Source organism: Carex rostrata, chromosome 10 (genome assembly GCF_964058835.1).
Source record: "Carex rostrata chromosome 10, lpCarRost1.2, whole genome shotgun sequence".
Taxonomy (NCBI): Eukaryota; Viridiplantae; Streptophyta; class Magnoliopsida; order Poales; family Cyperaceae; genus Carex; species Carex rostrata.
Window position 1 is genome coordinate 3,562,817 of NC_135927.1, and position 68,452 is coordinate 3,631,268.

The window sequence follows — 68,452 nt, forward strand, 5'->3', positions numbered from 1 at the left end:
AAATGACTTCAAAATGAAATATCAATGTCAAATAATTAATTATATTATCACATAAATTTTAATAATATAAATTACATTAATTTTCATCAAAAAAAATTTATAATTGAACCATATGCCATATACAATAACCATATATATATTCTATTAATCACCACACTAATTACATATACTTCTCAATATTAAAATTACAAACATAAATATTTTAAAATATTGAAAAAAAACTAATTATAAAAAGAAATTTGATATCTCAATTTTGAAGCTGTCACTGTGCCAATTTGCTTTCAATCCGAACAGAGCATTTTAGACTACATACAGCGCAGCACACAAAGTTGGTTCTGCAAACAAAAAAAAAATAGTATTAGAATTGGTTATTTGAAATAACTGATTCTAATACTATTTTTTTTTCAAAGTTGGTTCCAAAAAAAAAAAAAAAAAAAAAAAAGTATCAAGATCTGTTTTTAGCAATAAAACCGATCCTGATAGTATAATGTGTTCATAATTAATTTATATTTCATGAGTAAATGGTATATAAAACAAGTAAAAATTGGAGATATTAAATTCATTAATTAAATTTTTGTTATTACGTCTAAGATACAATAATTACAAAGATATATATATATTTATGGTGTATAACGCAAGTAAAAAGTGGGCACATTGATATTGTTTATTTTTTTAATGGAACATTGAATTCTTTCTTAGTTTATCTAAGATACAGACAATAAAGATTAACGTACTGTTAATATTTGTAAGCTATAGTTTCCTATTAATAGTTCTTAGTTTGTCTCAGATCTGAGGGGTAAGCTGTAGTATTAGCAAAAAAATATATATATATTCCAAGTGGTTTCTGATTTCTGAATGAACGTACTGTACTAATATTCGTAGGATAACACAGTGGCACAGTGGGAAAAAATATTCGCAGGAAAAAATATATCAAGATCGGTTTTTAGCAATAAAACCGATCCTGATAGTATCTGGATCGGTTTTATTGCTAAAAACCGATCCAGATACTATCAGGATCGGTTTTTAGTAATAAAACCGATCCTGATAGTATCTGGATCGGTTTTTAGCAATAAAACCAATCCAGATACTATCAGGATCGGTTATTATGTATAGACCCGATCCAGATGCTATTTTATGATATATTTCAATTAATAAAATTTATTTGAGATATTTCAATTATCAGGATCGGTTTTTTGTTAGAACCGATCCTGATACTATCCGGATCGGTTTTTATAAACAACCGATCCTGATAGTTGAATTATTAAGATCGGTTATTTAGAATAACTGATCCTGATAGTATCAGGATCAGTTCTAACAAAAAACCGATCCTGATAGTTCATAAATCAGGATCGGTTGACAATAAAACCCGATCTGAATAGTTTTTAAGATCGGTTTTTTTAAGAAAACCGATTCAAATACCTTTTAGGATCGGTTGGCTCATATAACCGATCCAAATAGGCCGATCCTGATTCCAATTTTTACACTAGTGGTAACGTGTTTACATTAATTAAAAAAAATGATTGAAGAATTGTCATATTAAGAAATGATGGGCCCAAGTCTAGAAAATTGCTTGGCCCAAGTCAATGTCATTAATTCAAAAAAAAATTTGTCGTTGGAGAAATTCCTCGGTTTACATATTAAGAAATGATTAATCTGCATCAAGACAAAATAATCTTCGTTGATTGATAACAACCCTACGTACACTACTCCAAAAAATATTTTTCCCATTGCCCCTTAACCATTGGATGTGCTTCCGTATAGATGGCGCTCGTCACGAGTGGTAGCGCTGTAATTATTGTGAACTTTTTACCGTCTGTTCTGGATAACAAACCGATGGCATTGATGGACCCCCTCCTACCCCCCTCCTTTTCCATCGGTTGAATTTCACGAACCATTATTACTGGGCGACTCATCTACATCGGTTTGGCTAAACGGACGATGGCACTGAGGGGATTACTTTTACCATCTGGCTTTTGGGTTATTAACACTGACTGATATCCTTATTAGACCGATGGAGATATTTTTTAGTGGTAGTGGTGGTAAATAATTAGAACCTAGGTCATGTATGTACATCAGTTTAACCGATGGTGTCTAGGGCGAGTCCTTGGTAATTTTCTCTCCCAGCCATCTAGCTCTAGCTCCCAGCTAGAAGTGAATTTAAGGCGATATATATATATCTGACCATCCATGATCAGCGCGCATGCCACATTAATTTCTGAGTCATTTGAATTTAAGGCACCACTACCCTTCACAGTAATTATTCTCTCAAGGTTAAATATTATTTATTTATCTTTTATTTTGTTATTTTGATTTGTGTCCTTAATTTAGTTTTTTGTCTGTAATTAATTTGACCAAATTATTAATTGTAGATATATATGGATCCCGAGACAGAAAGGGTTTCGTGGAAAGTTTGGATGTATGACCGAGACCGTAATAGTCCTGAGTTTAGGCAAGGTGTTGATGAATTTATAAAATGTGCTCAGAGACTTAGGGGAAACATGCGAGCAAAAACTATTTATTGTCCCTGTCACGAGTGTTATAATATTAAAACAGTTGATGACCCTATTGATATTATGGCTCATTTGATTTTTAGTGGGTTTAGAAGTGACTACGCACGTTGGGTATGGCATGGTGAGGGATCAAAGAAAGGAGAAATTGTTGGTGATGTTGAGCAAACTAGCGCAATGGTGATAGTAATTGTAATAATAGTGATGGCAAAAATAGGGAAATTGGTGATGATATTGGTAATGGAGAAATTGGTAGTGGAATAGGTAGTGAATTTGGCTGTGATGATTATGATTCAGACCTTAATAATGATGACTCTGATGATATTTATCTTGAGGTTGAGTAGGAATTTACAGCAAAAGAATACGAACGATTTTCAGTTAAATTTAAAAATAATTACAAATGAAAATTATATCCCAGTTGTACTAGATTTACAAAATTCCAAGCTGTTTTGAGACTGTATTATTTGAAGACTAGTAATGGTTGGAGTAATAAAACTTTCAGTGAATTGCTAGAACTCATGGGAGAGATGCCTCCCGATGGCAACAAGCTCCCAAATTTATGTTACAGAGCCAAACGAATGTAGTGTCCATTGAGTCTGAAAGTACAAAAAATGCATGCATGCTTAAATGATTGTGTATTGTTTCGAGGCCATTACAGAGATATGGCAAACTGTCGAAAATGCGGTGCAGACCGGTATAGGAAACCTGAGACAAATGATGAGAGTAACTATGATGATGATTTAGATCAGAAAGGACCTCTGGTTAAAGTCTTGCATTACTTTCTCGTGCTACCGAGACTGAGACGTTTGTTCGCAAATAAAAATGATGCAAAATTAATATGTTGGCATGCTGAAGGTAAAAAAAATGATAGAAAATTACGACACCCCACAGATGCTATTCAGTGGAGTAACTTTCACAGGAGCACAGGGAATTTAGTGATAAGATCAGAAACGTAAGGTTTGAATTTAGTTCAGATGGCGTGAATCTACACGGTAACATGAGCAGTAAGCATAGTACGTGGTCGGGTTTGTTGTGTATTTATAATCTTCCTCCGTGGTTAACCATTAAAGGCAAGTACATCACGTTGTCCTTACTAATTCTAGGTCCCAAGCAACCCAGAAATGACATAGATGATTACCTTGCTCCATTGATCGAGGACCTAAAGAAGTTGTGGGTCGACGGAGTGGAGGTTTTCGATGCATATACACAGGAGAGATTCACATTATGGGCTATGTTATTTTGCACCATAACTGATTTCCCAGCGTATGCCAACTTGTCTAGTTTCAAAGGATGGAAAGTGTGCCCTATCTATGAAGACGAGACGGATGATTTGTATTTAAGTCATTCGAATAAGAATATGTATATGGGTCATCGTTGATTCCTTATGCATAACCACCCATATCGGAGGAATAAAGAAGCCTTTAACAAAAAAGAAGAGAAGGGAAGAGCCCCTCGTACACCATCCGGCAAGTAAGTGCATGACAGGGTAAAGGATATTCCGAATGACTTCAGAAAAGGTAAGAAAAGAAAGTCAGCGGCCAATAAGGCCGCCGTGACCTGGAAAAAGAAATCAATCTTTTGGAATTTACCCTACTAGGAGGATTTAGATGTTTGACATTGCCTCGATCTCATGCACATTGAGAAGAATGTATGTCAAAGTCTAGTTGGGACATTACTCGACATTTCCAGTAAGAATAAAGATGGGATCAAAGCTCGCAGAGACATGGAGGATATGGGCATACGGCCAGCTTTACATCCCAAACTTGTAAATGATGGCAAGTATTATTACCTCGATCCAGTAATGAACACCTTGTCAAAAGCTGAGAAGAGATAGCTTTGTCGATGCCTTCACGGTGTCAAAGTTCCATCCGGATATTCTGCTAATGTGAAAAAACTTGTGATGATGGATGAAATGAAATTGTCAGGGATAAATTCGCACGACTGTCATGTACTGCTGACACAATTGCTACTAGTTTCGATCCGAAGTATACTTCTGGAACCCATGAGACGCACAATTTACAAGCTCTATTATTTCTTCAATGCAATTTCTAGCAAAGTTGCGGATGTGATTGAACTTGAAGCATTGCAGAAAGAGGTAGTCGTCACTCTGTGTGAATTGGAGATGATTTTCCCACCTTCATTTTTGATATCATGGTTCACCTAATCGTGCACTTGGTTCACGAGATTAAGGTATATGGTCCGGCATTCTTGAGGTACATGTACGCATTCGAGAGATACATGGGTTTCTTAAAAGGGTATGTCAGAAACCGGTATCGGCCTAAAGGGAGCATTGTACAGGGTTACATGAATGAGGAGGTCCTCGAGTTTTGCAATGGTTACATGGCCGATTTAGCATCTATCGCGGTACCCATAGCATGGCACGAAGGGAGACTACATGGCAAAGGAACAATCAGACGCAGCTTAATCCAGACAGGTCCGGAAGAGCACAAAATGGCATACTTTAAGGTGTTACAACACATGACGTGCATTGCTCCGTACTTTGCCGAGCACACAGATGTACTACAGGAGTCATACCCTTCGAGACCGGAACAATGAATTATGAATGAACTTTACAACACATTCGCAAGCTGGCTAAAAAAGAGAGTCAAAGTCCAGCAAGGACATGTAGATTCAAGTGTGAGATGGCTGGCGAGAGGTCCCTCATTCACTGTCATAACTTACCAGGGATATGACATAAATGGTTGTACATTCTACACATCAAAGTAGGACAGTAAAAGCACCTCACAAAATTCTGGCGTTACTCAGATAGCCTTCACACATGAATACCCCAGAACCCGAGATGCACGGGCGTAATTAAAAATATATATGAAAATCACTAACGGTTCAAATTAAAATAAATGCCAAAGGTAAGATACGAACGCCAATGCAAATAAAAACACAAACGATGGTGTATGTGACCTTTTGCCATCGGCAAACAGATCCAAAAGTCGCCGTGTTAAGAACCTTTGTTATCGCTTTAAAAATGCAAGCAATGGCATTGAACGCGCAACGGACCCCGTTTACAATGCCCATTATATAAGAAACGCCATCGGTTGGTTAATCTAAGCGGATAGTAACGTGCGCAACACCATTGGGTATGACCAGATGGCAAAAGGAAACACATTTCCTATTGGGGCGATATGCATCGGATCGGAATCCAATGGCGGAATGCGATTCTAACTGATATTAAAGGATTTTAATATCCTTATATGAATTTCTAATCCACGACTTCCCCATACACTTGCTATATGAGACCATTACGTTTTGATAAAGCATTTTTTTTTATTTTGATTGGTAATTAGAATTATAAGTTAGAGCATAAAAAATTATGTATGTGTTAGCGCATTAGAAAGTATATGTTAAAGCATTGTTCCACATGAAGAAAACTAATGCATAAACTACTGGTATAACTAGGGATGTCAAAAAAAAATTGTAGTTCGCAATTCGATTGATTTTGATTCAAAAAATTTGTAGTTCGCAATTAATTCGATTCAAAATTAGTTCGTTCTGAGACAAATCAAACCAATTCGGTTCGAATCTTATTCAAACTCAAACTGAGATAAGCTTGAATTGGTTCGATTCTAGCTGTGCTATCCAATTGGACCTGTTAGCATACTTTTTCTAATCTTTATAATGTATGCATCGAATATGATAATAGGTTTTTTTTTTTTTTAAACCTTCGCAGAAGTTGCGAAGTCGTGAGAGGAAATCGAACTCTCAACCTTTGAGTATCTACCAAAACAAAATGATCTAACTGGAGAATGAACGATTCTCTTTGGATGGTATTTAATTATAGGCCAATTTATTATTTTAATATACAAAATAAGTAGATGGGTAATTTAAAGAATCACATATCAAGCATGTGGAGCTTGGTAGATTGGGGTTGTTCCAAGAAGTCTTCCGTGGGAACATGCTGGGGTTGAGCTTTGAGCGAATTAAATTGAATGTTTTAAAATGTGGTCCATTTGACTTCATCGGTCAATGTGGTCATTCAATAATGCATTGAAAATGATTTCATGATTTGTATATGTGCCAGCACCTTAAGGAAAATACTAAAAGCAACAATTTAATGATTTATCCAATAGAAATTTTTTCTGTCGGTGTGACTAATTCATCTTGAGTCATAAATCTTTATCTAATTGTGCATATTTGATGCCAAGGATGCCCAATAGTTCATCCTAGTAATATTCATCTTGAGTGCATATTTGATGCCAAGGATCTTTAGCTTACTAGATCGTAGTAATGCCCAATATTTGATGCCAGGGATGCCCAGTATATCTTATAAAAATATTTAGTATTCAAATCCCCAACTACTAACCACTTTTGATTAGATCTAGTTTTGAAATATATTTCTTCTTCTAAATATATATCATATAGTATTTTTATATTCACATTAAATTGTTCCTGTTTATCTACAGAGAGGTTCCTAAACTCTTAGATGTGTTCCAAAGATTTAAGGATCTCTAGAGCTTTCCCCTTTAGTTTTTTCTGAGCTCCATGATGATTTTTTAACCAACCCCTAATATATTTTCTAAGATATGACATGGAATCTCATTCTACCATTTATGAATTAGTGTATTGAACTCCCCATGCAATAACCACACAGGATCAAGTCTAAACAAATGACTATGCACAGTAGACCCACAAATTGATAAATCAATGTACAATAAGGATCTCTTTCATCCTTGTCACTAGAAGTAAAAAATATGTGTAGTAAGGCAAACTGCTCACCATTGGAGCAAGTACATTTTCTGTGGACTAATTGATGTTCGATGAGATTATGTTTATTAACGAACTTACTGAACATCTTGCTAAGTCTAGCATTAAAACTAAGCACATATCTATCAGCCATACGTCTAACTGCATTAAAGTCACGACATTGTCTACATAGCGATTGAGACATCACACTTTATTTGGCTAATCATCACTAACTAATTTTTATTATATTTTTTTCTTTTATTTTCTTTATTTGTTTTTTGAATCGGCGAAATTTCCTGAAAATCCTTTTTTTTTTCTTCTAATAATGGAGATGGATACCGACTCACTTGCTGAATTTTGCTCATAGCTTACAAATAAATGAGTTGGCATTGACATAATAAATGATCGGAACTTGGTTATTTGCTCCAGAACGTTAAATTTGGAGGGAGCAAAGGAAAGGGAAATGAGAGGAGGTGAAGAAACATATATACGACTGCAGCAACCTCGGTGGAATAAGAGAGAATGACAGAGATAGTGCAGTACAAGAGGAGGGCTATATTTCGACAATGGATACTTAACCAATAAATGATGATTTCATTGTCAATAATAATAATAATAATAATATATTATTACTTACCGTCCTTCAAAAATTACTTCGAAACAAGCTTGCTAATTACTCTATAATTTGCAATATTAGTATAAAAAATTCAAAAAAAAAAAAATTATATATATATATTTAAAATCAATTATGAAAAAAGGTTGCGACGACTGATGTTTGTGGAGCGAACTTATATTTTTAGTGTTTGGAGAGCGATAGGGAAAGGTAAGACGGTAATTATGAGTGTATATAAATGAGATTAGAGTTATTTAGAGTAGTTTGTGAGAATAAAAGAGTGGATTTAGGTTTAGAGTCATTTGACTCGTTGTAAGTTTGTTTTTTTATCAATGAAATTGTTAGTTAGCATTTAAAGCCACTAACCTTAAAAAGAAAAATTATGTAATTAAGTGGTAGAACTAGTTTCTTTGTGCTGCTTCTCAAGATGCATATATATATCCATATTTTTTATTATTGAACTTTGGGATTTCATTTTTTACATATATATATCTTGATACAAAAAGCTTAAAAAAGTTGTAAAAATTGTGTTAAATTGAAATTATCTTCATTATCGACTAATTCGTACTGAAATTGGATATCTTCTGTATTTCTCCAGTAAAGTTCTTCAGATCAAACAAAGACCTGTTCATGAAAAATTCACTCTTCAAATATATAAAAGACCTGGGTGATTTGATTGAGCAACCCAAATTATTCTCCAATAATAAAGCACTCCTTTGCAACTACCGGGGAGCGCGGATCGAGGTTTTTTATTTGTATATCATCAACTTGTACAATTAATTAATGTGTTTTTAATATCCGGTTCGTGTGTATATCCTAATGTATAAAAAATGTGAAAGTTCAGCCTCAGAACTTCTAATTAATTTTACTACAAGGATGTATAAACAATTTTATCCAAATAATATATATTAGTCAAAGAGTAAAACTATTTCTTCCAAACTTTTACTAACATTAATTGCATAAGGTATGCTTGAGATATTAATAATAATAATAAATTCCCAACACATGTCTATATATATGTATATTTGAGATGAGTCTCTGCCTCTCTGGAAGCAATAGGTTGCTAATTAGCCATTAAGAAGATTAGCAAATTCTGTTTTAATTAGCAGAGAATTGATCTGACAAGATGACCTTTAACGATGATGAGGAGATTGTTATTCCTAAAGGTTTGCTCCCAGTTTTGTCTCATGTGTTGCAATAATGTTTGTTTATAAAATCTTTTATTTTTAAGCTTTATTAATCTCAATTAGCCATCTTTTGCTGAAGATCATATAACGTAATTATACTATAACTGAAATTGTATTACACTAAATGCATTTTGTGTTAATTTGCTAATTGCTATCACTGCAGGGCCAGAGCCCATCGTGCCTGGAAGAGTACGGCTGGATATTCGATACAACCAGTACGCACCATTTGAAGCTATCAACCAAAAGGTGTTGCTGCAGCTCGCCGGTAAAGGCGAAGGTCGAGCAGGGTTGGACCTTGTGGCGGTGTTAGATGTTAGTACCAGCATGGAAAACGATGACAAAATAGGAAAAATGAAACTTGCTATGCAATTTATGATGAAGAAACTCACCCCTTTGGACCGTTTGTCAATTGTCAAGTACTCCACTAATGCAACGAGGGTATGCAAATTGACCCAGATGACTGAAAAATCTAACTGAACTCGCAAATCTGATCGAAGGTTTGAAAGCTAAAGGGTCCACAAACATCACCGATGGCCTTACTATGGGCCTGCATGTTCTCAACGGTCGCACAATTCGAGATGGACGCGTTGGCGTCATCATGCTTATGACAGATGGTAAGGAAAATAAGAGCAGTGATGCTTCAAAAGTTATATGCAACGTGACTGTGCACACTTTTGGTTTTGGTGATGGTCAGGATTCAAAGGTACAGACTTCAAAATAACCCCTTTTTTTTGACAATTTCTAGCAAATATATGTCTCTGCTGCATCCTGATTAACTTCTTCATGTTCTTAATAGCGGCTCACGGATATCGCCAAAAAAAGCCCTAATGGAGGAACATACTCTGAAGTTCGCCTGGAAAACTTGAACTTAGCCTTTTCCCAGTGCTTGGCTGGGCTTCTTAGTGTGGTCGCTCAGGACCTGACGGTTAAAGTCGAACAAAAAAGGTCAAAAATAAAGCCGCCGGTTTCTGCCGGAAGTTATAAGCAATCCACGCACCCTACTGATGGTTCTGTAACTATAACATTTGGCGATCTCTACATCGAAGAGGTCCGCACGGTTTTGGTCGACATTGATATCCCTCCTGTAGATGCGGAATGTGGCCAAGACGTTATTAAAGTCTCTTACACATACAAGTATATCAAAGCCCAGTTTCTTGCGAGCACATTATTAATTATGTATACATGTATTACCTATCACCATTCTGATGATTGTCATTAATATAATTGTAATACTTCTGTGGATGCAGATTTAATGAAATACTGGAAGAGGCACCTCTTGCATTTGCTACTGTAAATCGCCTGCAAGGGTTGTCAGATGAAGAACTACTAGAACCACCAGAGGTGAGAGCTGAAGAGGTTCGTCTGCTTATTGCTAAGCTGATCAAACAAGCGACAGACAATGCTGAAAAAAATGATCTGGCAAGTGCTCAGCAAAATCTTTCCGAGGGTCTGGAAACATTGGAGAAACAGGATGTAGAGCAGTTGAAGGCCACGCTGAGCAATGAGCTGAACGAGTTGAAAAGATTGATGGAAACAAAAAAAACCTATGACAAGGAAGGCCGTCCTTTCGCAAATTCCTTGCTGATTTCCCTTGCCACACAGCGTCAAGCGGCAAGAGGTGAAGACATCAGTCAATTTCAGCTATTCTCCACTCCTGCTATGCAACAATTACTAAAGGAAGCCCAGGAGTCGAATGATAAAGATAAATTAAAACGCTATGTGGATGATCTCATAAAAGCTCTCGAAGCCGTTGAACAGGTTATCAACCAAGCTCCATGAAAATGAACACTTCAAAATTGCCGTTGGCCAACCAAGCGGTTCATTGTTATTTCCATTGTTTTTATGATCATGTTGATGGTTTGGGTTTAATGTCTTGCTTGAGATACACAGATCAGGAAGACTTCTTTTATATTCTACTAATGTATCCATCTATTACTTATTTGCAAGTTGATAATTACTTTAATTATGCTTAATTTTCTTGTTGATTAATTTACTTATATATTGAACACCTTTTCTTTGTTCTCGACTTATGCTTAATGTATCCGTCCATACTTACGTAAATAGGTTATTAAGTTTCGGACAAAAAGAAAAGTCCGGTGTTAATTTGTTTAACATGTGTGCACGGCTCTTTTAACGAAATAAACGTTAAAAAAAATTATACATATAATTGCTAAATAACTGGCTACTTGAATTTGATTTAATTGCGTACATTTAATTGCTTAATATCGTGGGTGCAATAGTTCTGAAAATTGGTTTATTCCGATTCGACTCGGGGTATCCATGGCAATAATAAAAATTACATATTTCTGCAGAATTTGAATTTGAATTTGAAGTACAACAATTCTCTAATTATAATAACTACCCACTACATACCGAAATTTTTATAAATACTCAAAATAATTAACAAATTACGGAATCTATCCCCTTTTTGGTGAAAATTCGATAGCCAATCCGGTTAACGAATAACCGGATTGGGCCATTCTTTCCGGTGGCTCAATTCCCGGAATAATGAAAATGGATCCGGTTATTGGTTAACCGGAAATGTGCTTTTTTTTAAATGAAACAATACGGCCGGTTAATGGTGCACCGGTTTTTTTTTTTTAAAACATATATTTTTTTTAAAACAGAAATTTTTTATTTTTTGTATAAAAATATTAGAAATGTTGAATATATTTATTTGAAAATAGATGAAATACAATATAATTTAATTTATTAGAAAGACTGCAACAAATAACTCAGATCAATATTTTTTAGGCCGGATTTTTCGCGACTGTAAGAAAAATTAATATATTTCTTTATGTGTTATTGGAAAAAAATAAAGATGCTTAGATTCTGAGTTATTCATCCCGGTTCAAAAGTTACTTGTAGGTAATCTAGAAAATATTGTGATCTTTCTAGTACATTTAATTTATTAAAAGTTGTATCTATTTTTAGAATTCTTTTTGAATAACAACCATTAAATAAATTAAAGTTTTTGTTTTTTTCAAAAATATATACAACTTTTAATAAATTAAATGTACTAGAAAGATCACAATATTTTCTAGATTACCTATAAGTGACTTTTGAACCGGGATCAATAACTCAGAATCTAAGCATTTTTTTTTTCCAATAACACATAAAGAAATATATTAATTTTTATTACAACCGCGAAAAATCCGGCCTGAAAAATATTGATCCGGGTTATTTGTTGCAGTCTTTCTAATAAATCAAATTATATTGTATTCCATCTATTTTCAAAGAAATATATTCAAAATTTCTAATATTTTAATAGAAAAAAAATTATGTTTTCAAAAAAAAAAAAAGAGAGGCCAAAACCTGTGGACCATTAACCGATATTGTTTCAATTAAAAAAAAACACATTTCCAGTTAACCAATAACCAGATCTATTTTCATTATCCCGAGAATTGGGCCACCGGAAAGAAGGGCCCAATCCAGTTATTGGTTAACCGGATTGGCTAGTTTTCAAATTTTCACCAAAAAGGGGATAGATTCCGTAATTTGTTAATTATTTTGGGTATTTATAAGAAAATCGGCACTACATAACTTGTGCTAAAAATAGTAACCATACTGGAAAGAATGTTGCAACACATGGTTCTGAAACTCGAAATCAGAATCCGAATCGGATACTTGAGTATGGAATCAGAATCAGCCAGAATCGGATCAGAATCTCAAATTTTTTTGGAAGAAACTTGTTTTGTAACCAAAATTTAGAAAAAAAATTGGTCAAAATAATGATTTTTAAGAAAACAATGTAAATAAAAGACTATACTCAAATAATCCACTAATTATATAATATCATATAAGCATTACAAATAGAACACGCATTCTATGCAAGGTAGCTATATTTAATGCATAGCAAAATAAGATTACGTTGGTAGCATAAATTTAGTGCAAAATTATTTTGACAAGGTATGTGTTAATTTTTTTCTAATTCAAATTGTTTTTGAATTATTTGATTTTTTTTGTGTGATTTCAAATCATAGATCAACAACTACAAGAAAAAAAAAACATAAAATAATTGAAGGACTCAGCCTGATTCGGGCTTGACTCAGTCTGACTCGGGTTTGATTCGGCTTTAAAATCGGATAACTCGGCCGAGTCAAACATTGTGCAACCGAGTTTTGGTAAAAAAGTTGCATGGGCGCGAGACTCAGGTGAAACTCGGATCAAACTCGACCGATACCGAGTTGACTCGGCTGAGTTTCTAAACCATACTGCAACACTAACAACAGTTTGACACCTTAGAAAACTGCTATCTAAATCAATATTGAGCTAATTCTCAACATCAATATCTAAATCAATATTGAGCTTCTTCTGCCACTAAATCTCTGATGAAATGTACTTGAATGTCAATGTGTTCTGATCTTCCATGGAAGACAGGTTCTGATCTTGGTCAGCCTTTTTTCTCCGATAGGACCACTTGCAATGTCGAATTGCTCAAACATAATTGGATAATGGAGAGTGTCTTATCATCTATATTTCTTCATTTGCTATCCATCAACGCATCAATCAAATTTCCTCGACCAAAAATGACATCCTTAACGCCTTGGCTCGACAAAATTGACATCATACGCACTTGCCATAATGCAAAATTCGTCTTCCTATCATACTTCTCAATATCATACTTCTCAATATTATACTTCGCCGACATAACTATTCAATTTCTCAATTCCCCAAATTATAAAAAATTACTCCAATTACCGAAACGTCACAAATCCAAATTTGCAAAATTCCAATTAAACAGTAATTGAAATTTCCAAATACTCCCAAAGTCAAGTTGACTAAATTGCTAAGTTTGCGGAAATAAGTACAAAAATTGGCTCATGTATTCCCTGCGCGGTCTACACAGAAAATGCCAGAGGAAATCGCGGTGTACCAAATGAGAAATGCGGCTCAGAAATTTAAACCTTGCGCGGTGTACAGATAGGGAAGCAAAACCCAGTGCCCAGCCTTTCGGTTCTTGCGCGGTCCACTGAAGAAACAAAATCGCGCTCAGCCACGCGGTGCACACGTGGCTCACAAGTAGCGACGCGATTTGGGATGCGCTCTGATCTCTGGCTTCCGCGACGCGATTTGGCACACGCAAATTTTATGATCGAACTGCCTTATTGGCAACACACATATACTGAATCCATGTGCCTGATATAAATAAAGCAGCTAGTGGATGAATATATTGCTTGCTTACACTTCCTTACCAAACAAACAAAAAGAGAACCATTATTAGAATATGGGAGAAAACAGAGGTAGTATCGCCTTCTTTACAACCTATAGACCACCAGTGCCTCTAGACATATTCTCTTTTCCAGTTAAACCATCATTAGAGAAAGATGAGCTCAACTTGACCGATGGCAAATCATACAACTACAACTGCCAAGTCATTCCACCGGCAGCTCTTAAGACAATTATCAGTCGTCCGAAATTGGCTTCTGAAGCCACAGAAGCCGACATCGATTCCGGTCATCTCACCGGGTTCGTTTTTATTTCTGAAAGAGACAACAACTTAGAAACACTTCACATATCTCTCTGCCTCCGTGGCAAACAACCTCAAGTCTTCAGTTTGGCCGATGTCTACGGCACCGATTCATTCCATGGTGTCCGCTTAGAAGACAGTGGCTGCATTGGTGGCGGTTATGTGATTGACAGTCACACAATGGATCATTTCCTCATCTATGTATCCACCAAGGAGCCGGTACAAGCCCGTCGTTGCCCCTGGACTGTTGTATATAAAACCAATCTTAGAACAGGGGAAACTGAGCGCCTCACTCCACCAGGTTATTTTTCCAATCCTTCTATATATTTTTGTATCAACATATCGAGATGGTTTTAAAAATCGGTCCAGTCTGAGTTAACTCGGCCGAGTGTTTTGGGGAAGAAGAGACGCACTGTTGGGGAAAGGAAATGTTTTCGTAGACTTAATTGTTTCACTATATTATTGGGCCAACACATTGAAATCTGTTTGATGGTTCAAGTTAAACCAAGTTTCTAGATAAATTGAATACAATTAATTTTTAAATTTGTACGTATGTCCATCTTTAAACTACTGTGGTTTAGGTGCTTCCAACATGGCTGGTCAATTCGAATACTTTCTGATCAAATTATCATATTAGTGGCCATAAAAACACACCATGTAGAAAATAATATAATCTAGTGGACTTTGCTTTTCTTTTTTCTAAATTAAATTTGAAATTTAAAATAGAATGTATATTATTATAAATTATTGTAATATATAATATATTTTATTGTCATACTGTTTTGTATGCTTTTATTTTAATATACTAGTGGATTACATATATAAGTGAACCTTTTTCAACATATTTGAACAAATTATTACTTTTATTTTTTTTATATTCTTTTACACAAAAACAAACCATTATTTATTTGTTGAGTTTGACTAATATAACATCAGTGTCATTTCAGCCTATATAACACCAATTCTAAAACATATCAAATCGTCTTCGAACGACTAATCCAAACCGTTCAAACCGATTTACATTATAAGTGATGCGTTTACATACAATTTTTTTATATTTTCGAGTTATTTTAGTATCAAATCAAGCGGCAAAAATATTGAAAAATTAATGTATTAAAATTAATTTAAAAACTCACACATTTGACCGCTTGACTTAATACTAAATAAATTCGAAAAGTTATAAATTTTGTATGTAAACGCACAACTAATGAAGTAGATCGGTTTGAACGGTTTGGATTCACCGTTTGAAGTTGATTTGATAGATTTTAGAGTTGGTGTTATATAGGTTGAAATGACACTGATGTTATACTAGTCAAACTCTTATTTGTTTGCTACTATGAGTAAGAATCCATAAGATGACATGTTTAGTTATATATTTTTTTACTTTTCTACTGTATTATATATAGTGGATGTGTGTAGACAAATAAATTTTTTACAACTTTTTAAATTTTTTTAATAGAAATCAATTTCTTTTTTTTAAAAAGCTTCTGATTTCAAATTTGATTCAGCCGATTCCTACTAATTCATCCAATTTCAGTTTCATAATGTACTTCCCTTGATCTTTTAGCGATTTCCAATTATGCTTCTGATTCTAGCGATTCTACTTCCGATTCTAATTTTCAGAACCATTAGCATGATGACACATATAGCAAATTAAATTTGATTTTCGCTTCCTTGATCTTCATTTATACATCAACAGGGAAATTCGATTTAAGTCCCTCTGTGTCTCCATCTGGAAAGAAGATAGCAGTGGCTTCATTTCAAGGCAAGGCGTGGGATGGCGAGATTGAGGATCTACAGACTGACATTTATGTGATGAACGTAGATAAGTCACATTCGGGTTTGGGGCGCCAGAGATTGATAGTAAATGGTGGATGGCCAACATGGGGAAGTGAGAATATCTTATTCTTCCACAGAAAGGAATATTATGGTTCCAAACCCAAAGATCCGACAGCTTGGCGTGTGTTTCGATTTGACATAAGCACCGGTGAAACCATCCCTGTGACCCCAAAAGAATTTGATGCAGTAACTCCTGCAGCCATTAATGAAACCGAAGTGGCTGTGGCAACTATGTTGAGATGTAATTCAAATATGCAGGGGTATTTTAGTCATAGTCTGTTTTATTTTTAGCCAGTTTTTTTATTTACTACGAATAGGTGTGTGTTTTTAATTACAGCATGTTTAATTGAGTGATGGAGGGAATAGCAGTTATTTTTAGAAAAGGAGGGAGATGCCAGAGTTAGTTTTCTTTTTATTATTCCGAACTCTATATATGTATGTTCTGTAATAATTGGATCCATCGAGAGAAATATATTACAGAGATAAACTAGTTCTTGTTTTCTTTCTTCTTGATCAAGTGAGTTTCTGTGAGTGATTATTGCCAACATTGTGGTATCAGAGCGAGGGATTGAGGGCCAAGAATGAGTAGTTCTAATCAATTGTCAGTTCCTTCGTTCAATGGTGACAATTATGATTTCTGGAAGATCAAAATGACCACTGTATTCAAATCGCAGGGGTTATGGGATATAGTTGAGAGTGGTACTCCAAATCCAAATCCAAATCCTGATGAAACCAACAAACGTGATGCCAAAGCCCTGATGTTGATTCAACAAGCCATGGATGACTCCATCTTTCCTAAAATTGCATCGTGCACTAAAGCAAAAGATGCGTGGGTGATTCTGCAAAACTCCTTTCAAGGGACTGCAAAGGTAATGGTTATCAAACTACAAAATCTGAGAAGAGAGTTTGAAACTCTACAGATGGGGAGAGATGAAAAAATGCAGCAATTTCTGACAAGAGTGCAAAAGATTGTGAATCAGATGAAGATCTATGGAGATCAATTGTCAGATCAGACAGTAGTGTGCAAAGTACTGAGAAGTCTGACTGATAATTTCAACCATGTAGTTGCAGCCATTGAGGAATCCAAAGATCTTACAACTTACACCCTTGATGAACTCATGGGCTCTTTGATGACCCATGAATCCAGACTGATGAAAGCAGAAGAGAAATCAGAAGAGAAGGCATTTTATACACAGAGTCAGTTTTTTAGAGGAAGAGGAAGAGGCAGAAGTAGAGGAACATCAAGTGTATTTGGTAGAGGAAGAAGAGGAAGAGGGACAAGTGCAGGAGGAAGAAATTCAGATTCTTCAGGGTATAAGTCGATTGATGAAAATAGTAGAAAGGTGAGATGTTACAATTGCAATCAGGTTGGGCATTACCAGTCTGAATGTCCTACTTCAACCAAGAAGCATGTAGAATGTTTTCATTGTGGTAAATTTGGTCACTATCAGTCTGAGTGTTACAAGAAGATGAGGGAAGAAGAACAAGCCAGTTATGCCAAAGAAGAAGAAAGTGAGAGGGATGAAGGTGAAGCAAGTATGTTCATGGCTTACACTGACTGTCAAACAGCAACTAATGACATTTGGTTTGTTGATAGTGGGTGTTCAAACCATATGTCAGGACAGAAAGAGTTCTTTGAGGATTTGGATGAGACTCACAGATTGAAAGTGAAGCTGGGTGATGACAAAGCAATTCAAGTAGAAGGAAAAGGTATTGTAAATGTCAAAACATCAATTGGTTTGAAAAGGATAAAAGATGTGTATTTTGTTCCAAGTTTATCTCACAATCTGCTGAGTGTGGGACAGTTGACCAAAAATGGTTACTCAGTTGTGTTTAAAGAAGGCTTATGTAAAATCATAGATGAAAACACATCTCAATCTGTAGCAGAAGTGAAAATGTCAGGTAATAAGCTCTTTCCCTTAGTTACAACCAGTGTTAAAGCCTTAACAGTACAAGAAACCAGTATCTCAGACCTTTGGCATTGTAGATTTGGGCATCTGAGTTCAACAGGCTTGAAACAATTAAGCAAAAAAGGGATGGTTGTTGGTTTACCTGAAATTGGAGAAGTTGAATTCTGTGAGAGTTGTGTGTTTGGTAAACAGTCCAGAAGTTCATTTCCAAAAGGGCAAGCAAAAAGGGCAGAAAATGTGTTGGAATTGGTTCATGCAGACCTATGTGGACCAATGCAAACTGAATCAATTGGTGGAAGCAAATATTTTTTGTTATTCACAGATGACTTCAGCAGAATGAGTTGGATTTTTTTCCTGCATCACAAGTCTGAAACGTTTCAGAATTTCAAGAAATTCAAAGCTGTAGTGGAGAAGCAGTCAGGGAAGAATATCAAAACTCTTAGAACTGACAGAGGGGGTGAGTTTTTATCTAAAGAATTCATTAATTTCTGTGAAATGGAGGGAATTCATCATGAGTTGACCACTCCATACACTCCAGAGCAAAATGGAGTGGCTGAGAGGAAAAACAGATCAGTGGTTGAGTTAGGGAGGAGTATGTTAAAGTATAAGAGGCTGCCAAATCGTTTTTGGGCTGAAGCTGTTGCTACAGCAGTGTACATTCTAAATGTTTCACCAACCAAAGCACTTATTGACATAACACCTTTTGAGGCCTGGACAGGATCGAAACCAAGTGTGTCACATCTCAGAATATTTGGGTGTATTGGGTATGGTTTTGTTGAGCAGCACAAGAGATCCAAGCTTGATGACAAGTCCATAAAGTATATTTTTATTGGGTATTGTCTTCAAACCAAAGGCTACAGATTGTTTGATCCCTTGAGTGAGAAGGTAGTAGTGTCAAGAAATGTGAAATTTGATGAGAAGGCCAGATGGATTTGGGATGATGTGAAAGAAAAGTCAGAAGAAAATGAAGTGGTGGAGACAATTGAAGAGGATGATGAGAGTGAATCTGAGAGTGATGAGGAGGAAAGAAATGAAGTAGAGCAGACACCTGTAAGGGTGTACATGAGGCGCAACAGAAGCCAGTTTTCTGATGTTGCTGGTAGGAAAACCAGAACATTAGATGATCTCTATAATGCAACACAGATGCTATTAGTAGTTGATCCTGAAAATTATGAAGAAGCAGTGATTGAAGAAGAATGGAGAGTAGCTATGAAAGAGGAAATTGATTCAATAGAAAGGAATCAGACATGGAGCTTAGTTGAAGCTCCTAAGGGTAAAAATGTCGTTGGAGTGAAATGGGTGTTTAGAACAAAATTTGGGCCTGATGGAGAAATTATCAAGCACAAAGCTAGATTAGTGGCAAAGGGGTATAAGCAGCAGCCAGGAATTGATTATGAGGAGACTTTTTCCCCTGTTGCAAGGTTTGAAACAGTTAGAATCTTGTTAGCAGTTGCAGCTGTATGGAGTGTGCCAGTATATCAATTTGATGTGAAGTCTGCTTTTTTAAATGGTGAGATTGTTGAGGAAGTATTTGTGGAGCAGCCAGAAGGTTTTAAAATCAAGGGAAAAGAAGGTCATGTGTACAAACTGCACAAGGCGTTGTATGGGCTCAAACAGGCTCCTAGAGCCTGGTACAGTAAAATTGACCAGTTTTTTTCTGATACAGGTTTCTCAAGAAGCAAAAGTGAACCAAGTCTTTATGTCAAGAAAAAGCAGGATGGCACACTCATGATGGTTTGTCTCTATGTAGATGACATGATCTATCTGGGTACAAATCAAGAAATGGTGGCCGAATTTAGAAGAAGGATGAAGAAACAGTTTGAGATGACCGATCTTGGTCTTCTTAAATATTTTCTGGGCTTGGAGATAATCCAGAGAGAAAATGGCATATTCCTATCACAGCAGAAGTATGCAAGAGACCTGCTTAAAAAGTTTGAAATGGTGAACTGCAATCCTTGCACAACTCCAATGAACGTCAAAGAGAAACTGGTAAAAGAAGATGGTACTGGTGCAGCTGATGGTTTGAAATTCAGAAGTCTAGTTGGAGGTTTGATTTATTTAACTCACTCTAGACCTGACATCACTTTTTCAGTTAGTGTGATTTCAAGATTCATGCAAAATCCAAGCAAACATCACATGGGGGCTGCAAAAAGGGTATTGAGATATGTAGCAGGCACAGTTGATTTGGGAATCTGGTATGGAAGAACAAAAGCAACAAGCCTTGTTGGTTTTAGTGATAGTGACTGGGCTGGATGTCAAGATGATAGAAGAAGTACATCAGGGTATTTGTTCTTTATTGGTACCGCACCTGTAAGCTGGAACACGAAAAAACAACCCACTGTGGCCTTGTCTACAGCTGAAGCTGAGTATGCAGCAGTTGGGTCAGCAGCATGTCAGGCAGTTTGGATAAGAAGGGTTCTAGCTGATGTTGAACAGAAGCAAGAGGAGGCCACTGTGATTTTTTGTGACAATAAATCAACTATTGCAATGTCCAAGAATCCAGTTCAGCATGGAAGATGCAAGCATATTGATATCAAGCTTCATTTCATCAGAGATCTAGTGGCAGAAAAAGAAATATGCTTGGAATACATTACAACTGAAGAGCAAAAGGCAGATATTTTAACCAAGGCTTTGTGTTTACCAGCATTGGAGAATCTGAGAAGAAAATTGGGTGTTACAAAGTTTGAATTAAGGGAGGGTGTTGAGATGTAATTCAAATATGCAGGGGTATTTTAGTCATAGTCTGTTTTATTTTTAGCCAGTTTTTTTATTTACTACGAATAGGTGTGTGTTTTTAATTACAGCATGTTTAATTGAGTGATGGAGGGAATAGCAGTTATTTTTAGAAAAGGAGGGAGATGCCAGAGTTAGTTTTCTTTTTATTATTCCGAACTCTATATATGTATGTTCTGTAATAATTGGATCCATCGAGAGAAATATATTACAGAGATAAACTAGTTCTTGTTTTCTTTCTTCTTGATCAAGTGAGTTTCTGTGAGTGATTATTGCCAACAAACTATTCGTATGAAATCAGAGTTCACTGATAAGCACGTAGAAACACAGTACCGGCATATTGAGATCTTTGATACAACTGCAGCAGGACAATCTAAACTGATTACTAAAAATATCAGACCGACATGTGACCATTTCAACCCCTTTGTGATAGATGGTGGCAAGCGTATAGGTTACCATTGTTGCAACAATATTGGCCATTGCCAGGTACCAGACCATGCACTTTTAATGAATATCATTATTTTTAAACCCCCCCCCCCCCCTTCCCCCCAGGTAGATATATCACATTTAAATTGTAAACTTGAAATTGGACCTTTGCAGAAAAAAGGCGATATAACGAAACATTTCAACAAGCTCCAATCTCCGGTGAAAGATGTAGGACTGTTTAGAGTGTCAGGTGTGTTCCCAACAATTTCCACTGATGGTTCCAAGCTAGCATATGTTGATAATGAGTTCAAAACTCTTTGGTTAGCCGACAGCCAAGGGTTGCGCCCTGTCTTTAAGGTACATATACAGACAAGAATAACATTTAGGTGCTGTTATGGAACTTGACTTGATGATGGCTTTAATTTTTTTTTTTTTTTTTGTTTAGGCAGATGAAAAGTACAAAATCTCGGCACCAATTTGGAACCAAAATCCAGAAAAGGATACAATATATGTATGCATGGGAGAACCTTTCAAACCTGATGAACCAATGGAAATCTGCGCAATCCCCAATGTGTCCGATGCTCTTATGCAACGTAGACAGCTCACAAAGGGAAATTTCAATAATGCCTTCCCATCCACAGATTCAGAGGGTAAGTAACATGTTTCCTAATTAATTCTAAAACAAGAAATCTATGCTCTCCTTCATCCCCCCATGACATGTAGTTTTGGACTTAAGCAATTTGATGTATTTTAAATTGACGATGACTCACTACCAGTAGTATTTCCTGCATTAAAGCAATTTTTCACATTGATTATATAATACTTAAGTAAATTTAGCATGTAGTTTCCCGAATAGTGTTCACTATATTTAGTTATGCTTTTTGTTTCAAATGTTTATATCACAAGGTTGATAATTGTTTCTTATTGACAAACTTCATGCCTTAGTCTCTATATATAGAATCTAATGTTTATATCATATGGTTGATAATTGTTCTAGGAAAAAGACTTGTTTTTCGATCCACAAGAGATTGGGTAAATAAAAAGCACAAAAACCTATATATAATGGAGGATGCAGAAAATGGGGAGTTCTTTGGGGGCAAGATAAAAAGACTAATAAATGGGCCTTGGACTGACACACATTGCCAATGGTCTCCGAACAATGACTGGATCGTATTCTCATCAACCCGCGATAAGCCTGAACATGCACCAGAGTCTGATAATGGTCTCGATCCAGGATACTTCTCAATTTTTCTAGTGAATGCTAATGATCCCACTGTGGTGGTAAGAGTGATTAAAAGTGGGTATAATCTTGCGGGGCATGTGAACCATCCGGTGTTTAGTCCAGATGGGAAGAGCATTGCTGTAACTGCAGATCTAGCTGCAGTGTCTGCTGACCCAATTTCGTTACCTCTTTTTTTGCACTCTGTGAGGCCTTACGGAGATGTCTTCGCTGTTGATATTGATCCTGACGACATAAATAAGAATAAGGATGTAAAAACCTTTCATCGCATCACGCATAGTAGATATGAGAATGGCACTCCTACATGGACCAAGTTTGCAACTGACAATCCAAACACACAATGGAGTATTCAGATAGATAATTCTAATGCACCAGTATGCCCGTAAATATTCTATAATGGCAAATCACGAATCACTCCCTGAATATTGCCCAAAGAAGTTTTTTGCTGCTGGCTGGATTGTTTTTTTTTATTTTTTCCAGTTTTTGCTTTGCTATTAATTTAATGCTTTAAATTCTGAATTGTGTGTTATTTGTTTTCTCTTTGTTTTCCCATGTAATGAAAGCAGGAACCGAAAGATTCAATAGCTTTTCCTACATCTCATATAATGCAAGCATATCATGATCCCAGTTGATCTCAATTTTTTTGCCTTTTTCTACTGGAATATACTTTTTGCTGGTTTGTGAAAAATATTCTTCCCTGGGACATTTCGATAAGAAATGCAATGATGTGTTTTCTAGCTTATTTCAATTCAATCTTGCAGCAATTTCTAATGTTTACTTGGTACCTATATTGGTACAGAACGTCTAGTCCCAAGTAACCTCTTGTTGTCTGCACTTGGCTTTGATATTTTGTACCAGCATAACCCAAAAATCCTTTTCAAAAGGGCTAAAGTGGCTAATTTAGGATTGTATTTTTTTTTAAATCAACTAAAATTAATCAAAACTATTGTTTCGAAAATCAGAATCAGAAGTGAAATTGGTAAGTTGACCATGGAATCGGGTGAATCAGTAGGCATTGGACATATCGATTCGGAAAATTCACATTTTTTTTAAGGCAAATTCTGGAATGGATCAAAAAAAATTTGGACCGTCCATGTAGTCAAGATCGAACGGTTCAGATATTTTGTAAGTTTGAAAACTCTACGTTAAGTTTGACGGAAATATTTTTCGGAAGGGTAAAATAGTCATAAAAATATAATAGCGATCTTATTCTCTTTTCCTCTTTCTCGAATATATTTCGCCGCTGCCGACTTCTCGAAGAAGCGAAATCCCCATTGGAGCTCGCTCTATTGCTGCTCCGTATCTCTCCGTACTGTCGGTCGCCCCCTCCTTTGCTCCGTATCTTCCCTTCTCGTCGGTCTTCATTTCTCCCTTTGCTCCGTATCTCCCACTCCTTCGTTCTCTCCAGTCGCTTTGTATCTCCTACTCCTTCGTTCTCATTAGAGGGAGGCCAAATCAGGTTTGTACTTCTTTTGCTTCTTACATTTTTTGCAAAGTAGATTTTAATTCAAGTAACCATTCTATTATGCAAACCAAATTGTTAATTCATATATACCCAAATTTTTTCTTCTCCTTTTATATATTTACTTGATAGTGGGACGCTCTGGAGAGGAGGGAGTCAAGTGGGAGTATTTCGGGTCGCCAATAAACTGTGGAGGTTTGGCCTTTCCAAAGCAGCCCTGGAGAGAATTCCAGGCGCTTCGTACACTTTGTGAACCTCTTACTCCCAAACGGAGAGAGCTCACTGTTTGTCGTCGATCTCCATGCCTGAGGCGGATGCTGAAGGCGTCATACTAAGGATAACCCCAGTTCTTGATTGAACCCGCCATAAATGCCAAGCAGATTCTCTTATTTCATCACTGTTATCCTCCATTACAGCTAAAATATGATCATTGTAGGAGTGCTACTGTGTTGCTATTTAATTTGTAGGTAAGTTTGCAGTTATAGATGGAATGTTGCGAGTACACAGGTGCTCACTATTTTACCGTTGTAGCCTTAAAAATTGTTAGTTATTTCCTAGAGCTCAAGGTCTATTGTTTTTGTTTATGCTGTTTTTGTTTTATGTTGAACAGCTGAGATAAATTGAGAGCAAAATGGGCTGACACCTATTTAAGACAATTGTAAAATTCAGGATAAATTGAAGCTTTATTGCACAGCTGAGGGTTAATCCGCAAAGGATTGGATAATGGTGTCTGGTTCTGAACTTCTGGTACATGTTCCTGTGTAACAGTGAAGACTGGTAACAGTTTTGTGGTAGCTAAATTTCAATTTAATGTATATAAATCAAAGCATCTATTCTTAATTTTATAATGCTTACACTTTGTACTGCATATTACTGAGGTCAGGAGATTTTGATGGTGGGATACAGGTGCAGACCTGTTACATGTGTTGATCGTACCTTCCGATTTAATAATTTCTTTGTGCTTGTTTTCTCATTTTAATATGGTTTGTTGTTTAGCTAAGAAATAAGACAAGGGCATCAGTGTAATTTTTCATCATTTTGCAACAAGTATTACACGTCAGAAGATGAATTGAGGAGTACTTTAGTAAAGACGAATCATCTGATAGAGAATCTTTTGAAGAAGAAACCGAGCCCAATTTCTGAGTGCCTTCAAAAAGCACTAGATTTAATTGATCCAGGTACACAATAATGCTCCTATGACATGATTCTATGTTTGCTCTGGCAGTTGATGGATGCTCCACATTAGAGATAGGGGTTGCAATTTGTTGCATGAGTAGTTTAAGAGTTGGTCCTCTCAACCTGACCTGTCTAGGATATAGAAATCTGATATATGACCTGTCACTGTCAATTCTGAGATCCTGACATAGTGGACCCATCTGGTTAGCCCAAACCAGGTTGGTGTAGGATGTATGTAAGAAAGTAGAACACTTATGCTACCTCTCACTGTTTACACTACACATCTTCAGGTTGGTCTAGGATGCACATCAAAATCGATTTATCAGAACATTAAAAAAACCATCAATTTTGAAAACAAACAAAAATTATTGAAAATACTTGGCAATTCTCTACATGGGAGATCCTATTTCAGGAGTACACTTTGCATAGTTGTTAGGTTAACTTTGCACATTTAACCCCATCTTCATTTCCTTTCTTTTTCCTGTTAATTCTAGTGCTTACCTGAATAAAGTTAAAAAGGCAGCTCCTTCTATTTCCATTATAATGCTTAATTCTAATGGGCTCTGAGAGCCATGATTTGTATCCATAGAGAATGTATGGCCTCCACATGACTATGTAGGCTAGTTTGGTAAAACCAATATTGTATTTTAATATATGTATGGACTCCTCTGAATCATCATGCTTTTATGTTTTATTATTTTATTTATTTTCCTATGTTTTGACTTTTGTCGATTGATTTGACTTAGTAAGCTGGTAGGGATCAAGATGATGGAAATTTGAATGTTAATTAGACGGAAAGGGAACATTAAAAAGAAACAAGGGACCAAAGTGGAAAAACAGTAACACTACAGGGATGACTTGTAAATTTACTTCATAGAATAATATTTTATAGTCTAAGGATTAAGAAATGATATTTGGAATTGCAGGCATACTGGAGATGGAGGAGAAGCTGAGCAGTGACAAAGAAGCACTGACAATTGACCACAAGAAATATGAGATTATCAACAAGTCTATGCATGATGGCATCATCCCCAAACTCGCCTCTTGTTATGGCATCAGCCTTACCAAGGAGATTTAATTCCTTCCTTTTTTTCTGGCTGTGTATATCGCTGTCTTTAGAAAAATGATTACTTTCATGGTTGTAGATTTTAGGGGGCTTAACTGCATATATGATGAGAAAGTTTAACCTGTGTATATGATGTTTGCTTAGAATCTCAAGATATCTGTACCTATTGAAACCTGGCTGCAAATGACTAGCGATATTTAGATTGAATGATTTATGATTTACAAAATAGTCTGCTTGTGATCTCAAAATAAGGAGCCAACTCATTGTTAATGAAGATTAGCAATACTAAATTATACTCAACTGAATAAAAATGAACTTTATGTTAGTGCCACGAAAGAAGTACATATTAAAAATAAAAAAAGGCGCATATACACAGGGATATGGCTGATTTTTGTGTCAATCCTGATATGGAATATAAATTCGTTCCTCTTTTTTCAGTTGATCAAAATACCATTATTGTTTTGTGCAATTTTTTGCTAGTAAATAAAGAAAAAATTGCTATGTTTAATCTTTGTTATTCTTAATATGTTTTTTTTTCTTCATTAATTTGGTCATTCCTCTCTTCATCAATGTAATACTAGCAAAAGCATGTTGCCCATGTTCTAGAATTAATTTCTGAAATATTTTTTTTTTCATTTTGGTAAAAAAAAAAATACATTTTTCAAGAGAAATATTTAGAGTTCCATAAAAAAAATTATTATTATTTAATAAAACATCATCCAAATTATCTTGTTGTAATTTTGATCTTTTTCGGGGTTAGATTAGTGAGAATTGAGAAGGTTTGCCAGAATGACTACATTTCTCAGGTTTTTGTTTATTGTGGTTAGATTGGATGCAGGGCCGGCCCTGGTGTTGGGCAGCCAGGGCGACCGCTCCGGGTCCCAAGATTTATGGGGCTCCAAAAGAAACAAAAATATTTTTCATATATTTAAAAAAAATAATCTGTATATATTAAAAATAAATAAAATATTAGGGCCCAAACTTGGAATATTCAAAGGGTTCAAATTTTTCTATAAATAGATATGATCTATTTACATATCAATAAAAAATTGTGTATATCAGTATTGTAAATAACGGTATGCGCTTGTCGAACGAACGGGATACTGTCAAGCAATTAATCGATATGCGGCCTATTAATCAGAATTATGCGAACAATATTGTATTTTCATTAAAATTATGTGTATATATTCATAATTATTAAAAAAAATTATTTAACTCATCAAACTTATCAAATAAACTTAATTTAACTTAGTTTCTATTATTATAATATGAAACTACGCTTAACAATACACACGCACTTTACATGTGTAAGTAACACATTTATTTAATTAAAAAAATAATTCGAGAATTAAGCATTTTCAAACACTAACAATATATTATTTGAAAGACATGAAACATTCCAACATAAAAGCACTAAAGTTAGTTTGTAATAACAACTTAATTTAATATATGAACATGGTGTACTAATTGAAAAAATTACATCAGTAAGTAAGAAAAATATATGGTATATATATAATAGAGGAATTAATCAATTAATTCAAAATAAGCCGACATTTTTATTTTTATCCAATTAAAAAATTATTTTAATAATAATAACCAAAGTTTAGTAATAATTTTAAAAATACCCCACCCGTGGAATTTTTCCACGGGTTGGAATTTTAATTCCATTTTTTTTTATAAAACAAAATTTTGTTTTTATTTTTTATTTTTTGTATTGAAATATTAGAAATGTTGGATATATTTCTTTGAAAATAGATGGAATACAATATAATTTGATTTATTAGAAAGACTGTAACAAATAACCCGGATCAATATTTTTCAGGCCGAATTTTTCGCGGCTGTAAGAAAAATTAATATATTTCTTTATGTGTTATTGGAAAAAAAAAATGCTTAGATTCTGAGTTATTGATCCCGGTTCAAAAGTCACTTCTATGTAATCTAGAAAATATTGTGATCCTTCTGGGACATTTAATTTATGAAAAGTTGTATCTATTTAAAAAAAAACAAAAACTTTAAGTTATTTAATAATTATTATTCAAAAAGAATTCTCAAAATATATACAACTTTTTATAAATTAAATGTCCTAAAAGGATCACAATATTTTCTAGATTACATAGAAGTGACTTTTGAACTGGAATCAATAACTCAGAATCTAAGCATTTTTATTTTTTGTGGTATAGTAGGACGGTTAAAAAAAAATAAGCGATTACACTAAGTAGCTAGCTATAACGCCAATAGCTAGTTATATAGTTATATATCGCGCATAGCGCCATAGCTTTTATGATCCGAAAAAGCTATAGCTAGCTATTTAGAACACTGCTCTTAAAAAGGAAACCTCCTCATCTTTAATTCAACGAATATACATACACTGACGGTGGGTCCCACCCTTCAGACTCTTCTAAGTCGGGATCCCTCTCTCTAATTTGGATATTCGCTCATTATCCCGCGTGATCCCTCTCTCTAATTTCGATATTCACTCCTAATCCCGCCAAGTTAGGCGGTTATCAGACCCGATCAATTTTATCGCTTCCCCATCGCTCTGCTTTGCCCCCATTCTCCCTCCGCCTGCCTTCTCTTTTCATTTATTTCCTCTCTCTCCCCCTCCCGGTCCGGCCTTAAGACGCAATCAGACCAACTCAGAGTCTAAGGACTACAAAAATCTCAACGTGAGATAGTGAGATCACACCTGTAAGTACAATTCTATCGTTTTTGCTTGTTTTTATCTTTAATGTACGTAACATAAATTATAAGTTCCACTAATAAAGTTTAGATGATAATCACAGGCCTTTCAAGAGAGATAAAGAGGATTCAATCTTGCTGAAATTGGGTTCCTTAGTGTTCATTTGTATTGATATTTAACACCTGAACTGGCTTCCTTCTTCTTTTTTTATTTTACTTTTTTTTATCGGACTCACTGAGGAATTAATGTGCTAATCATCTTTCATTTTGCAAAACTAATCCTAGTGTAAAATACTTTAAGGAATGAAGGAGATTCTGGCCCTAATTAATGTGCTAATCAACTTTGGAGTATACAATTTTCACCAGAATAATTTAAAAATTGATGGTGTTACTGTACACAAGTCTGTTCATTGTTAGTGAAATTATGAAAAAGTAATTTGCAAATCTTATAAACTTATTTGTGTAATTTACAAATCCTTTTCAGTTCCCTATCATTACTAGGTATGTGAAATTCCTTACGGGATTGAATTGGTGTTGGTTAGCAAACTCAACCAATTTGGCCTTTCGAAGGTGTAGTTGTAGGTTTGCTAGATACCATCTGCTTAAGAAGGCAATTCATTAGTTTCTAGATACTTCTTCTTGGCATTTGCATTTACTCCTTTTTTTTTTTGGTAATGAAATTGGCTAGTTCATACCACTATCATGTTTCATTTGTTTCCATCTGTGCCATCTTAATTTTTTTTATAATTATTTTGTTTCAGCAAATAGTCATGCTCCTCAACTAGAGGTTACTTCAAATTACCTTTATTCAAATTACCTTTATTTTGTTGCATTATTTATATCTAAATTGTTCATGAGTAATAAATTCATTTCAGCAAATTGTTACTAATGGATAACATTTCTATGTCTAAATTGCTCATATTGGTACCTAGTTACCTACAAGACTGGTATCAACCCAATACCATCTTTTTTATTTTATGATAAGCGCATCATAACAGCAAAACATATACTCATAGGAACATCATTTTTCGGTCTATCACACACAAAACATCTTGTGCACCGAGTTACCTTTTGAAAACACATTTTAAAAAGAAAAGGAGAAAAGGCACCATGCTTAATTAAGAGTTATTTTACAAATGCCCACCTCACTTGGCAGATTTACAAAACAACCATCCAGATCTTAAATTCTTTCCAAGTCAGAACCAAAACAGCACGTCAAAAAAACTAAGAAAAAGAGAGTTCAGGGGCCAAACAGCAATGACCAAAAGAAACTGGTTTCACTCAACATCAAACCCCTTCTCCTGGAGTTCTTGAATGACATCATTTCTTATGCGAAACTAGAGTTTATGTGCCTCTTGCTCAATTTTTTTGTTCTGAAGCTGCTTCTGCATGTTATCAGAATCCATATTAGATTCTACAAATATATTTGACAGATTTAATAATACATCCATGCAAATTATTTAACCAAGGCCATCTACAGTAAAAGAGAACAAATTAATCCAGGTCTCTCTTCTAATACTGGCATGTCCATCCTAATTTGTACTCTAAACTCAAGAATTATTGTTTTGGCTTAATAGTCTATAATATAGTAATTCAACTCTGTTGTTCTGAGTTATGGCTAAGATTTCCAGAGAACATTGATCTGTGCAACTCTGTTATTTGATTTCATTAGAAGGTAAAATTACAGAAAAACTAGTTTCTCAGGCTTGGCTCATTATGTATGATTCAATTGCAAAAGCATATCAGCCTTCGGCACAACGGCATCCAACGCGTAACTTAGGTGCCGCTCGTAATTAATTTGAGAAATCTAAATAATAATTCTCTGTGAGCAATATCGCCTATAAAAGTGCAACCTTTGTAAATATTGGATTATGAATGAAAGTTATCAATTTCACTGAGTTCTTCGAAATAGCTTCTAGCAGCATCATTTTCCTATAAGAAATTGAGAAGATTAATACAAATTTGGTAGGGTGATAAAATATAATTTACCAGTTATTTTATGTGCATAATTGGGGACTGCATTTTTTTCAAATTTCAATAAAATAGGTAAGACCAGGAGCACCATTAATACTATTTGATCGAAGAAATGCAGACGCATATCGGATCTGTTGGTTTAGCATTACCAAATTTTAGTGAGGTCTAAAAAGAAGTAAAATATGATTTGACTGTCATTTTTTTTATTGTGCTTACTAATCAAACAGGTTATGAAACACCCAAGTAGATCACCTTTCTTTCATTTCAACAACAGACTGACAATGGCACTTAACTAGCTAACTTAGCAACATATTTTAATATAAACCAGACCCATGTTGCAAGTAGACAAATTCAAATACAAATCCTTATGATGGATTAATTTAGAACTAATATGTGAAGTTGAATCGAATAAGCTTAAATTGGATTCATGAGAAAATATACAGTTAACTATAATAACACCAAAACTGACTAAAATTTGCACACAAGGACAACTTAACAAGCTTCAAAGATGTCAGGATACAACCCCTGACACTGTTAGATACCTCAATTGAGACATAACTTAAATTCAGAATTAAATAAGAAAAACCAATTTGTAAAACAAAACTTGACATGGTAATGGAAGACCAGAAACCGATTCTTCAAACCCAGAGAAAGAATCAGTTACCTGCTTTGGCCTCCCTCTGATGAGAGGGTCTTGTGTGCGTGAGAGAGAGACCGGCTAGAGGATACAAAGCGATTGGAGAGAACAAGAGATGGGTAATACGGAGCAAAGGGAGAAAGAGCGACCGACGGGAGATACGGAGAAAACGAGAGGGGGAGACCGACAGGAGGGGGAGGTCTCAGAGGATGCGAATTCGCCCAAGGGAGAGGGGCGATCCACGAGAGGAAGAGACGACGAGAGGGAGAGATATCTCAGAGATGTGAATTCGCAAGGGAGGGGTGATTAACGAGAGGAAGAGACGGGAGCAAAGTGACGGAGCTCTAACAGAAAGATTAACGGAAAAAATATTATATGAAGCCATTCCAATTTTACCCTTTTAAAATTAACGGCTGTGATAACTTCGGACAAAAATTTGAAAAAAAATTCTGATCCATGACAGCATCACTCTTTTTTTAAAAATATTGTTTTGTATTAAAATAATAGAAAAAAGTTTGTAAAAAATTAAATCAGTCGACAAAAGAACACTCAAATAATTCATTAATATAATATTATAGAAACGTTAAAAACTAACCAGTTAGCTTGATTGATTCTCACGCAAATAAAAGAAAACAAAAACAAAAACATCTATTACATATGTTATATATTAATATCAAAACGTTTGCACCACAGCTCCCGTGTAATCAAGTCGTTTTCAGATTTTTAAAGACCAAATGATTGATTCAAACCATTAGATGTGATCTCTATATTAAAATGTGCTCGGAGACCCAATTTTACATTTTTTGGAAATTGTTTTACTATTTATTAAGCCACATTGAAAATCGCTGATCCAATGGTGACTTCTGGTTTTATTGTTTGGTTAAGTCACCATTGGATTAGTGATTTTCAATGTGGCTTAATAAATAGTAAAAAAAAAATTTCAAAAAATGTAAAATTAGGTCTCCAAGCACATTTTAATATAGAGATCACATCTAATGGTTTAATCAATCATTTGGTCTTTAAAAATCTGAAAACGACTTGGTTGCATGGGAGCTGTGGTGTAAACATTTTGATATTAGCCAAGCTCTATATATATATATAAATATATGATAAATAAAAACGTTTGAGAATACACATAACATAATTGTTTTTTGCAATACAAAGGAAACTTGTTGTAACAGATAAAAACTATTCTCGTGCTCATAAAAGTTTTTTTTTTTTTTTTGCTTCTGCACAAAGATAGAACAAATTAGTGTTTATAAAACAAATGAATTTATGACTAAAATCTGAAAAACTAATATTATTAGTAAGTGTTCTTCAGTTATTTTTATAACTCTGATAAATTAGTTATTATTAAGAAATTTCTAAAAGTATATTTAAAATCTAAAAAAAATATTCTTGATTAATAATTGTTTCCTCTGTTTTACTATAAATAGTTAGATTTTCATACTCAACATTGATGGAACATTGTTTTAAATGATGATTATTAACAGAAATTTATTACCATAAAGGTACCTTATGTTTTATTTCTATTAATTGTTCTCAAATTTTGCCTTGAAAGAACTTTTAAGATGCTTTAGGTTTTCGCTATTAGGACGACATCCCAGCCAAATTTGCTTGAGGTTTGTTGTTGGGATTGCAATCGTCAGTAGATGAAAAAGAAATGTAAAGTGGAAAGTAAAAATGTAGGTTTTTTTGTAAATAACTAAACTAGAGGATGCTTCGATGAGAAAAACTCATTTGATATCTAAGGATAATATCACGAAGATTCCGGCCGGAACTAAAAACTCGCACAGGGAATTTGTTCGAGCTCTCATGCATATCACTTTATTTACATGAATTCCAGGTGACAAAGATAATGAAGCTAGGCAAGATGAGGAGTAAAACGAAAAGACAAAGCAAGAATAATTATTATATTGTCAGTTAGTTTATTTATTTTGTTTGTTTGAATGCATAAAATGAACATGGCTACAGAACATGTATATAATAGCCTTGTCTATTTATGTTTTTCGTATCAAAATACATTTATCCCCACTTAATAACCTATAATGATGCAAGTTGGAAGTTGTGCCTCCTTTACCCTCTTAATTAGCGGTCAACAAAGACAATTATTGACCGGAGGATAAATGAGAGAAATGAAGTGGGAGATAACTAGTTGATCTTTATATATTATATCCATGTTCTAATCTTTCTATGATTGGCAATAATAGAATTCTTTATTTGCAATTCACAAATACAACATATGGAACCATTAAACCACAACATATGTTTCCATTGACATTTTTTTTTTGAAAAAAGTGGGATTTTCTCACCTATTTTATTAGAAATCATATAGTCTTGCTGTAATCATATAGTTAATTACTTAATTAAATTAATTAATTACCTTTGGAAATCTGCTGTTAATAATCATTTTCTCCCCATATTTTCTCCATAGATATCCGTCATGATATGGTGCCATTGTAAGCATAGTAGGAAATATCGGTATCGGGATCAGAATCTGTCCTGGCCAATACCGATACGGAATCGGTTTATCGGCCGGTATCGGCTGATTCGGATAGGAAAATCGGACATTTTGGCCATAAGCTTATTTTACACTAAAAAAAATAGAAAAAAATTGATAAAAAATAATTTGCCAATAATTTATGTTTAGATAAATTATTACACTAAATTTGCCAATAATTTGCCAATAAGCTTATTTTAAACTGAAGTTTTGAGACACTAAACAATGTTTTTTTCGAAATTTCAATGTTTTGAATGCCCAGAGTCGACCCCTGGGCGATATTCGGATCCGTATCATCCCTCCCTTTCCGAAAAGTGGTCATACACGTAAATCTGACTTTCCTAGCCAAAGTTATGGCTATTTAAAGTTTTTTCAAAAGCTGAACTTTGGAAATTCATAACTAATTATAGAAAAATCCAAACAAATTGAAATTTATGTTAAATTTGTGTATTTTTGAATACTCTACATGCTGGTATAATCACTTTTGTAGTTTGATCCCTGTATCACTTTTGAATACTCTACATGCTGGTATAATCAAATTTGATGCTTTTAGTGCATTGCACTATATCAGTGGCCTTTTCTTAGTGCTTGGCTTCTGAGTTTGGACTTGGTACCATACTAGAAGTCAGTTTAGGTGCTTTGTGCATGGACAGAGATCTAATTTGAGGTTTGAACATATTTTAGTAGCTCTAAACTACTATTTTAGTAGCAGAAATAAAGAGAAGAAGATCAACAAGAGCTATTAGAGCTTGGAAATTTTTGAATTAAGGCCAAGTCCTTAATTTGTGTTATCTTTAGACTTGCAATATCCAACTGACAAATCAAATCAAAGCTATAAAGAGTGACGACATCACTTCATAAATATATCAAATGTCTTATTTTTTGCCACACACTCCAAACAAAAAAACTTAAACTTTACAAAATTATTTAAATGAAAATTAAAGGGAATCACTTGGTAGACTTAACCTAATTATGGCCAAAGTATGGTTTATTTTCAATTTTAAACTATTATAGACTTAACCTAATTAAATTTAAAACTATGATTATAAGGTAAGATGTTCATATCATCAGTACGTACCAATAGGAAATTTTCTATTTGATAGGTAAGATGTTCATATTCATAGTACTAATTAATTAGAGAAAACGAAACAGATGGAACCAGATAAGAAAATTACACAAATTATTCTCTATTCCATTATTGAGATTAAAATAAATAAGATAAGACAAACAAAACGTAATGGTCTCATATAGCAAGTGTATGGGGAAGTCACGGCCGGATTAGAAATTGATATAAGGATATTAAAATTAGGAAGACTTCATCTAAAATAATTATTACGTAGGGTTGTTATTAATCAATGGAGATTATTTTGTCTTGATGCGGATCAATCATTTCTTAATATGTAACCGAGAAATTTCTCCAACAACATAATTTTTTTGAATTAAGGACAGACTTGGGCGAAGCAATTTTATAGACTTGGTCATTCAAGTCATTTCTTAATATGACAATTCTCCAATCAGTTTTTTGAATTAATGCAAACACGTTACTGTCAGGGCATGTAAAATTATTGACTTGGGCCAAGCAATATTGATTAGGACCTTGCTATAGATCGACCCACTTTTAATATGAAGTTGTCTATCTTTAAATATTTACTTGGTACGCTACAAATTAAGGATTGATAATTGTTAACATTTTATTTATGTATTGGTTTTGGGTACTTTGGTCATTCAAGTCATTTTTTCATCTAAAATTAGAGTGATTCCATCTATTGGCCGGGTTGTAATTGTTAGAATAGTTATGTTTGTAATCAGGGTTTCTTTTGTCCCCCACATCATAAAATAACCCATTTACCTGCTCAATATCGTAAATTATGCATGAAAATTAAAGGGAATCACTTGGTAGAGATTTAATCATCTTCAAAATTAAAGAGTAATTTTAAAATCTAATATTAAATGTAAGTATGATTTATATAATTCACATATATAGTATGTTTAGAACATAATTTAGCATATGTTCCACCATATATATAAATGATTCGAAATATACCATATGATTGAGACTTGACAAATTCTTTTAATTTGTTTAGAAAATCATATAGTTAAAAAACATCAAAATAGCCAGTTTCAAAGATTATAATCTTCTAAAAATTCAACAACTCGCAAAGAGGACTTCTTCCTGTTATCTATCATAACCACTATGTAAAATGGGCCTTCCATGAAATGCACATAGAAAGAAGCAATTTTTTATTATTATATCCAAAAGTTTAAATAACATTTAGGGGTCCTTAGAGGTTAGCGTTTTAGCACTGATAAAGAGATTTAGTGGCAATTAAACAATAAACTTTATCTTGCCAATTTCCTAAATTTCGTAGTATTTATCTTAGCAATCAAGTTTCTTATTCTGTACTCATGCACCACAACAACAGTTAATTTTCCAGATATGAAATCTCAAATATTGATTTTATAAAAGCAAAATTGATCGACCATATATAGTTAATGTCGCATTTGATGCCCAACAGTTTCTGCGCGCATTTTAATTTCTATAAAGAAAACTTCATAGCAATATCTATAGTAGATGTTAGAACTTGTGATGCAAATTTTGGTTGAATGTAATTAGGTGTCACCACTAGATTCGCTCTGATCTTTAAGCATTTCAAATCAATTTACAGCTAAATTCAAATTATGTTACATAGTTATGGCTTTATTTTATTTGATGGTATGATAAATAGTAATTAGAAAATAATATAATACTTCATATGACGTACGTGAAATAATATTTTATCGGAAAGCATCTTAATTACAAGATGACACATGCATGTATACAATTTTTGAATGCATATTTGTTTAATTGTTTAGAAATATTGGAAAAATACCGTTAAAGATTATTATTTTATTTACTCTTTGTCTATCCCTGTCATATTGAACTTCTGAAATAAATAAATAAATAAATAAATAACTAAGAAAAAACGGTGCAATTTTGCTATCATCCACTTTGTCTATCCCTGTCGTACGTAGGTGGTACGCTGTAATAGGTGATTTGGTGAACGGTAAGAATGTATAACCATCCAACATTTGTTTAACAGAAATTCCCATTTTTTTGTATTAATGGCGTTTCCATTAATTTAATTAATTGTTTAATAGCTCACATACAAATATTTTTTCTCTAGCTCGGCCTTTTTACAAAATTTGCAACATAATTAGACCAAGCATTAAATTTCACATTCTCCACCAAAGTCTTGGGTCATTTGATGCCCAAAAAGGACAAGCCCAAAAAAGCCCAAGTATGGATTTCATATTGTCAATTATTTTCTTATAATTTCAAGAGTCGGAAGGCCCAAACAGACCAATGACATGGCTCAATTCAAAATGCATGAAAGATCAAAGCTGCGCAAATTTCGCACATTATCGGCAGTGTGGTCTCTGCTTTAGATTGAATACCTTAAAATGGCCAATTTTGGATAATACATGATCTATTCATGTACTACTACTAAGTAGTTTTGGGTTTAATTATAAAACCGGCACGCCATTTGTAATTCAGAGAAAATTTAAAAGGATTTTCCTTTATATCCAACCAATTATTCAGCTTATAAACAAAAATTCACATTTTATAGAGCTGATTTGAAATGTAATTTATGCTCAGTTTTAGGTTTTTGGTCAAAACCCGAATGTATCAAACCCATTAACATAAAAGCACTACCAAATCTTCTAATTCAAGACCAGATTTCAGGAGAACTTTTATGGTCTTCATATCATGGCTTGAAACAGTATGGTCCACAGATCTTAGAGAGTATCAACAACAAATCCAAATTTCACAAATTTTACATGATAACTAGGAACCAGTCAAACCAGAAAAAAAAAAACAAAAAAAACAATTTATATCATGATAACAGACAGCCTCCAGAGCCAAGCAAGCAAGCACACATTTAATATTTTTTAGTCAGCAAGGAACCAAACAAGCAAGCAATTTTTGCCTCCCTCTTTTAACCGCTCCCATAATTTTTTTTTTTTTTTAATTTCCATTAGCATGATGAATTCGGACTCTCCAAGAAAATAATAGAAGCATCTCAATAAGACACTTGTGTATACCCACCGAATAAGAATTTAAATTTATATATATATTTATATATTTTTATGTTATTATTATATTATTATTTTAAGAAGAAAGAAATGGATTGACCACCACATTATGAAATTAATATTATATTGATCTCAATGTGAATATTGTTAAGACAAATTAAAATTTCAACCTAATAAAACTGACTTTGGCCAAGTAATATTTATCAATAAAATTAAATTTAGAAATTAGAGTCATTTGACTCGTTGTAAATACATTTTTTATCAATGAAATGGTTAATTAGCATTTAAAGCCACTAACCATAAAAAAAAAATTATATATGTAGAGAACATGAAGATGTGAATCATATATTTGTTACATGTAAATTTGTTAAAAGTGTATATGATATTGGATGGAGCATTGCCAAAATTATTTCATAAAATGGGAGACAATAGATGATATAGTTCAAATTTAATATAATTTACATACAAAACATAGAGCTGCTTTTCTAGTTATAGTCAGTGCAGTCATGTGGTCCATTTGAAAACACAAAATGAAATTTGATTCAACAAAAAAAAAAAAATTCAACTAGAAATTCAACTTAGATACTAATTGCTGCTTTCCTGTTTATGCCCAAAGTATGGTTTATTTTCAATTTTAAACTATTATAGACTTAACCTAATTAAATTTAAAACTATGATTATAAGGTAAGATGTTCGTATCATCAGTACGTACCAATAGGAAATTTTCTATTTGATAGGTAAGATGTTCATATTCATAGTACTAATTAATTAGAGAAAACGAAACAGATGGAACCAGATAAGAAAACTACACAAATTATTCTCTACTCCATTATTGAGATTAAAATAAATAAGATAAGACAAACAAAACGTAATGGTCTCATATAGTAAGTGTATGGGGAAGTCACGGATTAGAAATTGATATAAGGATATTAAAATCAGGAAGACTTCATCTAAAATAATTATTACGTAGGGTTGTTATCAATCAATGCAGACTATTTTGTCTTGATGCGGATCAATCATTTCTTAATATGTAAACCGAGAAATTCTCCAACGACATAATATTTTTGAATTAATGACAGACTTGGGCGAAGCAATTTTATAGACTTGGTCATTCAAGTCATTTCTTAATATGACAATTCTCCAATCAGTTTTTTGAATTAATGCAAACACGTTACTGTCAGGGCATGTAAAATTATTGACTTGGGCCAAGCAATATTGATTAGGACCTTGCTATAGATTGTCCCACTTTTAATATCAAGTTGTTTATCTTTAAATATTTAATTGATACACTACAAATTAAGGATTGATAATTGTTAACATTTTATTTATGTATTGGTTTTGGACACCTTGGTCATTCAAGTCATTTCTTAATATGACAATTCTCCAATCAATTTTTTGAATTAATGCAAACACGTTACTGTCAGGGCATGTAAAATTATTGACTTGGGCCAAGCAATATTGATTAGGACCTTGCTATAGATCGACCCACTTTTAATATGAAGTTGTCTATCTTTAAATATTTACTTGGTACGCTACAAATTAAGGATTGATAATTGTTAACATTTTATTTATATATATATTTAAGTATAAAAAACTAAAATTTGACACATAAAAAATTTAGAATTGACCGCTTGAATAGATTAAAAACTGATATTTAATAATTGACATTAAACGAATTTGAGGGGATACTCAAACCGTTGATTGCTACTTGCTAGTGTTGGATTAGTGGAGACTTGCGGAAAAAAATGGGTTGCAACATGGACTCGCATGTGTAACATGAAACAAAAAACCCAAAAGTATCAAACACATTTACATGACGACACTATCAAATCTTCTAAATCAAGACCGGAGTTCAGAAAGCCACCCAATTTATCATGCGGAGATGTAAAATCTTTATTATTCTCGTATGTAACTTATAAATCCGTGTTTCTAAAATTTCTACCATTTGGGATTTGCCACAGATCTTAGAGATTATCAACAACAAATCCCAATTTCACAAATTTTACACGACAACTAGGAACCAGTCAAACCAGCAAACACAAAAAACCAGAAAAAAAAAAAAAAAAAAACAATTTAATCATGATAACAGGCACAGCCTCCAGAGCCAGCAAGGAACCAAGCAAGCAAGCACACATTTAATATTTTTCAGTCAGCCATCAATGGCAATTTTCGCCTCCCTCTTTTAACCGCTCCCTTAATTTCTTTTTTATTTTTTAATTTCCATTAGCATGAATGCATGATGAATTCGGACTCCCCAAGAAAATAATAGCATCTCAAAAAGACACATGTGTATACCCACCGAATAAGAATTTAAATTTAATTTTTTTTATATTATTATTATATTATTCTTTTAAGAAGAAAGAAATGGATGGATCACCACATTATGAAATTAATATTATATTGATCTCAATGTGAATATAGTTAAGACAAATCAAAATTTCAACCTAATAAATTTGACTTAGGCCAAGCAATTAATATTCACTACAAGAAAACACATTTTTTCCGGCGCTTACAAACGCCGCTAAAACACTGAAAAACGCCACTAAAGACCTTTGTCGGCGCTTAGGCAAGTGTCAAGAATATTGCCGTCGACAAAAGCTTATGCTGGCGCTTCCAAATACCATTAACGGCGTTTGGAAAACGCCGTCCGAAATGGACTTTTCCTGGCGCTTGGTTATTTTTACCAGCGTTTATAGAATCTTTACCGGCGCTTGACAAACGCCATTCGAAATGGACTTTTTCCGGCGCTTGGTTATTTTTACCAGCGTTTATAGGATCTTTACCGGCGCTTGGCAAATGCTGTTAAAAGTTTTGACATAAAAAAGAAAATTGTGTTTTCCCGGGGCTTCAAAAACGCCGCCAAAAGTCACGAATATATTAATTTTTTTTTTTTTGCCAACAATTTCCCTTTGGCTTCCATTTCACATATCCTATCATGGATGGTCGGATATATATATATATATATATATCGCCTTAAATTCGCTTCCAGCTGGGAGAGAAAATTACTAAGGACTCGCCCTAAACACCATCGATTAAACTGATGTACATACATGATCTAGGTTCTAATTATTTACCACCACTGCCATTAAAAAATATCTTCATCGGTCCAGTAAAGATACCAGTCAGTGTTGATAACCCAAAAGCCAGCAGAGCAGGAAACAAACACATGGTAAAAATTAATCCCCTTAGTGCCATCGTCCGTGTAGACAAACTGATGTAGATGAGCTGCCCAGTACTAACGGTTCGTGAAATTCAACGGATGACAAAGGAGGGGAGCAGGAGGGGGTTTATTAACGCCATCGGTTTGTTATCCAAAATAGACGGTAAAAAGTTCAACATAATTACAGCGCTACCACTCGTGATGAGCGTCATCTGTGCGGAAGCACATCCGATGGTAAAGGGGCGATGGAAAAAATATTTTTTGTAGTAGTGTACGCAGGGTTGCTATCAATCAATGAAGATTATTTTGTCTTGATGGGGATTAATCATTTCTTAATATGTAAACCGAGAAATTTCTCCAACTACATAAATTTTTGAATTAATGACATTGACTTGGGCCAAGCAATTTTCTAGACTTGGGCCCATCATTTCTTAATATGACAATTCTCCAATTATTTTTTTGAATTAATGTAGACACGTTATTGTCAGAGCAGGTAAAATTATTGACTTGGGCCAAGCAATATTGATTAGAACCTTGCTATAGATCGTCCCACTTTTAATATCAAGTTTTTTATCTTTAAATATATTTAATTAGTACACTACAAATTAAGAATTGATAATTGTTTACATTTTATTTATATATATGTTTAATTATAAATAACTAAAATTTGACACATAAAAAATTTAGAATTGACCGCTTGAATAGATTAAAAGCTGAAATTTAATAATTGACATTAAACTAATTTGAGGGGATACTGAACACAAAAAATTCGTAGTTCGTGATTTGATTCGAGTTTGATTCGAAAAAATTCATAAAATATTTGATTCGAAATAGTTCGAAATTAATTCAAAATCAAATTCAAACTGGACCTGGTTCATTCGAAATAGGTTCGCGAACTAATCTAGTTCGAAATTCAAAGTAAGGTGAACCGTTGATTTCCGCTGATGACTTGTGTTCGTTGATAACTTAAAAGTTAAAACATAAGGCCACCCAATCATATTAAGAAAACGAAACAGATGGAACCAGATAAGAAAACTACACAAATTATTCTCTACTCCATTATTGAGATTAAAATAAATAAGATAAGACAAACAAAACGTAATGGTCTCATATAGTAAGTGTATGGGGAAGTCACGGATTAGAAATTGATATAAGGATATTAAAATCAGGAAGACTTCATCTAAAATAATTATTACGTAGGGTTGTTATCAATCAATGCAGACTATTTTGTCTTGATGCGGATCAATCATTTCTTAATATGTAAACCGAGAAATTCTCCAACGACATAATATTTTTGAATTAATGACAGACTTGGGCGAAGCAATTTTATAGACTTGGTCATTCAAGTCATTTCTTAATATGACAATTCTCCAATCAGTTTTTTGAATTAATGCAAACACGTTACTGTCAGGGCATGTAAAATTATTGACTTGGGCCAAGCAATATTGATTAGGACCTTGCTATAGATCGTCCCACTTTTAATATCAAGTTGTTTATCTTTAAATATTTAATTGATACACTACAAATTAAGGATTGATAATTGTTAACATTTTATTTATGTATTGGTTTTGGACACCTTGGTCATTCAAGTCATTTCTTAATATGACAATTCTCCAATCAATTTTTTGAATTAATGCAAACACGTTACTGTCAGGGCATGTAAAATTATTGACTTGGGCCAAGCAATATTGATTAGGACCTTGCTATAGATCGACCCACTTTTAATATGAAGTTGTCTATCTTTAAATATTTACTTGGTACGCTACAAATTAAGGATTGATAATTGTTAACATTTTATTTATGTATTGGTTTTGGGCACTTTGGTCATTCAAGTCATTTTTTCATCTAAAATTAGAGTGATTCCATCTATTGGCCGGGTTGTAATTGTTAGAATAGTTATGTTTGTAATCTGGGTTTCTTTTGTCTCCCACATCATAAAATAACCCATTTACCTGCTCAATATCGTAAATTATGCTCTCAAATAGCATCACCCTTTTCTTAAGGGACGTTAGTAGCCGCACGGATGTTCAGTTTCTGTGTTTTTTTTTATTACCTTGTACCTTGCGAATAAATCCTTATATATGATAACATTTATGGTTATTTGTCAATTTGAAAAAGATATAATATGTTGTGCATCAAAAATCGTGCTAGTGCATAAAAAACTGTATGACTGCATCAATATCCGTGCGGACTGCACAACCCTCTATAAAGGCAGTTTTCTGACCTCTGAAAAGGTACTTTTTTGAATTGCAAATTTCTAAATCAGTTCATTAATTATTTGATCTTTGCCTAAATTATTCTACACATTTATGGACCACATCCTAATGAATATATTAATTGTTTATTGCCTTACTAGTATCATACCCGTGCGTTGCAACGGGAACATATTATAAGAAACAAATATATCAATGAAAATAATAATTATCTAAAAATTAAAACACATGTTAATAGAAAATTTATATGATTATGTATTTTTAATTAACTTTAATCGTGATCTCTGATAACAATTTGATGATGTGACGATTTTTTTATTTTTAAGTACCAATGATATCAAATAATAGCTCTATTTGAATTTAATATCAAATATCATACAACAATTCTATATCAACAGATAATATGATATCAAAAAACATAAATAAAAAGTGTTATTGTGTGTATGTATAGGATATATATACACACACACATATTATAAGAAAAATATATATTCACACACACGTTCTAATTTATATTCTTCTTTATTTCCAATTTAGAACACACACACACACACATTGATATATTCTATATCGGAAATATATTCTAAATTGCCCACACCAATATGTATAGAAACAAAGAAAGAGAAAAAGGAAATAAAAAAAATGATTTCCATTGTGATCCGTATAGAAACGAAGAAGTAAGGAAACAATAAATAAGAAATGGAAGGTGGAGTCTTCTCAATTGAAGAGGAGAAATATGAAAACAAAAAAAAATAAGGAAACAGATAAATATATCGCTAAATTTCAGAATTTATTCAATTTTAATTGTAACGTATCGTGTAGCAGCATATGTGGTGGGTATGTTTTTAACTAAATTTAGACTTCTATACATAAAACATATGCATTTAATCAAAAGAAGACAAAATATGTACTTGGAGAGCTGAGATCAAATCCGAAGTTTCATCTCTCAATCGTAGCCGCCGTTCGCACGCACCATGAAGAGAAAGGTATCGAACTTCATAATATATTTGGTACCAGTCTTGTGTTGTACCAGTCTGGTACAATGTTGCATGGTTGACCTTGTAGGTGCTGACTTGTATACTCTATTAGGAGAGGAAGGATTTACTTTCTAGGCAAAGAATCATTTTTTATAATACCATGTATGTATTTTACCAGCTGAAACATGTTATACATCATGCAGTACTATGAATTTATTACTGCGGGCTAAGACGAATTTATATATACTGGTTATCTCATATGGTACGACTAAATTATAGAGAACCTTCAACATTTTCTTAAACAGTCTACAAATTTTTTATGATTTAATAAAGGGTGAAATGGGTATTTTATAAATTTAAAATGAGTTTTAATATAAAAGACAATAAAATGGGTAAATTTGTGAGTTCTTGAAGTCTAGCGGAATAAATATGTAATTTTGATGTTTAGAGAGGGAAATATGTAATTTTGAATTTTATAAGGGGTATACTTGAAATTTCCCCTATTTTCTCTTTTTTTATCGTTGCAGATTATATACCACTGTGGACCCACAAACAGTGGGAAGACATACAATGCATTATGCCGCTTTATGGAGGCAAAGTCGGGGGTATATTGCAGCCCACTACGGCTTCTGGCAATGGAGGTGTTCGACAAGGTGAACTCTTTAGGGGTGCATTGTAGCCTTCACACAGGCCAGGAGAAAGAGGATGTTCCTTTTGCTAATCATGTTGCATGTACAATTGAAATGGTATCAACTCACGAGCTTTATGAGGTGGCGGTCATAGATGAGGTACATACTCTATTTTCTGAAGTAGAGAAATGACTAATTTGCCCTTAGAAACTGACCAATTAAAGGACTGACATTTTTCTGAAACATTCTACATATTATTTTCTTTTTTAGTAAAGGGTAAAATGGGCATTTTATGAATTTAACATGAGTTTTAATAGAAGAGATAAAATAGGTAAATTTGTGAGTTTTTGAAATTTAGAAGGGTTTGTGCATTGGACCATAAATCTAAAATTCAAAATTCAAATGATCGATCCAAACCGTTCATCTTGTTCTCCATATTAATATGTGCTTGGAGACCAAATTTTACATTTTTCTGAATTTTTTTACTATTTATTAAGTATTTTACAAAATTGCTAATCCAACGGTGGCTTAACAAAACAGTAAAATCAGCAGTCACCGTTGGATCAACAATTTTGTAAAATACTTAATAAATAGTAAAAAAATTCAGAAAAATGTAAAATTTGGTCTCCAAGCACATATAAATATGAAGAACAAGATGAACGGTTTGGATCGGTCATTTGGATTTTGAATTTTAGATTTATGGTCCAATGCACAAACCCCTCCATGCATTACAATGCACCATAGCCCATCTCTCTCTCTCTCTCTCTCTCTCTCTATATATATATATATATATTTATTTATTGTGTTATATATATGTAGGGTAGCCCCTAATACAGATATATATATAATTAAATATATAAAAAGAAATCACCAATGGTCCAATGTAATAACAGATGAGAAACTACAACATGCAAACGCTAACTCAAACACATCAGATGGTTTAACACACTTTTTCCAATGGCTAATAACACCAAGAGACGATGGTGTTTCTATATTAACAGTATATTTAACAACCGAAAAACTATTATTTTCGTCAGTCTCTAATTTCTAACTGATCGCGTTGGAGCTTAACGCCATCAGCTCATACCGATGGCGTATGGGTATACATTTCCTATCGGGGCGATAGGCTACGGTTCGGACCTCGATGGTGAATAGCAATTTTAACCGATATAGGAAAGTGTTTTTCTCTAGTGGTGAGTACATAAATCTAATGCAGAACAGCTTAAAGAGAAGCTGTTTAATAAGAGGATCTATGTCTTCGTGCTCTCCAGAGCCAACATCATCTCAGATAGCCCCTCTCTGGTTGGAATGTCCAGTGTGGCATGCAGTTCCCGTCTCAGGTCCCAGCCTTGTTCTAGTGTTGCTTTCTTTCTCCACAAAGAAATTGGCCGATTTTTTGTTTGTACCATTTAGAAAATTTAAAATATAGCATGCATATGGAAAAATTTCGAATCATAGCGTTTGTCTCAAATGTTAAATGCTTACTAGGGAAACAAACTAAGATTACTTTTTATTAAAATAAAATTGAAAAAAGGAAACAAAATACTAAATGATCCCCACATGAAATTTTCTCTTAAAAGAACTCCTCTATCTTCCATTGTTTAGATGGGTTCCCGCCATCGTTCCATATCCCCATACGCATTCCCTCCTGTCCACCTTGGGGAAACCATTCCTTGTTGTACAACACATCTAGGACAAGTCGAACCTCTTGCCGCACTTTAATTTTCTTAAATCCATCACCGAGAGCTCTACTCTCAGTCCACAAAAGTGACTCGTCCAAGTTCGTTTGAATTAACGGGACCAGGGTAACCTCAAAAGAGAAAATTGAAACAAAAATACATGAGCAAAACAAGGCTTTGAAGATTAATTAGTTGTCATAATGCATTTCTATTTTTAATTAGTATGTGATATCCCGGTATAGTTTTGATAAAGCATATTTTCTTTTTAATGTAGTGGAGAAAGTAAAAGAAATTGTAGACATTGAGTTTTATCATAGCTTGTTTACTCTACTTCTATTGATATGTCTATGGTGCCTTCCAATTTTTGACAGGAGTAGAAGAAAGGAAGAGAGATAATTTTATCATAATTTATAAGAAAAGACAGAGAGAGATATATTTTTTATTTGACAAATGTAATTTAATAGGTACGTTTATGTTTACCAAGTATAAATCTGTAATCGCCAATTATGGAGGGAGAAATATATAATATGGAGATGTCTGTTCGTTACAAATGGAAGAGTTTGGTTGAAAGACAATTATGATATTTCTTTTAATTTCGAAAGGAGAAATATGTAACTTTGTTAAAAAATATAATAAAAGAGATTTCTTCCTTTTTCAAAATATAATATTTAAGTTTTTGTAAAGAAAAGAAGTAGTACTACTTCGATGTTTAAGAAAATATGCCGGGAATCTACCAAAGAGGAGATGTCAAGGAGACATAAATATATAGAAGATGTTGTTCCAAAAATATATATCATGGGGCATGCATGGAGCGTATGCAGTGCTGTTGCTCCAAAAATAATTCAAAATTTTTGTACCTCTTGCTCGCCATTTGATGTTATGTGTTTTTATTTATTTGATGATTTTATCTGTATTCGCTATACATGTTTATTAGGTAGAGCATATGTGGGTTACCTACAGGATCATAATTATTTCCGTGCTGGATGGCTTTTCCTGTCGCAACATTCACTATTGCAAAGGCCGGAAAGCCCTGTTCGTCTTTGAGATGCTGACAGTACGCTCTTTCTATCCTCCAGTGCTACATAATTAATAAAACATGTAAGAGAACACTGTCGATAAAACCCAACAACTGCTAAAATAAAAAAATAAAAAAATTTAAACAGCAAATGAAATAATTAATTAAGTGCCTGATATGGATCTGCACGATCACATCGGGCGAGCACAACAGTGTCGTCACGAACTGCCAAATTGTAGATCAGCTTCTCTTTGGCATAGATCTTGACCGTTTTGGGACACACTACTCCGTTCTCATGGTAAGGCACAAACTTCCATTCTTGATGGGGGCCAGATTCTATGTTCGATAAATGAACGGTGTTGCCATCATAGGTCAGGCAGGAATCTGGCTGTAATCTGAATTCTGGTCTATCACCACTGAAAACAGTGCCAAAACCATCCCCTTGCTTGGACTCGACCCACACAGCATCATGGTCAGGATAAGAGCCAAACGGCATTGAAATCAGAAGCAACTAATTGAATGAAAGGATAAAAGCAATATATAAAATAAAATGAATTTGGTCTCTGAGGTTAAAAGTTTTGTGTGTGTACATACATACATATATACACTGCAATGCTGGATAATTTAAAACTCACCCCAATAATTTTTTCATTGACAGGTGAGACATCCGGGCAACGCTTTATAGCTTGAGCAGTAGCTTTGTTGAAAAGAGTGAAGCTCTCACTGTCAACTTCCTCCTTGATCCAGTGCTAATTTCACAACAGAAATGTAAATAAATAAATAAAATACAATTTGTTAAACAGTTTGCATTGCTGAGTAGGGAGCATTGAAATCACCTGGAAGGGATCATTAGGATTGGAACGGGCGATGACGACCTTTCCGTTGCGAATGGAGAGGGAGTAGTCCTCGTTTAATTGGCAGAATACCCTCACAGTCGGTTTGAAGTCCATGATAAATGGTAAAATGGAGAGAGAGTAGGACAGATGTCCATCTTACTATTATATTACATATTTATAGGAGCATAAACTACAAGCCTTCCTTAAATATTGTATAGTTGGTTGTTTTCCTCCTAAAAGAAAAATATTTTGAGAAATGAACTGCAATTTTGAAAGTGTGATATGCAATTGATTAAATATTTAATTTTTCTCTCCTAAATATACTAAAATCGTTTATAACGAAATATCACATAATTCATTTTAAATGAAGGAAGAAAAGAAAAAAATCGGAAATCATTCAATCAAAATATATAGAGAGATGGTCTATTGTGCTTATTGTATTACATTTTTATCTCACAGAAAAGAATTTTTCCTAAATATTATCTCACATACTAAGGCGATTCTTAAATACATTAAAAACAATAAAGATATCATCTCTATTGAACAATTTAACGTAGCAAGAGACGTGTGAAATGAGCATGAGACGTGTGAAAGAGACGTACCATCTGTAGGCATAAAGCAAGCCGGCACATGCATTTTGTTTTACTTTGCGCATTTATCGGATAATTATAATTAACAGAAAGTCATCTATTGTCGACTTCAGGGTTGGAGATTAGATGCCAATATATTATATATTGGCCAATACGTTTTATTTTAATAAGAGATGACAATTGGATCAAGTTAGGTTTGATTTTGAATAAGCTCCGGGATTTTGTCAATTATTTAAAAGTTCTGTGAAAATACAGCCAACTATTTGAATTGTATTAATTCTTTCTTTCCAACTCTAAACTTAAAATTTCACATATCGTCTTGAAATTGCAGACAGGCAATTTGCAACTTCCATTTGTCACAAATAACACAGAGCATGGTTCCAACGCCCCAAAGCTTTTGTACTTCAAATTACCTGCTCCAAAAATAAGACCCTCCCGCTGCATTTATTTCAATTAGAAATTAAAAATTAATTTCTACCCGAAAGGAAAAATGGAACCGCATTGTTGATGTGTCCAAACTTGGGCAGCTTGCTGGGACCACACCATTGGTGCAGTTCCACCGTTTTGCAGTGCTGCCACACATTCCACACGAACTTAAACCCCAAATAGCAAAACAATGTTGCCGTTCCAACTTAATTGGGCGCAGGGGTGGAACCAGGATTTGAATTTGGGGGCTGAAATTTTTTGGGGGTGCCTTGGGGGGTGCTAATAGGTATGCATCTATAAAAAAACCATATGAAAATAACTAGTTAATAAGCAACTTCTGATTTTATGGAGGGTGCCTAGCCCCCCCTTGCACCCCCCCTAGTTCCGCCCCTGACTATAAGAATATGCACAGACATTATTTTCCAAAGAATATGCATGCTATGAGGAACCACACTCTTGTTGGAAATAGTAAATTAATTGGTCAATTAATCAAATGATTAGGGTGAATGAATTTGGATTTTCTAGACAGATTAATTGTTTGGGTTTTCTAGAGTAATGTGGGGTTTGCAATTCATGCACTTGGTATTTGTGTCATGTTTAATAATATTTATGTTCTAAGTTATGTTCTAAAGGGCACTTGGTATTTGTGTTATCTTCCACTATTAAATATATTAAGTTCATATCAAATACTAAAAACTCTTACCTTTGATGGGAAGAATTATTATACCTGTGGAGTCATTGGGATTATTTTTTCTCCAGTTTAATGAACAAATTCTCAAGATTACTTTATTACTGTCAGTATGTCGAGCAACTACGCAGTTTCAAATATATAACCACTGTTATAAAACAGATTTTGTAGTGAGTACGCATGATTTAACATAATGCAGTATTAGTGTTGGGAGCACAAACTTACTAATACATGAAAAAAGGCAAACAAACTATGAGTGCCACTTTACATGGAGTAACAAAATTTGAAACGTTGTTACATATAAGTTGAATCTTAATATGAAAATGAAAACATGCAAAAGATAAAATCCAATATAAAAATGTATGTTTGACCTCTTAAACAACAAATTAAAAAGAAGACCTTCATAGATTCACTAGTGTCCCAAATTATTGGGACATATCCGGTACGGGAGACCAACTTTCAGGCAAATCTTCTTTAGCAGGACCCACTACATTCACTTTCTTGTTGTTATTTATAAACTCAGATAATCCTGAAACAATCGACGCTGATAGATCGAGAATTTTCAGATTACCCAAACGGTCAAGTGTCTTTCCTAGAGATCTGCCTTCTACCAAACACACTATAAAACCCAAATATCGTAAGTTAATTAACCCGTCCAACCAGCATGGCGTATACTCCTCAGGGAACTGAATGTGGCTCGAGAACACTACTAACACACGTAGAAAACTAAATGGAGAAATTTGTATTGGTGGAACATACCCGAAGAAGAACAATGAATGGAGGCTTGGATAGTTCAAACACCATGGCTTAGCTCCCTCCCCAAAGGAAGAAATGTGATTGAATTTGTATGGCAGGTGTAATGCCAAACGGTGCAAATCTATAAAATTTTGGGGAGTGACTGCAGGAACATGCCGATTGCCAAGGTCATCCACAGAATGTATGACCATGACAGGGATAATTGTGTTGTCCTGAGCTTTCGAACTGATAATTCTGTGGACAATAGGATTCAGAGTAATGCTACGGATTGGGTGAGTAGCTTGATTATGATAGCATGCTCCGATAATACTCATCAATCCCCTGTGCAGAAAAAAAGATGACTTAAAATCAGTTACCAAACGATCTCAGGAAGGAAACAAATATTTTATGAGCATCTCTAACTTGGGAGGGTTATCTCGGTCAAATTCTCTTTCAAAGAAAGGGATTCAATGCAAAAATTTATGAGCACCTCTCTCTTTGCACTCCCACCACCGTGGCACCCTGTCTTCTCCGCACGCAACCCAAATAGAAAAAAAATGTCTCATTTCCTTTGATCGCTAGCCAGCCAATACTGAAGGTTATTGGTGTCTACCACTAAAGAATATGATTTGTTTCTTTTGTTGTTTTAGTTGTTTGTGTTATTAGATATTGATGTTTATATGTAGATGTTTTTTAGATGTTGATATAGTTTGGATGATGTTTTGGATGTAGAATGATAGATGTATTTTGCATTTTAATTAATAAAAACTATACTTGACAGCCACTGTCAAGGTTTCAAGAAAAAATAAATAAATTGTTGAGAAGAGCATTTTTATTTTTAGTTTTTTGCTTAGAATTAAAAATGAGTTCTATATGGAAGCACAGTATCCATTATCTTTGTTTAGCCTTTGGAAAGATTCATTTCTCCAATATGTTTTAGAAAATAATAACTAATTTATGTACCTTTGGATGAGCTGGTGTAAGTAGCTCTCAGCTATGCTCTCTATTGTTCTTCCCTCTTCGTGTGGCATGATGCCTTCAACAATCCAAAGTCGGATTAGTGAATCAGCAAGAACTATGCTACCGCAAGGGAAAACCGCTGCCGTGTACGAAATGCACATCTTAAGAACACTTGGAAGTCTATAATACCAGTCGTCTTCATCATCCTTGTTCGAAAGGATTCCACCATCTTCTAATTCTAAACTATATTTATAATCTAAAAATGGGAGCTCATACATGTAATCACTCTGCCTTTGTTCTTGAGAGGTTATCAACACCCGACTGCCATTGTTTCCATCTGGAAAAACAGCATTTACAAGAGTCCATAATTCCATCCAACAGTTGTCAACAACGAGAAGACATACTTTCCCATTCAAGGATTGACGGAGCCGTGACATTATTTGATAGTGATCATCATGAGCATCCAATAAATTGGTGTCCCCTAGTTTGAATAACATATTTCTCAAGATATCAATTGGTTTGAAAAAGTTGCAATGAGGCAACCCAATATTGTCATCGTCAGTGACAAGTCGGGTTCGCGGAAATAACCAAAAGCAGACTTCAAAGTGGTTCTTCACCTCTGTGCTACAAAATGAAAAGAATACTTCAGTTTAACACAAAAAATGAACAATTGATGCTTTACTTCAAGAAAAATATTTAATTGTGAAAATTTATAGTAATCAATGCAAAAACTTTCAAGAAATAATTCCTCCTAAATTTTGTAACCATTTTTACACTTTTTTTGTTGGTATTTTCAACAGAAATGACTGCTGCCTCTCCATGTTACATTGGTTTAAAAACTCAACAACATAATGAAAATATTATAACAAATGTTTTTTTTTTAATTATACAATAATGCATAATACACTAGTTTTAATTATTCTTCTTATAATTATAATGTGCCTATTAGTTGGCATCCAGACAAGAAAATTGACTCTAAAAAATATGTATCTGGTACTTGTTACAGTGAAGAAAGAACTTTGGAAGTTTGAACTTATGTATTGAATTTTGTAATCGTTTAGTGTATAAAATTTAAAGAGGAACCTCTTGTATATCTTCTCGGCAAGTACCCTTACTATAAACGCTTTTGTTCCTACTACTTGTACCACAGAGCGTGTTTGATGGCTTTGATCAACCAGTCTCTGAAGAATGCACTTGTAGTGAATTTCAAGGCCGAGAAGCCAATTAATGTCATCAACATTGCGAAGAGATTGCTGAGCTGATTGGGTGATAGCTCTCTCCCTTGGCGCACTGAGGTGTTTGATCGTGATTCTTTCAACTCGTGGTACAATCTTCTGAATGTCAGTCATAAGCTTATGAAGAGCAAAAAAGTTCACCGGTTTTGGGTTTGTGAACTTGAAAATTTCTGGAACAGTAATGGATTTGATGGCTACCACTTGGTTCATAAAGGTTAATAGAGCAGTCTCGGTGCAGTTGCCCACATCTTGAAGCTCCAACAAGGAATTCTGGATATTGGGATCACTATTTTGAATATCTTCCCAATTTGCTTCAGCATTCATTAGAACATGGTGAAACTCTTCCATCTTCTTTTGTACCGACTGCAGTTCGTTGAAAGCTCCACTTAAAGCTGTTGCTCCACTCTGGGCTGCAGCGTCTGAAGATCGGAAATCCTCAAGTTTTCGTAATGCAAATTTCACATTTTCTGGAGCGGCGGTCTGTCTCTCGATGTCCATACTTTTAGTTTATTTTGAGAATTATGTATGAATGGTGTAGATGCAGAGGAATTTAGTATGAATGGAAAATATTTGGTATTAATCTGAATCCCAATGGACCTTTTCGCTCTGAGAGAGAGTATTAGGTGATGAGAGTGAGATAATGGGAATGGAGACAATTAGTCAACTAGGGACCTCATTCTTTTCTTAAAAAAAGGTGTTTGGTCTCATATTGAGTAAAAGGTGAAAAGATAACTATACTATAAAACTAAAAAGGGGGGCCTTCTGATAAAAATTTTGCGACAAATCCCATGTGCAGTGGCATCTGTGAGGATTTAAATTTGAGGATATATATTTATTACAAAAGCAATATTTGCTTGGCTTTTACATGCATCTTAAATTTATAATTAATTAAACCTTTTCTCCAACTCTGTTACAATCAATGATAAGTTCCTCTCACCTTACACCCTCTCTCTCCTCCCCACCCCAATCAATCTTCTCTTCCAACTACCCCTTCTCTCACATATTCTCTCCGTCCTGTACCTCCTGCCTAGTTGACCAGAACAAACCTCCTGTCCTGAACCTGAAACAGCAATTATAACAGGTATCTCCTCTCTCCACTCTCTTTGTTTCAGTATTATCTCTCTCACCGATTTCCTGTCCATTTTGTGGTCACCATGGCGGGGCCTGATCCGTTGACAGGGGCTCTCATGTCTATAATTTGAAGTTTGAACAGTCTTCAAGTTTGTGGCATTTAATTAATATTAGCAACTCAAAAACGTAGTTAAGATTTTAGGTATGATCCATTAATAGAACTTTTAAAATGTTTCTTTGCAGTTCATTTAATAGAGATCGAGAGGAAGGTAAGGATTTTGGGTGTGATTTTGAGAAACTTGAACAGAGATGGACGCCTTACCTTTCATAAGAGAAATGATATCTGAACCCACCCTCAGAGATTTTTTATCAAACAATGTACCTGTTGATGAGAAATCTCTGGATTTGATAGTGGTTGAACTAGTCAAAGTTCAGATGTTCATGACAAGAGCAAACTTCAGGGTTCAGCCTGAGGACCAAAAGCAGGCTCTAATTGAGGGTCTGCGATTAACAGCCCGTAAAGTTGGAAATTTCATGAGGGAGATTGTTGGAAGTTATTCCAAAAATAAGTCCTCGGGCTCAGAGAGACATGATTTGGTGAAAGATTGGAAGGAAACCCTAGATTTTATCATTGGTATCGTGGTTTCCTGTAATTTTCTGAAACATATAGAAGAAGAAGGTGAGTGGGACGACAGAGACATGGTGGCAGTTGTAAACTCTCTCAACGACATAAATAAAATTGAAAACTTGCAACTTGATACAGCAGATAATTCAAACTGTATAACACTGGATGCGAAGAAGAGCCGAGCACTCCTCCTCATGAAAGCATTTCCAAAAATTCGTGAGCTCAACGAATCTGAAATGCTCCAGTTCTTTTTAGAGTTATCGAAAGAACTGGATAATCTCCCTCAACTAATTTGCAATGCATGTGAACAACAGCCTCTGGCTCTTCTCCTTATAGGGAGTCTCCTTTCGCTCAAACAAAGGTCTTACGACACATGGAAACGGATAAAAGATGATCTCTACAAGGTCAAAGACTCTGATAACTCTGCTACTAACAATCATACGTGGCACATTTTAACCTACTGTTATGATGATTTACCTCACTTTCTCAAACCGTGCTTTCTTTATTTAGCATGCTACCCGATAAATTATGAGATTCCTGCAAGGTCCCTAATTGAGATATGGATTTCTGAGGGATTTATTACACCAGTGAATGGAGAGACCAGAGAGGAGACGGGCAATAAGTACCTAGAGCAACTCGTCCAAAGGTACATATTCTCAATATTTTGGGAAATTGACTTTCGGTCTAGTAATTTATAGGTGATTATTAGGTCTATGATTTTTCCCATTGTTGCCATAAATGACATTGCAGTTATATATAAGATAATTGCAATTTTAATCATTTCGTTCTAGTTTCTTAAAAATAGTTGAATTTTGTCTGTTTTTATTACATATAGTAGATAATTTTCTGTGGTCTACCAGATGATACTTAAAATTAAGCACCATTTTTTTAAGTAAAATGAGAATTAAGGACAGTAATGATGGTGTAATTCTGGTGTTAAATTCTAGCTGTTGAAGCCAAATATATACTTGAGCGTTAATAATACAGCACTCCTCCAAGAACAAAACAGTTTTATTTTCATTTCTGCATATTTACTATTTACTTTCTTAAAGATAAAAAGGTTGTGATGTTCATCTAGAAATTTTGTTCTTTTATAAATATGCATTTGATGCTTATTTATTTTCCTTATTGCTTGCAGGTCTTTGGTTTGGGTTTCAAAGACATCATTGCTAGGCACAATTAGGTATTTCAAAGTACATCCATCCGTTCATGAATTTTCCATTCAACAATCCCTCAAGGATGGGTTTCTGGTTGCCAATCCAGATAGGAAAAAAATGGATTCCCTCTTCCGTATGGCAATCCATCATGATGACAAGAATCAGTACACGGAGGTTGAAAATAATCATATGCATTCCTTTTTAGCTTTTAATTTTGATAGGAATGTTATTGGAAGTGCCGTGTTCCTAAGAGTGTTGGAATTGCGGAATTCCTCTATCCCAGAAACAGTTTTACTGAGTATGACTTACCTACGTTATCTGGGCTTGAGGGGTAGTAAAAACATATCACAGGTTCCTGAAAATATTGGGGACATGAAAAATCTCGAAACATTGGATGTTAGAGATACAAGTGTAAAAACTCTACCTGGATCAATATGGAACATCTCAAAACTCCGTCATGTATATGTCAATCCTAGCCCTCATATTAAAGGTCCACCCTCTGAAGCACATATACCAGACCTACAAACCCTGAAAACAGTTGTAGTTCCAGAATCGTGGAAAGAAAAGTTTCCGCAGTTCCTGATCAATCTTAGAAAGTTAGCAATCTCAAATAGGGACAATCCAGATGAGAAATCTAATCCATACTGGAACTCAATTTCTATCTTGTTGAGTCGCATGGTTAATCTCCTCTCAATAACCATTATAGCCGACATTTTACCTTCAGAATTTGTTGACACAAGGGCCTTTCAAAATCTTAAGACGGTCAAGTCAATAAAATTTGAGGGAGAATGGATTTGCAGGAAGCTTTTCATAGATAATATTGCATTTCCACCAAATCTTGCAAAGCTCATCCTAACCAAGTCCGGCTTAAAGGAAGACCCCATACCGAGGCTAGCAAAACTAGAGGCACTGAAATATCTGAGCTTACAAGATGGAGTGTACAGTGGGGAGAAAATGGTTTGCCCAGAAAATGGGTTTCCACAGTTGGAGTTTTTAGAACTTAAGAAGTTGGTGAACTTGAAGAGTTTGGAGGTGAAACCGATGGCTCTGTCGCAGCTTGCCACTCTGCGTGTGGTTTTATGCCCGAACCTAAAAAAGCCTCATCTCCGAGTGCATGTTACTATTGAAGGTATAGATAATCCTGGTAATCTGGAGAATGTTAGTATTGAAAATATAGATAATTAATTGAAATGCTACTTTCAATCTCACGCCTGATTCTTTCCTTCTTTTTTTCTTTGTCCATTTGTAATAGGTGTCTCTTGTTATTTATGTTGCTGCTTTAATGTATGTTGTGCTCTCCCTATCATTGTGTTAATTATAATGTATGTGGTAAAACAAGGAATAAAGTTAATGTTTTAATGGATTTGGTGGTTCATTTAAATCAAATGTTATTTTTACTCTTTTGAGTTTTTATCATTATTATGCATTTTGGGTTTTGATTCTAGAATGGTCACGAGCTCACGATTTACTCATCAGCATAGTAACAGAACTCACAAATATATGAATTATGGGCTTCAAGTACTATTTTATACAAACAAAGAAATTAAACGGATTCAATATAGCCATCCTTAAATTTTTCTTATAATTTGATTTTTTATAAAACGTCAAAATTTTCTTATAGTTAAACAAATTATAAAAAATGAATTATTTTCAAATTATGTAGATAATTTTCTCAAATCTCAAACTAGTTGCTATGCTCATGCGGGAATCAATTATTATTATTCTTTCAATGCCACAAAGTACATCTTCTTTTCCATTTCTTCTAGCCTCTATGAATATATATTTATGTGTATTTATATGTGTGTGTATATGTGTATTTATGCTTTCTTTCTGTTGGGTGAGGAGATAATCTTCTCTTCTTACGTAGAAAGCATCATGAGTTCATAAGTTCTCTATGAACCATTGACTTAATTAATTTGTCACCTCTAGGTCCCACAATTTCGCTGCCCCTATTTGAAAAATATAAAAAATCATTTTGACATGTATCATGCATGATCCTTTCAGATGGCATGTCCCTCTTCCCAATGGCTTATTGGGTTCTAACTATTTTTACCATCCACTTATTTTAAAGTGAGGTATTGTCTTTTAGAGATGTGAAGAGGCTAATCAAATTTAATCTTATTAACAAAAATAGTTGTATCGACAATGCAGATCTCAATTTTGACAAGCCATAACAATTGATTAAAAACACTGCATAGGTGTATACCTTCACTATCGGAGAGATAACCATCAATTTGGAAACCGATGATTAATTGCGATTTGTACTGACGGTGAGGTGTTTTTATTGTAGTAGTGTTCGTTACTTGAGGGGATACAGACTCAATTCGCTAACTTGTAAGTACTAGCCTAGACCCAACTTTTATATTAATCCATTAGTGACCTCCATTAAGTACTAGCTAGCCTAGGACCAACTTCGGAACTAATTCTAATGAATTCTAACAGGTGAAATCAGGTGATCAGATAAATGTGAGGAGTGATTTGTTGCTTTGTTAGAGATGAGTGCTTTGTTTTGTACATTGAATTGCTGATTAATTAACACACGGTCTTGGTTCTTGTATACTTTTTCAATATCTTCATTCCTATATTAAGCATGTAGATTTTATGATCCACCAACGACTGTGTTTAATTAAAAGATGAAATTTCAAATTTAATATGAGTCTTCCAATCAAATAATCTATTTTTTCTGATTCTATACATCTTTTTAATCTTATTTACGTGTAGAAGTTCAAATTTAGTTAGACATGTACTTACCACATACAAATTGTATTTTCTTTCTGATTGGTCTTGATTTATTTTTATTTTTTAAATGTATTTTAATGAATTTTTGAATTGATTGATAATTGGTCATGTCTTTATTTTTTTCTACTTTTTTATATCATTAAAGAATGTTATTTGTCATTTAATATGTCTTATTATATGAGAGTTTTTATGAAAATATGTCAAAATGATAAAAAGAAAAACATATATGTCATTTAAGGAATGTTATGTTTTGTTTAGTCTAAGTTTTTTTTTATGCAAATGTTATTTTGTATGATTTGTTTTTCTCTTATAACATATTTCGGTTGCAATGCACTGACACGATACTAGTTTTATTTTTATAGGGCCTCAGCAATTTTTTCACATTTGGTGTCTTCTTTGAAAGAGCCATTATGGAAATATAAAATTTCTTTACATATGACGCCACATTCTTTTTTTAACTCATACGAGCATAATGTCATAATGGGACCCCAATTAATGCTTGATCCACCCCAATGGGCACCATTTACGCTGTTGTTAAATGAGAACATGGTGTCACATGGGCAGCAACATGATAATGTACTTCTATAATTATCGCATACAAAAAAATTATTCTTGCTGCATGCTATGTCAAATGTCAACAAGTTAACAGTACTTTGTATATATATATATATGAGGAGGGATCAAGTTACAACACTTGAAAGTTACAACAAAGTTACAACATCTATTTTTTTCATTTTCAAAGTCCAAATCGTCGATCCAAACCGTTAGATATTCAATCTATATTAAAATGTGCTTGGAGACCAAATTTTACATTTTTTGAAATTTTTTTTCTATTTATTAAGATGGGTACAAAATCGCTGTTTTTATTAAAATTATGCACCATTAAAAAACAGCGATTTTGTACCCATCTTAATAAATAGCAAAAAAATTTCAAAAAATGTAAAATTTGGTCTCCAAGCACATTTTAATATAGATTGAATATCTAACGGTTTGGATCGACGATTTGGACTTTGAAAATGAAAAAAATAGATGTTGTAACTTTGTTGTAACTTTCAAGTGTTGTAACTTGATCCCTCCTCTATATATATATAAAGTAAGGCTACCATACTTTGCAAATTAAAGTGAGCGCACTCATATCTCTAGTTTTAAAGTTTAAATAGTCAATTCGAATTTCTCAACATGTGGCACAGGGTCATGCCTAAAAGATACAAATGAAGCACCAAAAAGACAGTGGCACGGGTCAAGGAAATACAATCCATTTCTCTCTTTTTAAAACCCTTTAGCCTCTTATAACTAAGTGCACCAAAAAGATACAAATCAAGCACCAAAATAGAAGTACCACAAAAACAAAAGATCAATTTTTCTCTTATGCCTATGTGATTTCCTGTCGAAGGATGTTGTCAAGCATCAACTTCAATAGTTCTCACGTAAGCATTTTTTGCAAAAGGTCCTTGTATTTATTTATTTTGCAATTTTGTCCATGTGAAGTTTGAGTAAAGGCTGGAGGTCAAGCCATCCAACTATTTAATATCCTTGTTATTATAACAAATAATTTTCTCTATTTGAGTTTCGAACTCATGACCTCTCACATATAGACTATTTGCTTTTGCCACTAGACCAAAAGTTAGTTCTTTTAGTCATGTGAAGTAGATCAGTAAATTGGCCTAGCTTATTTTGCACTTTTATCCATGTGAAGTAGATCAGTAAATTGGCCTTGTTTTGCACTTTTAGCCATGCTGTCAAGCATCAAACTCTTAATCAAACTTCTTCACCCAATTAAGTACTCCTAGGTATATAGTATCTTCATGTTGATCAAATAACAGTTTTCAAGTGTGAGTTCATATAATATTCTCCTTTGTAAAGAGAAAAATATGCACAAAATCCAAGCATGAGTATCCATACGAGTTTGAAAGCAACTAATGCACTATAACAATAATATCAGAAAGGTCTAAATTTGCTAGTGTTGGATTAGTGGAGACTTGCGGAAAAAAATGGGTTGCAACATGGACTCGCATGTGTAACATGAAACAAAAAGTAAATGTGCACTCGGATTTTTTTTCATAATTTCCAACATAATCTAACCAAGCATAAAATTGCATGTTATCCGCCCAATCCTGAGGTGACTTAGTGTCGCTTTTTTTCTTTTTTTAGACAGAGCTCGAAAGAGCCCAAATCCCAGTTCCAGTAATCCTTTCCTTATCTTTCTTTGTAATTTCAAGAGCCGAAAGGTCCAAACAGATCAAAGACGTTCTCAGCAGATTTCACACGAGATCCGGTCATGTACCAGTGTACCACTCCTTAGTGACTTTGGGTTTAGTTATAAACCTAGCATGCCATTTGTATTTCTCAGAGAATGTAACAGAGATTTTCCTTTATATCCAACCAATTATTCAGCTTATAAACAAAAATTTACATTTTATAGAGCTGATTTGAAATTTAATTTATGCTCAGTTTGAGGGTTTAATTTGGTCAAATCCCAAAAGTATCAAACACATTTACATAACAACACTACCAAATCTTCTAAATCAAGACCAGAGTTCAGGAAGCCACCTAATTTATCATGCTGAGATGTAAAAGTTCAGTTGACAGTGTATATATGAAAATCTTTATTGTTCTCGTATGTAACTTATAAATCCGTGTTTCTAAAATTTCTACCATTTCGGATTTGCCACAGATCTTAGAGAGTATCAACTACAAATCCCAATTTCACAAATTTTACACGACAACTAGGAACTAGTTAAACCAGCAAACACAAAAAACCAGAAAAAAAAAATAATTTAATCATGATAACAGACACAGCCTCCAGAGCCAGCAAGGAACCAAGCAAGCAAGCACACATTTAATATTTTTTAGTCAGCCATCAATGGCAATTTTTGCCTCCCTCTTTTAACAGCTCCCTTAATTTATTTTTTATTTTTTAATTTCCATTAGCATGAATGCATGATGAATTCGGACTCTCCAAGAAAATAATAGAAGCATCTCAATAAGACACGTGTGTACACCCACCGAATAAGAATTTAAATGTATATTTTTTTATGTTATTATTATATTATTCTTTTAAGAAAGAAATGGATTGGCCACCACATTATGAAATTAATATTATATTGATCTCAATATGAATATAGTTAAGACAAATCAAAATTTCAACCTAATAAAATTGACTTGGCCAAGCAATATTTATCAATGAAATTAGATTTAGAAATTGGGAGCATCTAGCTATCCCCCCGTAACAATCCCCCATTTCATCCCCCAGTCATTAACTACTTCAATAACTACTAACTACCTAGGGGGACCACTTACTATTTGGGGACCACATAATATTTGAAAGATTTTACAACTGGCGCGCGCAAGTATTCATCTATAACACATCAAATATTCATACCTAATATATCAAGTATTTTAAAAAAAAAAACTGGACACGTTTTTAGAGGTGAGATTTTTTTTTCTTCGTTCAATCTAATCAATATTTCTGACGATCGGTGAGAAATTTTGCAAATCTAAAATCACGAATGTTTTTGACATAATTTTATCTTTAAAATGAGAATCATGATGATATACTTTCGAGTTGTCCGTTGTACAAGTATTCATCCTTATCGAGAAAGTATTCATCCTCGTCGTACAAGTACAAATATAGAAACTGGACACATCACTCATCCATCTTTTACACGTTTTTAGAGGTGATTTTTTTTCTCCGTTCAATATAATCAATATTTCTGATGATCTATGAGGAATTTTGCAACTCTAAAACCACGAACGTTTTTTACACAATTTTATCTTTCAAATGAGATCCATGATGACATACTTTCGAGTTGTCCGTTGCACAAGTATTCATCTCTTATCGAGAAAGTATTAATCCTCATCGTGTAAGTGTAAATATAAAAACTGGACACATCACTCATCCATTTTTTACATGTTTTTAGAGGTGGGTTTTTTTTTTCTCCGTTCAATCTAACCAATATTTCTGACAATCTGGGAAGAATTTTGCAAATCTAAAACCACGAACGTTTTCTATACAATTTTATCTTTCAAATGAGATCCATGATGACATACTTTCGAGTTGTCTGCTGCACAAGTATTAATATCTTGTCACGCAAGTATTCATACATAAGATATTAAGTATTCATATATACAAATTGAAGTATTCATATCTAAGACATCAAGTATTCATTCATATATCTCTATTTTTTTCAAAATTTTGTTTTTATGTCATTTATTTAATACGCAGTGGCCTAATTCACCAAGCTTTGTTCTTTGCAAAACTCGCTACTTCATGAGGAAGGAGAACATAAACATGAAAAAGATTAATTACATATACATATACAAAATTATTTTGATACGATCGACAGTGACGGATCTGACCCGGTAGAGACGTCCTCTAGTATTCATTCAAACACATTGAAGTATTCATTCATACACGTTGAAGTATTCATTCCTGGCAGAGGCGTGCTTGATTGGGATGGAGTGACGGATGATCTCCGGCAGAACGTTCGCTAGAGTAGGAGCAGCAAGCATAGAGAGAAAAAACTGAGGCGAAAGTGTAAGAGGGAGGGAGCTTATTGTATTTATCATTTCGAGGTGGGAGAGGGAGGGGAGCTTATCAATGGAAAAACGGAGGTGGAGGAGGAGGTGGGAGAGGGAGGTAGAGGCGGAGGTGAGGTGAGGTGAAGGTGAGAGAGGGAGGTGGGAGGCGGAGGTGGGAGAGGGAGGCGGAGGCGGAGGTGGGAGAAAAAGATGGAGGTAGAAGAGGAAAATAGAGGTGGAAGAGAAAGGGAGAAAGATGAAAGAAATAAAGATTGTTAAAAATAGTAGTTATAGTTATAGTTAAAATAGAAAGTTAGTTGGGGGATGAAATGGGGGATGGATAGGTGGGGGATATTATAATTACTCTTAGAAATTATAGTCATTTGACTCATTGTAAATATATTTTTTATAAATGAAATTCTTAGTTGACATTTAAAGTCATTAAAAAAAATTATATATGTAGAGAACATGAAGATGTGAATCATATATTTGTTAACATGTAAACTTGTTAAAGATGTATATGATTTTGGATGGGGCATTGCCAAAATTATTTCATAAAATGGGAGACAATAGATGATATATAGTTCAAATTTAATATAATTTAGATAAAAAAAAACATAGAGCTGCTTTTCTAGTTATAGTCAGTGCAGTCATGTGGTCCATTTGGAAACACAAAATGAAATTTGCTTCAATAAAAAAAAAAACATAATTCAACTAGAAATGAAACTTAGATACTAATTGCTGCTTTCCTGATTATGCCCGAAGTATGTTTTATTTTCAATTTTAAACTATTATAGACTTAACCTAATTAAATTTAAAACTATGATTATAAGGTAAGATGTTCCTATCATCGGTGCTAATAGCAAATTTGCTATTGTTTAGTTAAGATGTTCATATCATCAGTACGTACCAATAGGAAATTTTCTATTCGATAGGTAAGATGCTCATATCCATAGTACTAATTAATTAGAGAAGACGAAACAGATGGAACCACATAAGAATAACTATACAAATTATTCTCTAATCCGTTATTGATTGAGATTAAAGTAGATTAGATAAGACAAACAGAACGTAATAGTCTCATATAGAAAGTGTATGGGAAAGTCACGGATTATAATTTCATATGAGGATATTAAAATCAGGAAGACCTTTCTCTAAAATAATTATTATGTAGAGTTGTTATCAATCAATGTAGATTATTTTGTCTTGATGCGGATCAATCATTTCTTAATATCTAAACCGAGAAATTTCTCCAACGACAGGTAATTTTTTTGAATTAATGACATTACACGTTACTGTCAGGGCAGGTAAAAAATATTGACTTGGGCCAAGCAATATATATTGATTAGGACTTTGCTATAGATCGACCCACTTTTAATATCAAGTTGTTTTATCTTTAAATATTTAATTGGTACACTACAAATTAAGGATTGATAATTGTTAACATTTTATTTATATATATGTTTAATTATAAATAACTAAAATTTGACACATAAAAAATTTAGAATTGACCGCTTGAATAGATTAAAAGCTGATATTTAATAAGACATTAAACTAATTTGAGGGGATACTCAAACAGTTGATTGCTACTCTAAACATTTATTTTCATATTTTCAATATTTTTCAATTTTAAAACAGTGAACTTTAAACAGTTATTTCTATAGTAATTCATAGGAGGCTTCATTTATCAATTTTATCCAATAACAGAACTGTAACCAAGTACTACATCAGGCCTCCTCTTTCGAAACATTCTTACAATAAGAACCTTGCTTTTATGATTTTCAAAAAAAAGATGGGAAACAAATGATTTCCTTGTTTAAAACAATGACTCAAAACTCATAGTAACGCAGAATATTAGAGATGAATGCATGCTCATGAGATACAATAGAAAAGGGTATAAAATCAAAGAGAGAACCCAAAATAATCAAAAAAGAAGAAGCAAAGAAATCAAAATTAACAGGAAATGGCAAAGAAGAGAAGGATTCAATCATCAAAGTCGAAATCTTTATTCATCCATGGTTTCCATATACAAATCTAATCCTGCTGAACCTATTCTTTGTGATAACAACTTTTGCTACATGAGAATCTACCTTAGTTGAAAGGATTTGCAATATAAGCACTTAGGTATATAATTTCGTTTTTGTGTATGAATTGTGGCCTGGATCTCTTCGAAATGGTGCCTTCTGGGGTTGTTCTTCAAGCCCATCCCAATTTGGTGAATTGATCTTAGCCGTTTGTTCTTTGCTTCAATTAGGCCCATCTAAACATTTCTAATTTTTTTCTTTAGGCCCACCCAATAACCAAGCCTAGGCACTCTTGTTTTAATTCAATCATTTTTGTTTGATTCGAGCCCATTTCTTTCACTTAGACTTAGGCCATTAATATTTTTCTTCTTATTCATTTCTGCCTCAGCTAATCAATTTTTTTATTTGTTTGTTTCTTCTCCTTTACTTCAAATCATGAGCTATTCATTCTTTTTGTGTACTTCACCACTTCTTCTCCATTTCAGGTCCAAGTTGACTTATTGATCTATCCATTTCTTCAATTTTTCCTTGTTTTATTTATCATTACATTAATTATGTTACCCAGATACTTCTATATCACCCTCGTATCCGTGTCGAATATGTATCGAATACTGATACGCGCCTTATACACTCCTGATACGTATCTGGTACGCCACCTAGTGTATCAGATGAGTTGGCATATCTGAAACCACCCGATATGGTCTCTGATACGCATTGAAACTTCTGGATACGGCTCTCTCTGTTTGGATACTCCATATCCGTGCACCGCACATGGACCCAATGCGCGTCCGTGCACCAGCGTGAGACCCATGCACCTGTGGACCGCGCATAGACCCTGTGCTAAAATTATTTTTCTAGAGTCAAGCGAGAATCAAATCCAGTCCAAATTAATGCATGAGAACCGTGGCCCCTACCACTACATCACAACATATATGTTGTTAGAAAGGATTAACTCTGTTATTTAATCTATACTTGAGTTATTGTATCAATTCCCTCCATAATTTTTTATATTTAATGTATCTAAAACAAGTGTTGAACTAATATTATAATAAAAATAAAAATAAACTAATATATTGGTATATTTTATATGCATAATAATATTATTTGAATATGATTATCTGTATATTTTGCAGTACACTTTATCAGTATATTTTGTAGTAGGGTTAGGGATGTTCATCGGTTCGGTTCGGTTAAAATCGAAATAAAATAGGCAATCAATTTGTATTCGGTTTTCAAAAGTACATCCCAACTGACCGAAAGAAACTTATCAACCTAATTAAAATCGAACTGGACAAATTGAAATAAATTTCAGTTTGTTTTGTTGAATATAAATAAGAAGATTAATCATAAAAATAAACATATTTGGTTAATTTTTTGAATTTTCTTTTAAGATGGATTTAAAATTTTTGTTTGGTTCTGTCTAATCCGTTTTAAATAAAACCAAACAATATACTTTAGGTCGCAATTTTTGATATATTTTTTTAAAGTTTGATTTGGATGGGGAAGAGCTTAATTTTTTTTTTATCAGTTCAGTCTAACTAATTTAAAGTTTGATTTGGATGGGGAAGAGCTTAATATATATTTTTTTGCTCCCTCTGCCACTGTTCTTCCTGCCTGTCCCCCGCCACCTCCTCGCGCCACCATCCCCATCTCCATCTCGATCTCAACTGCACCTAAACCTTCGGCTTTTGTTTCTCCTTCAATTCTCATTACCGTCGTCCCAACTGCCGATCTCAATCGTGACTCTCCTCTCGGTGCAACGGAGGCGACGTCATCGCACCCTCCTCCTCACCGTCAATCTCTCTCTGTCGAGCTCTCTCTCCGTCGAGTTCTCTGATTCATTTTTCTTCTCTGATTCATTTTTCCTCCGCAATGACGATTTTTTTTATATTACTGACTCGATCTCATTGTTTAAACATGATCGCGACGGAACCTTCAGGAGTAGATTTCGATCGGATAGAAGTTGTCAGGGTTGAAGAACAGGGCGAAATTTAAATCTAGTGAGTTATTTCTTTATTTTTGTTGAATTTGTTGTTTGATTTGATGCAGTAACGGATCTAGCATTGTTTTGAACTTTTATTTGAATTTGTTATTTGATTTGATGCAGTAATGGATATCGTAATTATTCACCCTGTTAATTTTACAGTATTTATCTTGTGATTTTACTGTATTCATCTCGTGGAAATCTGGAGGAAAGAGATGATACAGAGGTGATGGAGTATTGATCTTGTCATTTTACAGTATTCACATGTTACTTTTACAGTATTCATCTTGTGATTTTACAGTAATCATCTTCTGAACAGTTACTAATGTTTAACAATGTGGTTGTGAATATTTGATGTATTGATGATTTATAATTTGCATCTATTAGTTTTACTGTTTATATCTTTTAAATTTATAGTATTAATTTTGCATTGTGTTTATCTCAATTTTATAGTGTTTTAGGTTTCAGATTTACAGTTTTATAGTTTGGATCTGTTAGTTTTATAGTTTATATTTGAAAATTTTACAGTATTGGAGTTCTATAGTTTGCATATGTATGTTTTACAGTATGTGTAGTGTTAATTTATAGGATAGATGCATATATAAATATTAATAATTGAAGAAAAAAAATTAATTTTAATTTTGAAAAAGAAAATTTTATTAAAAAAAATAATTTTATATAATTTCTGAGATTATTTTAAAAAAACTGCAAGTTTGAGAGGTGGTTTCAATTTTAAAATGTTCTAGAATATTTTAAAATTGTCATCAATTGTAAGTTAGAGAAGTATATCAAGTGGTTCTGCATCAAGTACAGTTAGTTTGACAAGTTGTACAAGTTGCAAATACACAAAGTGATCCCACTGGATTTTAGAATTTTAAAGTGCATTTTCTATAAGATTAGTTACATAAGTTTACATAATATGAAATTTTACATAATTCGCGTAAGTCAAACGACAATTTTTTGTGGACAAAATGTGAATAACTATTTGTGGACAATA

General features: G+C 33.9%; 5 protein-coding genes and 2 long non-coding RNA genes across 8 annotated transcripts; 4 read left to right on the top strand and 3 right to left on the bottom strand.

The window, feature by feature from the left end:
• Positions 1-8,944: 8,944 nt before the first annotated feature.
• On the top strand, positions 8,945-10,812 carry LOC144560879 (uncharacterized). Its single transcript, XM_078310100.1, has 5 exons — positions 8,945-8,984; positions 9,169-9,405; positions 9,503-9,708; positions 9,802-10,139; positions 10,253-10,812. Exons 1-5 carry the CDS (start codon positions 8,945-8,947, stop codon positions 10,782-10,784), a joined length of 1,353 nt encoding a protein of 450 aa, XP_078166226.1. The 3' UTR covers positions 10,785-10,812.
• Positions 10,813-14,176: 3,364 nt separating this feature from the next.
• Positions 14,177-23,244, top strand: LOC144560628 (uncharacterized). The gene is made up of 6 exons (XM_078309863.1): positions 14,177-14,776; positions 16,175-16,547; positions 21,224-21,417; positions 21,514-21,740; positions 21,829-22,033; positions 22,381-23,244. Exons 1-6 carry the CDS (start codon positions 14,233-14,235, stop codon positions 23,007-23,009), a joined length of 2,172 nt encoding a protein of 723 aa, XP_078165989.1. The 5' UTR covers positions 14,177-14,232; the 3' UTR covers positions 23,010-23,244.
• Positions 23,245-23,877: 633 nt separating this feature from the next.
• On the top strand, positions 23,878-26,584 carry LOC144560148 (uncharacterized). Of its 2 annotated transcripts, XR_013513344.1 has the most exons (4): positions 23,878-24,082; positions 24,218-24,552; positions 24,696-25,263; positions 26,188-26,584. It is a non-coding gene; the product is annotated as an uncharacterized LOC144560148 (long non-coding RNA). The 2 variants fall into 2 exon arrangements; XR_013513343.1 differs by having other exon boundaries at positions 24,218-25,263.
• Positions 26,585-30,120: 3,536 nt separating this feature from the next.
• Positions 30,121-31,882, bottom strand: LOC144560877 (uncharacterized). Its single transcript, XR_013513505.1, has 3 exons — positions 31,645-31,882; positions 30,860-30,938; positions 30,121-30,391 (listed from the first exon to the last, which is right to left on the bottom strand). It is a non-coding gene; the product is annotated as an uncharacterized LOC144560877 (long non-coding RNA).
• A 14,861-nt stretch (positions 31,883-46,743) lies between these two features.
• On the bottom strand, positions 46,744-48,814 carry LOC144560880 (ricin B-like lectin R40C1). The gene is made up of 5 exons (XM_078310101.1): positions 48,701-48,814; positions 48,500-48,613; positions 48,037-48,375; positions 47,808-47,927; positions 46,744-46,980 (listed from the first exon to the last, which is right to left on the bottom strand). The coding sequence occupies exons 1-5, from the start codon at positions 48,812-48,814 to the stop codon at positions 46,744-46,746; spliced, it is 924 nt and encodes a 307-aa protein (XP_078166227.1).
• Positions 48,815-50,624: 1,810 nt separating this feature from the next.
• LOC144560760 (disease resistance protein RPP13-like) lies at positions 50,625-54,033 on the bottom strand. The gene is made up of 3 exons (XM_078310010.1): positions 53,183-54,033; positions 52,103-52,723; positions 50,625-51,481 (listed from the first exon to the last, which is right to left on the bottom strand). Exons 1-3 carry the CDS (start codon positions 53,830-53,832, stop codon positions 50,830-50,832), a joined length of 1,923 nt encoding a protein of 640 aa, XP_078166136.1. The 5' UTR covers positions 53,833-54,033; the 3' UTR covers positions 50,625-50,829.
• A 261-nt stretch (positions 54,034-54,294) lies between these two features.
• On the top strand, positions 54,295-57,513 carry LOC144560676 (putative disease resistance RPP8-like protein 2). The gene is made up of 2 exons (XM_078309925.1): positions 54,295-55,676; positions 56,169-57,513. The coding sequence occupies exons 1-2, from the start codon at positions 54,715-54,717 to the stop codon at positions 57,370-57,372; spliced, it is 2,166 nt and encodes a 721-aa protein (XP_078166051.1). The 5' UTR covers positions 54,295-54,714; the 3' UTR covers positions 57,373-57,513.
• The last annotated feature ends 10,939 nt before the right edge of the window (positions 57,514-68,452 follow it).

What these genes read in the sequence shown, in the direction of transcription:
- LOC144560880 (XM_078310101.1), bottom strand. Translation starts at nt 48,814, where the DNA reads ATGGACTTCAAACCGACTGTGAGGGTATTCTGCCAATTAAACGAGGAC. An exon ending in ATCCTAATGATCCCTTCCAG is followed by an intron (nt 48,614 to 48,700) that starts GTGATTTCAATG and finishes TTGTGAAATTAG; the next exon opens with CACTGGATCAAGGAGGAAGT. An exon ending in ATCGTGCAGATCCATATCAG is followed by an intron (nt 47,928 to 48,036) that starts GCACTTAATTAA and finishes TTAATTATGTAG; the next exon opens with CACTGGAGGATAGAAAGAGC.
- LOC144560879 (XM_078310100.1), top strand. Translation starts at nt 8,945, where the DNA reads ATGACCTTTAACGATGATGAGGAGATTGTTATTCCTAAAG. An exon ending in GGAGATTGTTATTCCTAAAG is followed by an intron (nt 8,985 to 9,168) that starts GTTTGCTCCCAG and finishes CTATCACTGCAG; the next exon opens with GGCCAGAGCCCATCGTGCCT. An exon ending in GAAACTCACCCCTTTGGACC is followed by an intron (nt 9,406 to 9,502) that starts GTTTGTCAATTG and finishes ATCTGATCGAAG; the next exon opens with GTTTGAAAGCTAAAGGGTCC.
- LOC144560628 (XM_078309863.1), top strand. Translation starts at nt 14,233, where the DNA reads ATGGGAGAAAACAGAGGTAGTATCGCCTTCTTTACAACCTATAGACCA. An exon ending in CAAGCGTATAGGTTACCATT is followed by an intron (nt 21,418 to 21,513) that starts GTTGCAACAATA and finishes CCCCCCAGGTAG; the next exon opens with ATATATCACATTTAAATTGT. An exon ending in GGTTGCGCCCTGTCTTTAAG is followed by an intron (nt 21,741 to 21,828) that starts GTACATATACAG and finishes TTTTTTGTTTAG; the next exon opens with GCAGATGAAAAGTACAAAAT.
- LOC144560676 (XM_078309925.1), top strand. Translation starts at nt 54,715, where the DNA reads ATGGACGCCTTACCTTTCATAAGAGAAATGATATCTGAACCCACCCTC. An exon ending in CTAGAGCAACTCGTCCAAAG is followed by an intron (nt 55,677 to 56,168) that starts GTACATATTCTC and finishes TATTGCTTGCAG; the next exon opens with GTCTTTGGTTTGGGTTTCAA.
- LOC144560760 (XM_078310010.1), bottom strand. Translation starts at nt 53,832, where the DNA reads ATGGACATCGAGAGACAGACCGCCGCTCCAGAAAATGTGAAATTTGCA. An exon ending in GCCGAGAAGATATACAAGAG is followed by an intron (nt 52,724 to 53,182) that starts GTTCCTCTTTAA and finishes TTCATTTTGTAG; the next exon opens with CACAGAGGTGAAGAACCACT. An exon ending in TTACACCAGCTCATCCAAAG is followed by an intron (nt 51,482 to 52,102) that starts GTACATAAATTA and finishes TTTTCTGCACAG; the next exon opens with GGGATTGATGAGTATTATCG.